Source organism: Ceratotherium simum, chromosome 23, assembly GCF_057802395.1.
Source record: "Ceratotherium simum simum isolate JZ-2026a chromosome 23, ASM5780239v1, whole genome shotgun sequence".
Classification (NCBI taxonomy): domain Eukaryota; kingdom Metazoa; phylum Chordata; class Mammalia; order Perissodactyla; family Rhinocerotidae; genus Ceratotherium; species Ceratotherium simum.
The window spans coordinates 18250363-18307904 of record NC_141922.1 but is presented as its reverse complement, the minus strand read 5'-3'; the positions used below and the strand labels follow the sequence as shown (position 1 = coordinate 18307904).

Here is a 57542-nt window from a genome sequence, read left to right as displayed (position 1 = left end):
AATGCAGTCCTGCCAACCCATTTTAGACTTCTGACCTACAGAACTGTAAAATAATAAATTTGTGTTGCTTTAAGCCACTAGGTTGGTGGGAATTTATTACAGCAGCAATAGGAAAACGTTACAGCCCTTAAGCCTAAAGGAGGTGTGACCAGCACCCATTGAGAAAGCTACATGGGGAGGGTCTACTGGCCTGCTGTGGCTTTTAGGACTAGGAGGCAGCTAGCCTGTGGCCTGGCAGGGAGGTGTCAGCAGGAATAAATCATCTGCCTCACCCTCCAGATCTCCCTGTCTTCCTTCCACTGGCCGGATCTAACCAGAAGCTGCAGGCAAGGGACCCACAGCTGCAGTTGACATGGATCAGCTTCCCGGGCCATGAAGGGGATGGAGAAAGGTGGAGAATGGCTCTGGAGCAGCAAGTGGAAAATATCCAGCCCAGCGTAGGTTGCCAAACTGAGTGGTTTGCTCTTTATCTGGAGCTTATAATAAAGTAGGAAGTTTGGACTGGTGCCCTTGTTTATCTGTGCCCTCTCTTTTGCGGGTTGTATAGCCTTCTAACTTCTTTGGTTTTGACTCATATTTTTATAGTGCAGATAAACAATGTTGATGCACTTGTTTCTAATGTCTAATTCTCCCCTCAGTGTGATACAGCAAGTTTTCAAAGTAAGTGATATGAATTAAAGTTAGTCCATCATTTACTATCATTCTTTTCTATTACATCTTTTATTTAAAAGACAGAAAGCAGGTGGCATCACAGTATCATGAATAAATTTACCTAAACTCTTTTTGACACTGTTCATATTTTCCCTTAAAGTAGAGGTTCCAAAACATCGATCCTTGGACACACTATATCAGCATTCCCAGGATGTTTTAAGATTTTGTGAATTTGGGGATTCTATCCTTGGAGATTTTCATTTAGTAAGCCTGGACTGAAAATCTGTTTTCTTTTTAGAATGTGCTTCCAGAGATTATCATGAACCTTAGGTCCAGACCACTTCTTAGGGCAAGCTGGTTATAGGCTTATTACTTACAGTATTCTGTGAAAGAAAATTTTTTTAGTCTTAAACCTACCTTCTTCAAAAGCTTACCCAGTTCTACTGCCACTCAGCTGCATTGTGATTGGAATTAAATTCACCAAACACAGTTTCGTGTGGACGGAAAAATCCATTTCATTAATGTTGGTTATACTTTATATATATAATGAACCACTATAATGTGGCAGCTACTGAACTAGGCACTGTGGATACAAAAATGAATGAATTATCATACAGATTTTCTATTGGAAAATCTGGATTTAATCTGGAAAAAAGGATTTAGTCTATTGGAAGGGACAGCTCTGCAAATACATAATTACAATATTGTGAGATCAGGGCTACGATGGGACCATGAACATGGTGCCTTAGGAACTGGGAGGTGATGCTCAGAGAAGTGTTTACAGAAGAGGGGACATTTGAGCTGGGCTTTGTAGGGAGAGTAGGAGTTTACCAGGCAGATGAGACAGGGAAGGGCATTCCAGATGGTGAGAAAAACGCATACAACTGAGGCATGAAGTCAGTGGCTAGTTCAGGGAACTGCATGTGGTTTGGAGGAGCTGGAGCAAAGGATGCATATGGCTCTTGATGAGGCTTTGAGGAAGGCAGGGGCTTGATTATCACTGGCCCTGCTGCCATGGCTGTGAGCTTGAGTGTTAGACCAGACTTAATGGGAAGACCTTGAAATGATTTAAAAAAGTATTATAAAAATGACAATAGTAACTCTTGCTAAACTTTCAAACAACCCACGAATAATTTTACGGTTAAAGAGTGAAAGTTCCCTTCTGCACAGCAAAGGAAACCATCAATAAAATGAAAAGACAACCTAACAATTGGGAGAAGATATTTGCAAACCATACATCTGATAAGGGCTTAATCTCCAAAATATATAAAGAACTCATGCATCTCAACAACAAAAAAACTACCAACCCAATTAAAAAATGGGCAAAAGACCTGAACAGACATTTCTCCAAAGAAGATATACAGATGGCCAACAGACACATGAAAAGATGTTCAAAATCATTAACTATCAGGGAAATGCAAATCAAAACTACAATGAGATATCACCTCACGCCCGTCAGAATGGCTATAATTAACAAGACAGGAAATAACATGTGTTGGAGAGGATGTGGAGAGAAGGGAACTCTCATACAGTGCTGGTGGAAGTGCAAACTGGTGCAGCCACTATGGAAAACAGTATGGAGATTCCTCAAAAAATCAAGGATAGAACTACCATATGATCCAGCTATTCCACTGTTGGGTATTTATCCAAAGAACTTGAAAACACCAATGTGTAAAGATACATGCACCCCTGTGTTCATTGCAGCGTTATTCACAATAGCCAAGACTTGGAAGCAACTTAAGTGCCCATCAAGGGACGAATGGATAAAGAAGATGTGGTATATATACACAACGGAATACTACTCAGCCATAAGAAACGATGAAATCCAGCCATTTGTGACAACATGGATGGACATTGAGGGTATTATGCAAAGTGAAATAAGTCAGAGGGAGAAGGTCAAATACCCTATGATTTCCTTCATTAAGTAGTAGATAATAACAACAATAAACAAACACATAGAGACAGACATTGGATTGGTGGTTACCAGAGGGGAAGGGGGGAGGGAGGAGAGTGAAAGGGATAATTCGGCACATGTGTGTGGTGATGGGTTGTAATTAGTATTTGGGTGGTGAACATGATGTAATCTAGGTAGAAATAGAAGTATAATGATGTACACCTGAAATATATACAATGTTATAAACCAATGTTACTGCAATAAACAAACAAACAAACAAAAAAGTGAAAGTCCCCTTCACTGCTCTCTTCTGTGTCCATGCAAATTGCATCTGTCTCCCCAGCCACAGAGGTAACTATTGTTAATAGTCTGGGGCATCCTCATGGATATATTTCACAATTTATTATGTAAAGTTTCAAGCCTACTGCTACAGACTGAACTGTGTCCCCCCAAATTGCCATGTTGAAGCCCTCACCCCCAATGTGACTGTATGTGGAGATAGAATCTTTAGGAGGAACTTAAGATTAAATGAGGTCAGGTGTCCACCACGTGAGGCCACCGTGGGAAGGCAGCTGTCTGCAAGTCCCGAAGAGAGCTCTCACCGGAAGCCAGGCCTGCCAGACCTTGATGTTGGACTTTCCAGCCTCTAGAACTGTGAAAAAATAAATTTCTGTTGTTTAAGGCCACAGTCTATGGTATTTTGTTATGGCAGTCTGAGACCAAGACACTTACCAAAAATAGAAAAAATAGTAAAAAGAATCTTCATTTACCTATCACCCGATTCAGCAATTATCTATTGAATGATTATAAAGAAGATAGTGATATGATTAGACATGTGTTCTAGAAAGACCTCTTGGGCTGCAAAGTAGATGTGTTGGAGGGGTGCAGGCTGGAGATGGGGAAACTGGTTAAGCACATTTTGCAAACGTCTAGGCAGGCTATACTGAGGGCTCTAGTTGGGGGGAGGCAGTGGAGAAGGAGTGGAGGGGCCAATCAGGGAGAGATTTAAGAGTAGAGTTGATGGGCCACATGTATTTCAAGCATGAGTCTGTTTCACTGAATCCAAGATGTTATGTATTGTAAAATGTAGCCCGAATTCAAAGATGTTAAAAATGAAAAGAATGTTCATCTTAGAATTGATGAAATCCAGTAGAATTAATAGCTGGTGCTGCCAACCCCACATGGGAACCCTGGACATGAGCTCACAATTTATTAGTGTGAAAAGAGAAGCAAGATTTTGGTATCTGGAATCCTGGTGCACAGTATGGATTAATGAACACGTCTTTTTTATGCTTCTCAAATTGAATTCTTGCTGCTCTTGATTAAAGAACATGTTTGGGGGGATTTATGTGGTTGGGAACTTTATAGCAACCTCTCAGTTTAACAAAATACTACCCAGATGTGATGATGTCCTTTACGAGGTCATAGTCATGCTCAGGTCGGGGGCAGCCAAATTCTGTTTATTTAATAAAAGTGGATGTTTTGAATGGTGGTGCTAGGGGACCTGGCGTGCTGCTTCCTTTTCCAGGAGCTTTCTTGGGCTTCTAGACAGAGCTTGGATTCCACAGGCAGATGGAGCTATCATCCCTAGTTTCTCTCCCCAGCGACAGGCCAGCGAGCCTGTAATTACAGGGCACCAGCGTTGCTTGTTTGGAGCTAGGATGGTTATATAAACACAGAGAGCAAGCGTAGCTTGCCCAGACTGCTCTTCCGAGGACCTGAAATTCCCCTTTGGAGGGCGTGGCATCCAAATCAAACCAAGCACCTGGCTGAAGGGCAGGATGTGGCTCTCTGCAGAAGAGCTGGATGCAGGGTTGACGGATCAACATGCCAGGACGGGCCCCAGTCACACCAGCCAGCCAGCTCATCTCTGCATGCCCAGGACCCCACGATGAAGTTTTGCCATTTTCTAGTTTGAAATTGGATTGAAAAATTCATGCGAATGTTTTTAAAAAGTTCAGAGCCAGACTTTTCTGTTGCAGGTTATTTTAGGACTACATTTTATCGGTTGCTGTTTTGGAAAAAGTACTTTCGCCCTTGCATTCCCGGAAGTGCCCAGCAAAACTAGCCACTGTTAACCCCTACGTTACACAGTGAGTGCGGGTGCTGGGTTTAGACAGCTGAAAGTTGAACTCCAGTGCTACTGTGTGTCCCTCGGCAAGCTGCTTGTCCTTCCTGTGCCCAGTTCCCTCCTCTGTCAAATGGGAATAATAACTAGTACCTATTTTATAGAATTGTTGAGATAATCAAGCATTTAGCATGCTTAGAACAGTGCCTATCTTTACGATATAAAAATAACCATAATAACTACAATATTGAACACTATCAAGTGTTCAGTTTACTCTGTGCCAGGCACTGTTCTACATAAAATAGCTCAACTGACCATCCTATGAGGTAGGTGCTATTATTTCCATTTTATAGATGAGAACATTGAAGCACAGAAAAATCTATTCAATGTAAGTATTATTGTGTTTCTGCTGAAACTCATGTATACCTGGTTGTGGAATATGAAAATTTTGATTTATATGCCTGGCTGTCCCCCATAAATATGTGGGCTCCTCAAAAATGATGACTCTAGCTGTCTTTCTTGACCAGACACACAATAGGCAAACAATGTTGAATAAATTGGAACTAGCTTACTGAGAAGTCTCAGTTTCCAGAAACATGGAAAGATTTTTTATTTTCCAGGATTGGCTCCCAACCATATTACATGGCTCTTACTGAGGTTTCTTGGGTATGACTCCTTTGATGAGCTTCAGGGCAAATGCTGCAGGTTTTTAGCACCTCTTGTTTATTAGCGGTCTCATTCCAGTATCTGAGCCTCGGCCTGGTTTATTTTATAACGTCTCTCTCAGATCCGATCTGTAGCTCTCCTCTTCTCCCTGCCAGTTCAGGGGGAGGCCGTGGCTGCAGTGGTGGCTGGTTTCCTTGTGGCTGTCCCTTCTCCTGGAGCTTCGGTGGTGGTAGGGGGGTAGGACGGTAGGGATGGGGAGTAGGCGGAGGTTCCTCCTTACTTTGCAGTCTGAGATGAGGTTTCCATCCTCTCCCCGTGGGTTTTTGCTGCTTTTCTAGATAATTGATTTGCAGCCAGTTCTCTCTGGGGCAGGTGTCCGGAGCTTGTTCTCCCGTGGGATGTGTGAGCAAGTCCTTTGGAGGCCTCTCTGGGAGTCTCTCCCCCACACTTCCCTGCATGGAGATCTGGCTCCAGCACAACCTCTTCCCCTGACCCCATTTCAGTCCCCACCCTCTTCAGTGGCTGCTGGGGCCACTGACCTGGGGGACACCCTCTTAATGAGATGCGAGAAAGATAGCTCAAGCCTAGCCACCTTCTTAGTGTCCATTCTACCCAAGGAAAACTTGCACACTCTTGCATGCCACTGGGGACAGTGTAAGCTGTCTCGCTGCCCCTCCATCTCCCAGGCCAGCGTCCTCTCCAAGTCTCTCTTCTCCTGCCCAGGCAACATTTGCAAGCCTGCTGCCCAATTAGCCATCCGTAGGGGAATGAAATGCCAGTCTTCCATGTCGCTGGAACTCCTGGACTTTATGAATGATTCTCCTGGAGTCCCTACTGTGACTTAGGGGAGGGGATAGGCTGCTTCCATGAACATGCCTCTCTCTTCACTCTTCCTCTTATGTTGATTCACAGGATGGAGGGAGTAGGGTTGATTCTGGCCTCTTGATAGCCCTGCAGGGAGGTGGCTGGCTCCAACTGTTGAACTTACAATGTCAGGATACTCAGTGCCACTTGTCCTCTGCATTGGGTTTTATCCAAAGTTCTGGGACTTCATTGCAACATTGTTTACATTAGCCAAGACAAGGGAGCAACTTAAGTGTCCATCAATGGATGAATGGATAAAGAAAATGTGGTGTATATACACACACACAGACACACACACACACAATGGAATAGTATTCAGCTACGAAAAAAAAGGAAATTCTGCCATTGGCGACAACATAGATGGACCTTAAGGGCATCATGCTAAGTAAAATAAGTCAGACAAAGAAAGACAAATACTGTATGATCTCACTTATATGTGAAATCTAAAAAAGCTGAACCCATAGAAAGAGACTAGAATGTTGGTTGCCAGGGGCTGGGGGTGGGGGAAATGGGGAGACGGTCAAAGGGTACAGACTTCCAGTTACAAGATTAATAAATTCTGGAGATCTAACGTACAGCATGGTGACTGTAGATAAAAATGCATTATATACTTGAAAGTTGCTAAAAGAATAGATCTTAGATATTCTCATTACATACACAAAAAAATGGTAATTATATGAGATGATGAAGGTGTTAACTAACCTTATTATGGTAATCATTTTGCAATTTACACATGTATCAAATCATCAAGTTGTACATCTTAAATTTACAGACTGTTATAAGTCAATTATATTTCAATTAAAAAAACCCCCAAAACAAAACTAGGGGTATTTCCAAACTTAAAAAAAAATCTTCAGGGGATAATAGAGGAGACACAACATTTTATTTCATAAGCAATTCTATGAAACAGACCACAAAGTTTGATGTGTATCTTTATCTTTTCCCTTCACACCTGAAGCTATGACTTTGTGAATTGCATATCTTCAGAAATTAAAGAGTGACTGGAAATTTTTTCCAAATTATGTACACAGGCAACTTCTCTTTGGGCTGAGGCATGTGGCCCATGTCAGAAGTACTTGAAAGAGATAGACGTCCCCAGAACGAGGAAGTGAGGTGACCCATCATAGCTAAACTAGTTAAAATTAACACATAATGGAAAAAAAAAAAAACCAAACCAAAAAACAAAGTTTTGGGACAAGGAAAAGCCTACTCAACATCCTGTTTCAATTAGCCAACTCAGAGTATGATCTTCTAATAGGTTTTTTTGGCAGATCATTAAGATTCTAGATTTCAGTTGTCTTATCTGTGTAATGGGGGGGATATGCTTGTAGGAAGGAGATAGAAGCTGGACCAGATCACCTCCTGAGGTCTCTGTCAGGTTTCACGTCTTTAATAAGTCTGTGAAGTTCACAGTTGCCTGAATTCAAGGTTTCTCCCCTCTCTCCTTTGCTTTGTTTCAAGTTAAAATTGCATTCATGTCAAAGCACTTCGAGGTTGTGAAATGCCCGACCTAGAAAGAGAGGCAAATCCTAACTGGGAGAGGAGAAGAGAGTGTTGTGTTCATGCGCAGGAGGGACATGGAAACAAAGCAGTGCTCTGTGTATATAATCTATTCCCATCTCCCAGTGGCGGGGCTATCAGCACAAGCCAAGAATTCTTTCAAAGTTATTTGTTGGCAAGTCTTCATTTAATAGAAAGACGATTTGGATGGCAAGGCTAACGAAGGTTTATCCTAGAGTCCCCCCCGGTATCTATTGCAGGAAAAAGAAATTTCACAAAGACTCTTCTCGAGGTATTGTCCCAGGTGCTGCATAGGCAAGACAGCTCTAGGGTCATAAAAAGACCACTGGGTTTAGGGCCAGACCGGTTTGAGCTTCAACCCTACCTCTGTGGTTTAGTAACTATATGACCAGAGTGTGATGGTAAACGTTTAAAAATCAGCTCACAATAATAATAATAATAAAAAAGCTCTGATTTGCACCTCTTGCTGATTTCTGTGGTGTAAATATTCCCACTATGGCCGATTTTAAGTTACCAACATGCCATTGAACGTGGAGTTGGAAAGAGATAAACCCATCCGGCTCAGCTCTCGCAAGCAGCTTCAGCATACCACACTGTGTGATCTTGGACAAATCACTTCATTTCTCTGAGCCTCCTCAGTTTCCACACTTGTAAAGTGGGGATAATACTAGTATCTACCTTACAGGGTTGTGATGACAATTAAAAAGAATAATGTATTTGAAAGCACTTGGCGGGCTGGCCCCATGGTTTAGCGGTTAAGTGCGGGCGCTCCGCTGCTGGCGGCCCGGGTTCGGGTCCCGGGCGCGCACCGACGCACCGCTTCTCTGGCCGTGCTGAGGCTGCGTCCCACATACAGCAACTGGAAGGATGTGCAACTATGACATACAACTATCTACTGGGGCTTTGGGGAGAAAAAAAGGAGGAGGGTTGGCAATAGATGTTAGCTCAGAGCTGGTCTTCCTCAGCAAAAAGAGGGGGATTAGCATGGATGTTAGCTCAGGGCTGATCTTCCTCACAAAAAAAAGAAAGCACTTGGCAAAGAGTAGGATTCAATTTATTATTGATGTTGCATCTGGGTTTTCTTAATTCTTATTGCCTAGGAGTTTATAAAATTTAAAGGATTTTCTCCCAAGAAAAATTCTAACTGATGAGGGGTGTATATGTGCTTGTTATGGAGGTGAGTGTGGGGAGAGTATTGAAGAAGAAAATCAGGAAAGAAAATACAAATACAAAATAACATAGTTTCATCTGAACTAATATATGACTTCCCTAAAATCACAAAAGAACATTTGAACTAAAAGGGGCCGAGAGAGTAGCTAATACAACATACTTTCAGGTCACAGATGAGGAAACAGTCAGAGAGCAGAAGTGGCTTCCCTCACATTCAGCCCAGTGGTGACGGAGCCCTGAGTAGAAGCCAGGTCTGCTGACTGGCTATCCAGGGCTTTTCAGCAGGTGTTTGCTGGCTTAAGCCAGAACTTGCCCTCAAAGAATGATGGGAGAAAAGAGAATATAAGGGTCCCATTGATATGGGTCAGGAAAAGGATTTGGCTCAATCATCAGAACAGCTTTTAAACCAGTGGTCTCCAAAGTGAGGTGCTAGAAGGAAAAAACGATAACTTCCATTGATTTCTTTATTAAAGAGAAAGAAATAAAGCAATTATTGATGAGGTTTCTGCCGGGAATTAATCTCTTTGTGTAGTTCCAATGAATGGACTACTTGAACAGGTGACGGCGGGGTTAAGGGAACACAAAGCATGCTGAGGCCCCAGAGGTGAGCAACAATGAGAATTACTTCTCCCAGGCTTGGAGAGGAGCCCAGGGATAGCTGGAGCCATGAGGAGGATTTATGTGGAGGAGGGACACAGCCTCTGCCAGAGACGAGGGGCCAGCCAGGAGAGAGCGGGCAAGGGAGACCCTGAACTCCCCTCTCCCTCTGCTCTGGTCTCTGCCAGCACCTCCCATTGGACAAACCCAACCAGATGCCAACTGGCAAGATAGTCTGGGGGATGCAGCCCGTTGCAGTCAGCCCCCTGGGGCGTAGAGCTGGGCAGAGAAGTGGAGAATGGATCTTTGGGGACAAACAGAGAACAATCAGCACAAACGCTTTACAAATATTTAATATCCAGATTGACAATGGTCCTCTCCATCCACGCATCAAACATTAGGTATCACATCAGTACCCAAGGCACGTTGGCCCCAATGTGCAGGGAGTGGCACCCTAACTCGATCATTTGTTTTCAGTGTATTGTGACATTTTGCAACTTCCGTGTGTGTGTGTAGCTAAATGGGTTTATGGATTATAGTATCTCATTTTAAATAAATGAAATCTCACAAAATGGACAAATTTTATTTGCAAGAACCTTTAAGAAGGTTCTTAATATGGATTTATATCCATTATTACTAATGATGACTCTTCTTCTAAGTGTTTATTATACGTTGAAATATTAATTGATGGTAGTGCCTGCCTATAGTTGTAGATAAATCAATACACATGTATTAGGTTTATGCTTAAAAAATGTTTACTGATGGGATAGTTGGAGACTACTGGTTTAAATAATAAGCAAAGGCTAGAATAGTGGGGGTCCTTGATTTACTCATTATGTTTCTCTATAGAAAGTGGAGGCTACATGGTTTTTCTGCCTGGAGCACATAATGCAAAAATAGAGATGGAAAGTGAACTTAGTGAATAATAATAACAAATGTTTATATGAAGCTTACTGTGTGTTAAGTACTGCTCTAACCACACAAAATGTATCTGATCACATAAAATGCATCAACTCAATTACTCCTCAGTGGTTCTATGATGCAGGTAATGCCATCATCCCCATCTTACAGATAAGGAGACCGAGGCACGTCAAGGCTTAGCACACTGTCCCACACAGCTAGGAAGAGGCAGGCCGGGGTTCGAACCCAGGCAGTTTGGTTTCAGATTCTTTGCTCTTGATCACTATGCTGTGTGGCCTCTCTGAAGGAAATAGGGGCTTCTTGGAATAATTTTGAAATTAAGAAAAAACTAGTAAAATATAATTAAATAGTAAAATATCATTAAAACAATTGAATACAAGTTTTAAAAGTACAAAGGGGGAGCCACTCAAACACTTTTTTGTGGGTTAAGAGTGACTATTGCGTTGCACTCTTTGGCATCTGCCAAATGTGATTTCTCGGGATGTGGTGGTTGGTAGTTGGCTGACTGCCTCTTGCAGCTGCTAGATTCTGCTCTCTCTCTCTGGTTTTTCTCCCTTGCCCCGCTTCCCTCTGACGCCTTCCTCTAGACTTTCCTTGCCCTTGCTCTCTTTCTAGGAGCTCGTATTAGTCAGAGTTCTCCAGAGAAATAGAACCAACAGGACATCTCTCTCTCTCTCTAGTTATATATAGTATCTCTCTCTCTCTTTTTTTTAATACCATTTTTTAAAAATTTTATTTATTTATTTTTTCCCCCAAAGCCCCAGTAGATAGTTGTATGTCATAGCTGCACATCCTTCTAGTTTCTGTATGTGGGACGCGGCCTCAGCATGGCTGGAGAAGCGGTGCATCGGTGCGCGCCCAGGATCCGAACCCGGGCTGCCAGCAGTGGAGCGCGTGCACCTAACTGCTAAGCCACAGGGCCGGCCCTCTCTCTCTCTTTATAGATGTAGATATATAGGTATATTTTATTCCTTAAAATCTATCTATCTATCCATCCATCCATCCATCCATCCATCCATCCATCCATCCATCCATCTAGATTTATTTTAAGGAATTGGCTCACACAATTGTGGGCCTGGCAAGTCTGAAATCTGCAGGGCAGGCTGGCAGGATAGAGACCCAGGGAAGAGTTAATGTTGGATCTCAAGTCCAAAGGTAGTCTGGAGGCAGAATTCCTTCTTTTTTGGTGGACATCAGTCTTTTTCTCTTAAGGCCTTCAACTGATTGGATGAGCTCCACCCACATTATGGAGGGTAATTTGCTTTACTCAAGGTTTTCCAGTTTACACGTTAATCACATCTAAAAAATACCTTTGCAGCAACAACTAAATTGGTGCTTGACCAAATACCTGGTACCATGGCCTAGCCAAGTTGACACATAAAATTAACCATCACAGAGCTCCTTGAAGGGACCTGGGGTTCATTTGGACTTCTAGTTAGTTTTCTAGAACACTGGTGAGGCTCAGGCACTGGGACTCCAGGGGACACAGAGCTTCATTTCTCTCCAAAAGGGACATCTGCCCAAACTTCAGAGTGGTTTTTTTGTTTTTTTTAAGAAACCTATTGACAACACCAAATGGGCTTGGGTTATAAGTCTTGGTCTCTGGCTTAAGCCACAGTCCCTGGCTCTCAGATATCAAAGAAGGAGCCCCTGTGCACACCGATTCAGGAAGAACACATTGTGGGCTTGTGTCTTATCCCACATTGTTCTCCTTGTCAGAAGCATGAACTCAGTTCTTCCTCTCTGAATCCCTCTGGTACTTTGTGCCTCACTCAGGGCACCTGGAACTTTGGATCTTGTGCTATAGGTGATGTCCATTCTCTTGTCTCTCCCAGCCGCCCACTGGGTCAGTAAGTTCCTTGAGGGCGAGGGCTGAGCTCACACTTCTGAATAGCTGCTCCAGTGCCCACCAGGACACTGCTGCTACATAGACATTGCTTATTGGAGAGAATTAGAAACGCTGATTCTCTGTGATGTTTCTTGGGCAGAAATGTGATTGGTGGCAGCCTCAATTAAGCCCATGTAAAATGGGAAGGAGAAAACTTTATACCTACCACTGACAGGCAGAGCTCTCCTGTCTAGCTTTTGCAGGTCCACATTCCTGGGTGGTCAAAACAACTCTTGCTCATATCCTCTGCCCATTACCAGAGGGGAAGGAGGCGGAGGGAGGGAGAAAGGGGCACATGTGTATGTTGATGGATGGAAACTAGACTTTTGGTGGTGAACATGATGCAGTCTATACAGAAGCTGAAATATAATGATGTACACCTGAAATTTACACAATGTTATAAACTAATGTGACCTCAATGAAAAAAAGTTTGCTACTGATTTAGGCCATAAAGACAGTTGTGCCTTTCATTTGTAGACAGACCCTCACTCAGCTTGCAGTGGGGGACGTGCAGCAGAAGAGTCAATGAGAATTTTAAGGGGCAGAACTCATAGGGAAAAGCTTTGTAAGGATGGGTTGCTGGGCATGCTAGAGAATCTGTCAGATTCATTGTATTCGTTTTCTGTTACTGCTGTTACAAATGACCACAAATTTAGTGGCTTAAAACAACACAAATTCATCAGAAAGTCAGAAGTCAGACACAGGTCTCACCGGGTTAAGGTCAAGGTATCGACAGCGCTGCGTTCCTTTCTGCAGGCTCTAGGGGAGAATCGTTTCCTTGCCTTTTCCAGATTATAGACGTTGTTCTCATTCCTAAACTCATGGCCCCCTTTCTCTATCTTCAAAGCCAGCAATGGCGAGATGAGTCCTTTTCACATTGCATCACTCTAGCCTCCCTCTTCTACTTTTAAGGACCCTTGTGATCACACTGGGCCCACCCAGAGAGTCCAGGATAATCTCCCCATCTGGAAGCGCTTAACTTAATCACACCTGTGATTTCCCCTTTGCCGTGTACAGTAACATATTCGTAGGTTCCAGGGGTTAGGATGTGGACATCTTTGGGGAGCCATTATTCTGCCTACCATAGGGGACTTATGATTTCCATTTAAAATAAGTAATTAGTGTAAAATATGATCTTAAGTGGAAAGGTATAATAATTTCACTAATTTTAACAACGCTAGAGTGTTTTGGAGAATGAGATTTACACTTAATTTTCTAAATTTGTAAGTTATTAATTTACTTTGGAATGTTTTGCTTATTAAGGTTGAAGCTTATCTGAGAAGGTATTTGAAGTGCTTAAAAAAAGCAAATGCATTAGATTTATAATTGCAGCTTTAAAATGTTTAAAGGAATTTTTATTAAGTTTTTAAAAGGGACTTTTTAAAAGGGACTTTAGTCTGTTTAATTTGAGTTTATCCAACAGTAATAAAAGGCCATCTTATTTTGTATGAAAATTTACTAGACTTGTAAAGATTTAGTTGAACTTAAAACTTGAATGAAAACTAGGTCTCTTCATTTGTTACTTTATCAACTACCATTGATTTTTAACCAAGAAGCTATAAATAGTTGTGTCTATGCACCTAAACTCACACTGATTCTTATTCTAGTCAAGGGTAAGTATTTGGTCATAAGTGAGACTTTCAAAAGCATTTTATGAATGTATGTGTGGGTTTGTTAATTCATTCAGCCCAGCACTGTGCTAGGGACTATGACAGCCACAAATAGAACTACAATGTAACGAAGTCCATATGCAAAAAAGTGTTACGGGAGATGAGATGAGATGTACTCAGTTGGAGGAGGCAATAGATGCTTACTTACCAGACAGAGGGGTGGGGGAAGAACATTCTAGGTGGATGGAACAGCCTAAGCAAAGAATGCATGGGATATTTAGGGAATGGTGAGACTTTGTGATCCCGGTGCAAGTTAAAAAAAAATCTCTAATTACTCTCAAGTGCCTTTTATGTCATTTTCTGATGGAGAGTTAGTGGCAGGATTGGCATGTGTTCCACTGTGAAAGTATCGAGTAAGTCAGTCATCCAGAAGTAAGTCATCTGAGCAGATCACACCCAACTAGGAACACAGTGCAATTTCTAACCGATTCTCAGACCCTTGTTGCTCAGGGAATGGTGTTAACATTTGCTGAGCTCATATTATGTGCCAGTCTCCACGCACTTTACACGTATTAGTTCACTTAACCTTCACAACGATAAAAAATACGTTTCTCGTTATCATTTCAGAATCAAGGAAACTGAGACACAGAGGGGTTAAGTGCCAAAGGTCACACTGCAGGTAAGCGGCAGGACCATGATCTGAACTTCGCACAAGCTGTTTCCTCTTTCTGGAATGCTCATGCTCTCATCTTCTGAGGTTGGCTCCTTCTCACTTTTCAGGTCTCAGCTTCACCATCACTTCCTTGAAGAGGCACCCTGCTCAGCCTATCGAGAGCAAGTCCCCCTTGTTATTCTGAATCTCAGCCCTTTGTTTATTCCCTTCATAGCATTTATAAAAATTAAATTTTTTTCCTACTTTTTGTCTTTTCCACTACAGTCATCCCTTGGTATCCGCTGGAGGGATTGGTTCCAGGAGTTTGGTATCTGTGGGTACCAAAATCCGCGGATGCTCAGGTCCCTTAGTCGGTTCTCTGTATCCACAGATGCAAAACCCATGGATATGGGAGGCCGACTGTACAAGCTAAATTACATTAAGGCAGGAACCATATCTGTGTTGTTCACCATCCTATTCCCAGTGCTTGCACAGAGTCTAGCATATAGTAGCTGTTCAATAAATGTCTGTTGATGAATAATTGATATTGACTTCAAAGTTCATTATTCCCTAATCATTCTACTATACAAACAATAAATGGAAATATCCCTCTTAAGCATAATGCTATATTACTGACTCAAATTGGTACTCAGCAGCAAGCTTATTTCTCTATGTATTCCTAGAAATTTCACAATAAGTTTGAGAGAAGGAATATAAGCCTCATTAGGCAAAAGATAAACATACTCTGTATGATAAAAAGCCAACTTGAATTGACACACATCAAAAATGCACCAATGTGTGTTGTTGGAAAACATTTATTGCAATTCAGTGTCAAAAAAATTTTTACAAAAATATGCCACTGTCTGGTACAAACAACTATAAAAAAATCAGTTCATCATGCAAGAAAAGTGTGCAAATAATTTATACAGAAGGACTCAGCTCACACAATATTAAATAAACATCTTTGCATGGAATTGGTTTAATCCTATCCTTTTAGTTACAACGTTCAACCCCCTATAGTATGTTTCATTAAAAAAGTACATTAAAGCTTCTAAGCTTAGGGCATGGACTTGAACATACACCCCCTTTAGCCCGGGTGATTGGCATTCGGTAGAATAAAGATGGCGCCAAGAGTTCTCAAGTGTAGAGCACTGCTTGGAGCCTTCTGTTAAACAGACTGTGCATCATTAATTAAACAAACATTTCTATACTCAAAGACAGAACAAGTCATATTCAGACTCCAGAAGTAATGATGTAGCAGAAGGAGTTTCAAGAAGTTCAGAGTTTTGGAGCAGGCATCCAATTTTGGCCAAATAGAGCAGGGCCTAAGTTTTGAGAGATTTTTTTCAGGAAGCTTTGTTTGCTGGGTGAGTTGAAGGACACTGTGAAAAATGTCCAGCAGACAAAGTCATAAATATCGTGGCCCCTTGCTCCTTGCTGCCTCAAGGAAACATCCCCCTTTGCTTAGTGAACATGAGGTTTAGCAGAGGGTGAACTTCCAATGAAACAGAAGCTCACGGGGTCTCACGGCAGGTACCAGAGGATGGGGAGATAGAGGGGATGGATTAAATGTATCTTAGTCTAAGGGGAGAGGAAATACCTGCTTGGATTACCATCAGAACCTCAGTTTCTAGAAAGCAAGCTGGCTGCTCAGCTGTTATCTGTCTTAAGGGCCACCTTTGTAATTAAAATGTTAAGTCCTCAGGGAAAAATGAATTTGTCAAAACATGCTGCTTACTTTATGGTGAACAGTTTGTACTCACTAGAATGCTGTATTCAACAGAGTCAGAAGTCTATAAAAACATTAAGTGGCTCCTTGACTTTTCCAGGAAGAATCAGGGACTTAAAACGTTTGGAAAAGCTATCGGCCAGATGCCTAGCACTGGACCGTCATGCTTGCCTTCCACAGCAAAGGTCTTGAGAAGAATCGTGTCGGGGGTCATGTGCCTCCAGCCTCGTCAAAAGGTGCCAGGGCAGGGGACACGAAGTCAAGGCATCAGGAGGCCACATTTACACTCAGGTCCACCACTGAGTACCAGGTGGGCTGAGGCATGTCTCCTGAATATTCTACACCTGCTTCCTTGTCTTCAAAGGCAGAAGGAGTGCCAGACTCCACCATCTCTAACATCCCTTTCAGCTCTAAAATCTGGGGTAGGAGTTTCTTTCCCTTGGAAAACCACGAAGGGTTTACTGTCTTTAACAAAACATAGAAGAAAGCATCTACAGAAAATGTCGAGTTTAAAGGAATTGTGATCTTGTTTGTTGAACACATCAGGGACCCAAGACATATCAAAGAGCCATTGTCTCTGCATTTGCCTAGAGGTTCAGAGTGTTTCTGAGGTCTGTTTAAACACTAATAGGATTTTAGGCCAGCATCCAGTCAGAAGGGATGGTTCACAGACTCAGATAGTTGGAAACAGATTAAAAAAAGAGAAAACAACAGATGTCAACATAGAAAATGATGATATAGTTTAGTTAAAAAAAATTCACACATAAAATTACAGTTAAAAAAAATTCACACATAAAATAGAGTGATTGCATAGCAAGACATTATTGCCCTACAGCCTGGCAGAAAAATATAAACTCAGGTGCATATTTTATGATAAACATGGTATTGAAAGCTAAGAATGATACACTGTTGAACATGTCTTGAAATGATTGACCTTCTTATAAATCACACCACTTGCTTAGACAAATAAAATTCCAAGCTCTTACTCTTCTCCCACATAAAAACAACAGAAACAAGAAGCCTCTGTTAATTACAAGCTCCTCATGAAAAACAATTTTTGAATCCACAAAGATGAGAAATGGGGCAATAATGCAGTACATACCCATTACCTGACTTCACCATCGCTAAGTAAAGCCCGCTCTTGCATTGAGTTTCGCAGCGTTAAATCCAGCGCATCTAAAATATCTCCTCCACTTCAATATAAAATTGATCATCACCAAACAAATGTCATCTCACAACTGACACCCTGGGGATGTTTCCACTTTGTGGTTTCTGCCACCTGCCCTCCCATACGACTGATCCATTTGCTCAAAGCAACAGCATTGATTAATAACGCAATCTAGTTTAAAATGTCATTGAACTTTTTTCTGGATCTTGCTATAACGTTAGCACTCCTAAACTTCACACATTCTCCTTTCCCCAAATGCTGTGCCTTTCTCACAGGAGACTCTAGGCTCATGGCCCATAAACCTTTGAGTTGGCCCAAATTGTAACATCCCTGTGGATTTGCTCACCCTGCCCTGGACAAAACTCTTTCCTTCTCTGCAAGTCCAAATTACTTCACATTTGATATCAATTTCAAATTCTACGGTGCAGGGCATGTACAGCAAAGAGAGTAGAACATTCCGTCTCTTCTAGCAATTTCCATGTCATGTCTCTTCTGGCTTTTAGACCAGCCATTCTGAGACAAAGATTCTTTGTTTTTGTGTTTTAGATCAGGTTGTCCAAGGAGGGTTTGCCAATAAAATTCTATAGATAATTAGCGCCCAGGAAACAAGAATTTTCTTTTTTTAACTCACTTTCCTCATATGTGAGGCTCTAGCCATGTTTCACAGCTACCACGTGGCGCCAACACAGATGCGCTGCACCCACTCTGCTCTTCTCCATTGCCCACACACAGACCACAGCATCGGAGACATGCTATTTCTATTCCTTTCCCTCTCCCTCTCCACCTGCCATTTCCCTCGTTCTCCTTTTCCAATGAAAGAGACCCACAAATGTTGGTTTCTTCTTTTTTTTTCTTAAAAATCTTCCTCGACTCGGTCACACACCACCTCCAATAATGCCAAAGGAGATGGGGAGAACCCAGAGACACCATCTAGGTAAACATTTCAGAAAACCGTAACCCTGTCCCTTGTGGTAGGGGTCATCTTACAAGATGCGCCTTGCTGCCTGGGGCAAGATGTGCAAGATGAGCATTGTTGACAGTCCAAAGCAGGCAACATTTCTAGGACTGCAAACCTGAAGATGCAGAGGAGCTTCCACCTCCTTGATCAGCACGAAAAGGGTCATGAGTTAGTGGGAAGATGTGGAAGGCCACGAAAGCTTAACATAAAAATATCCGAGTCAAGGGTCCCAGAGCTCTCACAGCAACAACAAACCCAACTCCACCCCATATCCTCAGGGAAGCTAAGACATTTGAGAGAACCTGTCTGAATTATGGAAGAACTAGCTTTTCATTCCACAGTCTAGGCCCTGCATTCTCCATGCGACCTTGACTTGGGGGGAGGGAAATGTAAAAAAAACTCTTAGGTACAACAGTGGTTGGTGGCCCTCCAAAGCTCAAACGTACCCAACAAGATCTTATTCTTTAATATTTAACTTTTTTCATTAGGGAGAATTTAAATTCAATTTAATTTTTTCTTCTTAGGGAGGTGAGAATGAAAATAAACACTGAGGAACCCTGGAGTAGGCACAAACATTGCAAAGCAAGGTGTGTTGACTAGCAGTTGACTTCTCTTCCGAATGCTGGTACTTGGGTTGTGCACTGAGGGAAGGGTGTGAAGGGGTCCTGCTGGGCTAGCTGGTCCCTTGGCTCATTTCTATCCATGCTTAACCATCTTTCCTCTCTTTAGGTCACCCCAAGTTCAACCCTTAAGGATACACTGTTCCCCATGGTGAATATGAACCAAGTTCCTATTTCTGCTTCACTTATTTGCCAAGTGCATGCAGGGTGGCAACTTTATTTGCAAAAAGAAAAAAAACAGCAAAGCAAATACAACTGCAAACTGCAAAAATATGTACACTGTTGTTGAAAAGCAAAGTTCTATAAAAAGTAAAAAACAAAAACATCCCCTCCCCCTTCCCAGGAATATCTGATAATGAACTCATTAAGTCCTGAGATTTCCTTTCTCCCACACAGCTACCTGCTGGTATCTGCCTAGCAAGATGCCTGGGGGATGGCGCAAGTTTAGGATGAACTCACAGTACCTCTGTTCCCTATTTGGCTAGAACTCCAGGCTTTATTTTATCATCCTTGCAAGAAGCCCTAGCTCAGGTTGACTAAATTTTGATGTCAGACTTAAAGAAAAGAAAGCTCCTCAGCTCATCACTCACCAAGAGGGAAAGCAGCTGGTAAAACGTTTAACTGACATGGAAAACCTGTCTCACAAGACTTTATCAGCACTCTGGCTCCGACCAGTCCACAGAGATATGCTTATCCATGAAGATACCCAGGGAAGCCCAGACAAGCCAAGAAGTTCAACAGGAATAAGAAAGTCTTCACAGCTACTGGGTGACTAATTCTATCTTTTCTGCGGCAGGACTTCCTCTGGGACTGTTTTTAATTGGCCTTACATTGCCCTGAATGAGCTACGACATGAAAGGAAAAAAGGGCATACATGCTTTGGGGTTGTTCTAGAACAGAGGCAACTCCAAAGAGTGCCCCATTTGCCTAAAAAGGAAGTCTGAAACATGATGAGGATTGCCTCCAATATCCCTTCCCATTTTAAATCACTTTTTCTATGATGAAGAAACAAGAACAGACACTGCCTACGGAACAATGCACTTTGTCAAAGAGAGCATTGCATGCTTTCCGAGGTAGACTATTGTGTGATGTGTGGTATCTTTGTCAGATAAGGCCTTATGCCCATGTGGGTTTAAGATGGGTGATGCTTCCTTAGCTTTTTCAAAACAAACCCAAAATCAAACCAAAAGCCCAGGGATTTCTCATACATAGTTTTTTCTTTTTTTTTTCTTTCTTTTTTTAAACAATTTTTCACATTGTAAACAAAGAAGGTTCTACCTTGTATTCGAGTTTTGCCTTTTTCTTCCACATCTCTAGGGTACTATAAAGGAGTGTGAGTGAACACTAAGAGAATTCTGTTTTCATTGACGAAGTAGAATTCCTGCCCTTATAGTCTTGCTGGCAAATCGTTAGGAAAAAAAGTTTATTTACAGTATCTCTGCTTTTCCATACCAATTCTAATGAGAAGTCCATATTCTTAAATTCCCAGCCAGCGACTGCAGCTTTCCCCTCCAATGTCCTCTCAATGACTTGTCTCAGAAGTTTCGAGCCAATGTTTAAAATGTACACTATTTACAAATGAAGTGTCCAAACTCTGTATTCCCAACCATCCAATCAGCAGGGGAACGCTTCTGAAGTGCTGTCATGTGCTGGGATTCAGAACTTGAACAAGTTGATAAAGTCCTGGGGTGAAAGTGAAACGGAGCAGCTCTCTGGGTTATTGGCTGTGCACGGGTGGTCAGTGCCCTGGAAAGGAACATCGTGGTGAGGTTTGAGTTCTCAGAAGATTCTTGTTGGCTTGTAGTGCTCTAAGGCATTGCCCAACTTCAAAACAACATTCCTCTGTCAAGAATGTCACAAGTTCTGGAAAAACTAAAGAGCTGTGTGTGTGTGTGCGCGCACCTGTGCACCGAGAGATGGGAGAATTTGGGGGTGGGTGGCTTGCAGAAAAAATATACATAAGGAGGTAAAGGAAATTAAGGTCTTGGATAGTTGTTCTCCCTGGGGGCTCCTTTACTTTCAGCTTGGGGCTGCAATAGTAAAAAGGATTTAGTGCTGCAATGCCCGTGCTATTGGCTCTTAGGGGCTGGGCTGGGGGTCTGTGGCAGCCACCTCCCAGACACATACCTTCCAGGAAAGAATGTGACAGTGTCTGCAAAGCTGAAGGGTGTCTCCATACTGCTCCTTCCGTGGGTAACATCGCACGAGTTTAAAATACATCTTCTTCCAATCCAGTTGTCCTTTGTCTGACAAAATTAATCGCTTGCGGATCTAAATATCAAACAAATAAAAGTAATTGCAGGGCAGTTCATCAAGAAGATGGTTTGTGGTTTTCTGGAAAGTTCTGCTCTGGCCCCTTTGCCGCTCTTTTCATCTATACCCTGCAAAAGCCAGGGAAAAAATAGCCAAGATATAAAGAAGTAACTTCTGAGCTCTACCCAGTTAAGTAGCAGCTTTTAACGAGTCTTTAAAAGAAACAGGTGGCTGGTGACATCTCACCAGTGACCTCTACGAAATTGCATTTGGATAGTCCTTGAAGGTTTAGGTGATCTCGATAAACAACTTCAATCTTTCCTTTGCTATAGACTTGAGTGATTATTTCCAGGGAGAGGCAGTAACCGCCTGGCACAGTGGCTCTATTTTATATCTAAATATTAGTGGCTTCATGAACAGAACTTGTTGAACTCACACTTCTATATAAAGAAGTTGGAAAAAAACATCTGAGGCAGCGTGAGGAGGGGAAACAGGCCTAGAGCTGGTGTCAGGAGGCCCAAATTCAAATTCAAGGCTAGTGTCCTCACCTAGAGGAAACCACTTCACTAGTTTGTATATGTCACTCAGCCATTTGTGGTCTTGGTTTCTTTACCTGTTTAAATGGGCATAATGATACCTACGCTTCCCTGGGTCATTAGAATAAAATGAAATAATATCTGTAAAAGTACTTCAGCTGTAATCATAGAAGTATGTTACTTTGTTACAGAAAAGGACGAGTGCCACTTCATGAAATTTTTTTGAGCAAGTTGTAAAATGTGAATAGGTTAAAAATGTAATGTTTTTCCCCCATCAAAACCACCTAAAAAAAAAAACTTCACATGCATTATTTAGAAACTCCTTGGACTGTTGTTTTCCAGTCAAACCAGGGAGCCCTGGAGGGTGGGCACCCACACCTCCAGCTCGAGAAGGATGCCAAGGAAGCTTGAGGGTGGGGGGCAGAGAGAGGAGAGAAGGAAGGACCGTCTGCTGGGCCCCACCGACCTGCCGCTCGGAGAAGTGGTACTGGCACAGCTTCTTCCATAGCAGCCGGTCCTCGCTGAGCGCGTGCAGGTTGAGGGCCGCCTGGCCCAGGCTGACCAGGTCACGCCCGTCACTCAGCCTCTGCATGATGTTCAGTTGTAAGCACAAAGGCAGGTCAGTGAAGGTGAGGCCTTTGAAGGCAGGCTGCAGGGAAAAGGATGACATTAAGTTGCGGGACAGAGAGCAGCGATTCACCAGATGACACTGTCCAAGGATGCAGCTGTCCCCTCACCCTCCACCCTCCAGCTGGTTTATTGACCAGAGATCTAAAGCCGCAATGCTCCCTGTCCTAAATGCAGAAACGGGACCCATGGCTTGACCCACAAAGAACAGCCTGGAGCGGCTTGAGCTGAATGATGCCAGCAGGATTTTCCTAAACCGCACAAAGCTTTACGCTTTTACTCTTAAAGATTCTCCAAATAGCACAGGCTGGATTCTTGTGCTTCACTCAGTTCACTCAATTACAAGATTTGCTACCTTCCTGAAGGCCTCTCTGCCCAGGACAGAGCAACCCGCCTACCACCCCAGCCTTGTATCTCACTGCCCACCTCGTGACCACTGATCCTGCCAAGCAGGTGCTTTCAAGGGCGCCCAAACACCCTGCCCACAAGGCCCTCATGCTCCCCAGTCCTCTCTGTCCATTATTCTGTCTCAGATCCAGTTCAAACCCACTTCCTCTGAAAGACCTTTTCTGCTTTTGTGACTATATCAGGCCCTACTCACTGCACCTTCTTAGAATTCCTATGATCTCTTTAGAAGCTTTTTGCAACAATCCCCTTTTTGTTATGTAACACAACTCTTTTCCAAAAAAAGCTTGAATGGAACATTCCGGCTAGAAGGTATGCTCCCTCTGTGGAGGCAGGAATTTCTATCTGTTTTCATTGCTGGGTCCTCAGTGTCTGGAAGAGAGCCTAGCATATAGTAGGCACTCAATAAATATTTGTGGAATGATGAAACCCAAATAACTAAATAGGTAAAAAAAAACAACAACAACAAAAGGGGCCGGCCCAGGGGTGTAGCAGTTAAGTGCGCGCGCTCCGCTGCAGCAGCCCGGGGTTTGCCGGTTCGGATCCCGGGCGTGCACCAACACACCGCTTGTCAAGCCATGCCATGGCGGCGTCCCATATAAAGTAGAGGAAGATGGGCACAGATGTTAGCCCAGGGCCAATCTTCCTCAGCAAAAAGAGGAGGATTGGCATCGGATGTTAGCTCAGGGCTGATCTTCCTCACAAAAACAAAAAAAAAAAACGACAAAAAACCCTGCACTGGTGTGTGTGTGTGTGTGTGTGCACATGTGGATGTGTATGCATGCCTTGGGAATGGCTGGTCCAGAATCTTTTGGCTTAAGCACCACCATCCATTGAGGCATCTCTATTCAAACCTAGGGCTCCATGGAACACCCTGAAATGTTCATCTGTGGCTAACACATTGACAATTCACTGTGAGCTTCTCGTACCGTGTCCCTGAATTTATATTTAAGCCCGTTATTGTTTAAATTTTGATGAGCTCATGTTACCCCACCCAGACCTAGATCCTTGAAGGCAGGGTCTAACTTGGTATCCCTTGAAGACTAGTCCAGCACAAAAAGCCTCTTCTGAGTGACTGTTATGGCCTGGCTCTGGAACTGCTGCAGTGGGCTCATTAGGCTGGCCAGAGACCCAGAAACATAAGCAAATAACTACACAACAAGACGTTAAAGGAGACGTTAAGGAGGTCAACACACAGTGCTATGGGGACGACCTGTCCACAGCAGGTCCTCAATGCTATCTGTTGATATGTCTTGAACAGCCGCTGGAGGCTGCCACCTGGTAAGAAGTCAGCACAAATCACCTGAGACTGGGGTTCTTCGTCTTTCCCATGCTAGCCTGGGTGAGCTCTTGATTTTGAACTACAGACATTTTTAGCTCACTGTTCTGTCACCTCTAGGGGTCACAAGAAAAAAAAAATACAGGATAAAGAAATCCTTCCTTAGCTCAGGGGAAAATACCCTGGGAAGGGGTATTGAGTTCCCTCCTCAAATTTTTAGGCAACTAAACTCTGCAGGAGGGACATCAAAGCAAAGACACACAGGATTCCTGGGGGATGAGCAGCCTCAGCAATTCCTTCTTGTGCCCCCGCAAACGAGGACAGGTAGCAGAGGGGAGGCGGGCCGTGGCAGGGTGCCTTGGGAAGTTGGACCGTGGAGAAGAACGAGAGGTGGCATGGGAGAAACACAGGACGGACAAGCAGCAGATCTGGATCCCAGGTGCCCTTGGGAAGTCTGGGTCTCATTTTCCCTTTGTCCAAAATGACTTGGTTTAGAAGACTCTGAAGATCCCTTCCAGTTCCAACAATCTCAGACTTGGAGTAGCTTCAGCCTCCTAACTCATCAGAAGTGTCTATGACTTGACAACTTATATTGCTCAGGCTGCTGGGCTGAACTTTCAATTGTTTGCAAAATTCAGGACTTTGCCGGACTGCAGAAGGCCCTGGACCTATTTGTCATTTATCATCTGCTGCTGATCATATGAGCCAATAAAACTGCCATGAGATTTTCTTTTTGTTTCCAGCACTTCAAAGCATCTACTTTTTTGGTTAAAACTCCCAGGCCAATTATTACATGAACTCCTATTAAAGTCTGCTTGGCAGCGTTCACTCTGAAATTTTCAAACCTGAACTTTTCCAAAATCCTTGCCCAGACCCCATGCTGAGCCCTTTCTCCTGATAAATGGTTAACTGCTTGCGTGCCTTCTCCTTTTTGAATATAAACATATAAAAGAAAAATAAGTCACTCTTGCACCTCCAATCAACCATTTGACTAAAATCCTTTTATAGCCAGTCCCCTGCCTCACAACATGTTTCAAAACACTGCCTTACTCACAGCACACTAATTCTATTTGATTTTTTCCCCACAAGCCGGTTCTCTCAGTTTTTTTTCTTTTTTATATTAATTATTTTTGCCAATAAAAATTGGCTCCATAGAATTAGATATTAAATTTTGAAGGAAAACAAGATTATGTGCTGGGAAGATACTGATAGAACTTTGGCAAATGGAAAGCAATTACTGTAAATGTCACCTTAACATTTTCGTGTAATAACATACTTCTCTTTGGTCCAAACTGTTAAAAAGTAGTTTTAAAATACAGACTGAAGTCATTAAGTCCCTTCTCTCTGTCTCTCTTGATCTATCTCTCCTCTGGAGAGTTGGGCATTTGTGTGAACGGCAATTCAGGGCTCCGCAGGGTCCCAGCTCTGTGGGGTCCCAGCAGTGCTCTCAGAATACGGGAGCTCAGAGTCAAGGAGGGTGGGGAAGGAGGGCAGGAAGGAGAAGAGTGCAAAGAGTAAAAATACAGCCTCTGCAGACAGACCTGGGTTCAATCCTCGTGCTACGCATCTTACTGGTGGTGAGGCCCTGGCCAGGTTATTCTTAACTATGTAATCTAATTGTTCTCCTTTATAAAATGAGGAAAAGCATATCTTATAGTTTTGCTGGGTGGAGTGCACGAGATAATGCACAGAAGTACTTCGCACAGTGCCCAATAAATATTAGCTATTATAATGACTCCTACCTACAATTATTCATTAGATGAGTTAATTAATACATGTAAAGTACTTAGAACAGCGTCTTCCACAGAAGGAGCCCTTAATAATAATAACAGCTAATGCGTTTACAAAACTTACTACAAGTCAGGCACTGTTCCAAGTGCTTTCTATATATTAACTTATTAAATCTCACCCCAGGGCTGCGAGATAGGCATTACTGCCCCTACTTTTCAAATGAGGAAAGCGAGGCACAGAGAGGTTGAATGACTTGCCCCAAATCCTGCAGTTGGTAAATTTTCATCATCATCCATAACAGTGCAATGTTTTCCAATTGTATTCCTCTGAACATCGAACAAGTACTTGAGGTAGGCGGTGGGAGGAGATTCCCCTTCAATCATTCATTCATTCAACTAAAATTTACTGACTGTCTCTGTTCCACGTCAGTTACTGGGAATAGAGCAGGGAACAAGACGGTAATGTCCTTTCTTTGTGGAGAGTATAAGGCAGTGGATGGGGACAGAAAAGAGAATGCACATATGAGATAATGTCAGATCTTGATAACTGCCCTGAAGCAGGTGATATGATAGTGGCTTCAATAGATCGGATGGTTAGGGGAGGAGTAAGCTTAAAAGCCCGAGGCAGGACCACGCTTAGAGCGTGCAGAGAATACTTGGCCTGGCGGAGTGCCGCGAGCTGGGGGGGAGGGTGAGATGAATGCCAGTGTTTGATCTGTCCTGTATGGGATTTCATTAGATTTAAAAGGTTTGCACAAAGCTGGATCACTGAATAAATAGTTGGAAGAAAGCTGGAATGAAAAAAGATTTGGAAACCACTGATGTTAAGAAAGCTTCGCCATTTTAGGAATAAGGAATCCAGGGTTCTGGCTTTAGCTCTGGCCCTAATTGCTGTGTAACTCGGGGAAAGTCCCTGGGCTTCTCTGGTCCCCACTCCACCCTCACTCCATGAAGGGTAATAGCAACTACATTGGCTACCTCCCAAGAGTGTTTGTAGGTCAACTAAGGGGGGCTTTGGGGAGGTAAGCCCATGGAAGTGCAAGGAACGTGGGCGGATGTGGTCAAGGGGGGTTCCTGTGAGGCGGAGAGAGGGAACAGAGGCAACCTCTGGGCAAGGGTGACCATCCAAATGGGTGTTCCAAAGCTGCCGGAGGGAAGATGCCCTTGGGACAAATGGGACTTGCTCAGTTATATCACTGGCTGGGTAATGCTCTCCTGGACGTAGAAAAACCAGTAAGTATGAAGTCCAGGCTACAGGGAACACCAGAAATCAGGCAGGAGGTGTAAGTGGGTTTTCTGTGAAAGATAAGCTGGGAATTTGGGTCTCAAATTCACGTTATAAAACTATGCCTACACTTGCGAGATAGGAGTGGGGGTAAATTATTAGAATAAATTAGGTAAATGTTCACAATACACTTTTAAAATAATCATATAATTGAGATAGCTTTTGAAAGATTATCTGGGCTTGTGCTCTGCTCCACGTGTGTGTGTGTGTGTGTGTGTGTGTGTGTTGTAGTGTAAGTGAATCTAAGGAAGGCACATAACTCTGAGGCTTCTAATTATTCCCTTTGTTTCAGAGTTGAAAACTCTAAGGCACAGAGAAGTTATTACGGGTGAAGTCAAGGACACTGTAGTTTGAAGACTTCATATAGTAAAATAATATTTAAAAGAGGTCAAACAAGTTTTTTCATGTTACTTTCTGGAGAGATGGGGCAGACCCAAACTTTATCAGTTTGGGTCCTAGAACCACTTAAAACAGCCGTGGACAGGGATGTGATAAGTAATCCAAGTGCGACGTGAGCTGCCTGAGTGTGTCTATCCATTAGGGAGCCTTAAGAGATTACACCAGCGTCTTTCTGACATTTTTTGTGTGCCTTGTCCTCCTGCTCACTATTAAGAGGACAAGAGCTGAGGGCCAAGGTATGTTTTAAAAGCCAAAAGAAGCTACTGATCGTAGTTTAGCTGGTAATATAGGGCTTTTTTTTTTTTTGCTCATGTCTTTTCCTACATGTATGTTCACAGTCTTTAATCAAAGGCTTCCTAAAAACTATTAATAACAAGAATTTTAAAAGGTTGGTACCAGTTCTCCAAGCCACTGCCATCACAGCTCTACTGTATTCAAGGCAGCATCCTAAAGCTGTAAACAACACATTCTTTAAGAGGAAATAGGCAAAGAGAAGAGATCTCAAAATCTCAGTAAAGATTTCAGTGGTATAGCCAACATCTCCCGAAAAGCCAAGTTTCTAGTTTTTCCCACCATGTTTCAATTGGCTGTCATCTTTCAGATACTTTGATCCTTTGTCCAATTCTTCCCACCTTTGCTTTATCAAGAAGTTCCCCAGCCCACTCTCAGCACCCAGCATAAAGCATCAGACCAGAACAGTCCAGACTCTTCCATCACCAGAGTGGATTTAAAGTCCTGGCGAGACTGCCCAGCACTCAGCGGGGAAGTGACTGAAGCCTTTCCTGCTAGGAGGAAGCCGGGGCATTCCTGCTTACCCTGGTAATCTGGATGTTGTTCAGCTGCTGCTGCCAGTGGAGAATCGTCTCCATCCGATACACCCACATGTTAATGTTCCCGACCAGCACAGACTTGCCGACTCTTTGGACCAGTGTACATAAGGACGTGTAGAGGGTCTGGAGCAGTTCCCTTATTAGTCTAATGTTTTGCTGGTCTTCAAGGACTTGAGCGGGGAAGGAAAACGTAATAACAGTTATGATCCTAGATCACTCTATATTTCATATGTAGGTCTTTCTTCTTTTCTGTTCTGCTCGTGTTTATCCCCTTGAGGGATAAGGTTTCAAACTTCTGCACTCGAAGTTACTGGGTAGAGTTTCTATTATCTAGGTCCCTTTTTGTTCTCTTCTCCCTAGTTTTCTACAAAGATTCTTTCTCCTTTGATTGTTCCACCAGCACCAATGGCTCATTTGATCTGAAAGCAGCTTCTTTTGCCCAGCAGTGACATCCCTTTTAGGTGGTCAGTGGTAGGAGCACGGGTCCAGGGGTGAGGAGCTTGGGTTCTAACTGTCTGGCTGACTCTTTGTGTGATTATGGACAAATCACTCGTTCTCATGGGCCTCAGTTTGCCCGTATGTACAATGAGCCAGTTGAGCCAGAGACCTAACGCTCCCTCTAGCTCAAACAGTCAGTGAATTTATTCGGCCTTGTACACAGCTCAATTTCCTAGGAATTTGGAATCCAGAGGCTTGTTAGCCAAGGTCGGGACACGTATCTACACTGAGAAGCCTGAAGGGCTTATGGCAGAGCAAATGTCCCAATGAAAGGACAGGAGGGTGATGGTCTCACCCTTTGTCGTGAGCGTGAGTGGTACTTTTTGCTGAACTGGAATCTGGTACCTGTATAACGAGAGTTATCCATTTCCATCCACTCACATTCCCTTAAATTGAATGACATGTCCACTCTACTGGAAAATCCATCTGCCCAGCCCCATGCCCATAAAAAGGGGTGAGAGAGTGAGAGAGAGCTCACCTTTCAGTACCACTTTTTCCAAAATGTTCATGAAGTTCTTTTGGGCGATGCCACTCAGGGATGTGAGCTGTGACTTTGCTATCAGTTCCAACAGCTGTGGATAAAAATAGAAGTTGCCAGGCTTAGCATACAGAGATATTTTTCTCCTCTAATCTTCACTTTTGAGTCACATGACACGTAGATACAGACTGACGGGGGAGATAAATGGCAGGCAGGGCCACAATGCAATAAAAAGCAGATGCTCAAAGTGAAAGACAAATGTGGGTAATTCAAACCCCAGGAATCAGGCTGAATATACTTGCTGTTTTTCTTTTAAATATAAAGAGTTTGGCTTCAGCCAGGGCTAATTCATTCTACTTGTCCTACTTCAGCAAGTGAAGCTGACGTACTCTGAAGGGCACAAAACCTCCTGTGACCTGTGAATGTTGGACTTCTGCATAATCACTCCCAGGGGGAGTTCTCCTACCCCTACTTGAACTTCTTCCCCACTGGCACCAAACGCTCTCAAGGCACCTAAAAGCTCATGGTCAACAATGATGTGCACTTTCCCAGGAATTCTTATTCAGGTATCTCCTGCTTATGCAGTGTTCAATAAAAATGTCTGTTAATTAGAATCTTTCATTGCACTTAACTTTCTGTAGAAACAGGTCCCTCACAGGAAGAGAACATCTACATCCTCAGGGATGTGGAGTATAGATACATATTTCCACTTAGAGGCTAGGATCCTTGCAGCTCTTAGCCTTACGTTCAAATCTTGATTTGATTGCTTATTAGCTCTGTGACTATGGGCAAGTTACTGAATTTCTTGGTGCCCCAGTTTCTTCATCTGTACTAATAATACTCAGAGGCCCCAAGACTGTTGAGAGCTTCAATGAGGGAACGCACATAAAGGCCTTAGCACAGTGCCCGGCACAAATTAGGTAGAAACTAAAGGTTGGTTGGTTTGTTGAAGGAGTATGTCCTATTCCCACCTCCCCCATTATGGCCAAACAAGAAGAAATAAAGATAACAACTTAAGTTGGTGCATCCTTAGCCCAGTCTTTCTTCCCTTCAGAAGAAAAATTCTTTACAGATGTGGCAAGATTAAAAAAAAAAATCAAAGATTTTAGTGTTGAAAAATGAAATTTGGACTGGAACGGGGTCTTAGAGATCATGTAGTTCAACCCACTTAACAGGTGAGCAAAGTGAGGCTCAAGAGACTAAACTTTACCAATTACCCCACAAGCAGTGAGAGGGCTCAGCAGATCCTTCTCAACACACTTCAGGCTTTCACAGAGTTATCAAACAAAAAGGTTGATATAAAGTGAAAATAATTAATTTCAGCAGAACTCACCAGGCCCCCAAGTAAAACTAACTAGCCTTAGATCTAGTAATGTAAACTAGACTTGAGAATCAAGGCCGCTCTCTCATGTTAAAGCTTAAATCTCTGTTCCTAGGAAACTTTCCAAGGAAGTTTCCATCTCCTGGCCAGGCCCCAGCCCAACTTCACTTCAGGTCAATAAACACTGAGGGTGACACTGTGCTGGGTGCTGGAATCAAGGCTGAAGGAACTAGCAAAGTGACATTCTAAAAACTGGGCTGCAGAGAACTGAAACCTTTGAATCAAAGCCACAGGCAATTCAAAGAACCTCTGCTTCCAAGGCATTTGTTGAAAAATTTTGTCCCCATGGAGCCCCTGAGGAGCCTGTCAAACCACGTACAGACTTTCAATTTCCTGAACATAATTTTACTTTAGGTTAAAACAAAACAAAACAAAACCCTTCTCCTGCCTGGCTTATGTATCTCTCTCACATGCATGGAGTGATGCTGTCATCTGACTGGGAGAAGGTGGCGAGAAAAGGCTGAGGCTGGCTTGTTAAGATTAGTACTGGTGACCCAAGGTTGCAAGTCAGCAGCTGACCAAGTGCCCATTAAGAGAGGCAAGAAGTCAAAACATCAGTTGAGGCCATGTCCATGGGCAGTGACCACACTGGATGCCCTCTGGCTGTCGGTTCAGCTCTGTCACCAACCAGCATATGACAGTCAAGGGAGGAGTGAAAAATGGCACAAAGGGACTGGCCCAACCTTTCATTTATCTCTCTGACCAACAACAAGACTCAGAAGGCCCAGCCAATGGTCTATTAATACCCTGAGCCTCACATGACCAGCCCAAACCAGGATGAAAGAAAACAAAAGCCTTGAGTCGCTCTCAGAAGGGCAGTCTGTGTACTGTGACTCATCATGGGGTGGGAGGTGGGTCAAGGGGGTGGGAGGAGGGCGGGCAGAGCTCTGTCTGAAATCCGTCCAAAGCCCAGATTCCATGTGACTACCAGCTCATAAGTTTTAATCTTGTCTACTAAAAATGCACCAATCACAAGTGCAAGAAAACTCTCAAAGCTATGACTATGCATTTGAGGGAAAACAAAAAGTCCTTTGGTCTGACTGAGATGATCTTTGACTAAGGAGAAGAAATATAGCAGCAAAAATTTGTCAATTGACAGCAGAATGACATGTCAACTATCCTGTGTTTAATCCTATCTCAAGAGAAAGTCCCTCTTTTCACTGTCAGGCAGCTGTGGGGTCAGGGGAAAGAACCCTGGAAGTGGAGGAGACCTGGATTCTCTAGCTGGGTGACCATTACAACTGTCATTCATTTAGCAAGTATTTTCTGAGTGTCCACTCTGTCCTGGCATGGTGGTAGGTGATGCGAATATGACGATAAAGACACATGATCCCTAGACTCATGGAGTTTACTCTCTAGTCTATGGGGTAAGTCATTTAACCTCTCGGAACCCTAGTTTCTTCATTTCCAAAATGGAAATATAAAGACTACCCACTTGACAGGGACCTTATAAGAATTAAATGAGATAAATATGTAAAACCCTACCGTAAATACCAAATACAGGTATTATTATTATAGGGTATTATTTCTTCCCCTTCCAAACCCCAATCTTTTCATGAAGTTTAAAGTTGATATCAAGGATTAACCTTTCTGTAAAACGTTTTCTGTCAAGGACCAGATAGTAAATAGTTTAGCTTTCGTGGGCCATATGGTCCCTGTCGCAACTACTCAACTCAGCAGTTGTATTATAAGAGCAGCTGTAGACAATATGTAAACGGATGGGTGTGGTTGTGTTCCAATAAAACTTTATTTACAAAAACAGGTGGGGGGGCCAGATTTGGCCTTTGGGACATAGTTTGCCAACTTCTGATATATATATCACAGAGTTCAAGAGTGAGGGCTTCAGAACCAAACCGCCTGCCTCAGTTTCCCCATCTGTAAAATATGCATAATAATAGTACCTACTTCAGAGTTGCTGTGAAGATTAAACGTGTTCATAAAGAACTCATAACAGTGCCTGATACCAGAATATACTCAATAAATTATCATCATTAGTTTTTATCATAATACAGAGAATACTACTAGGTAAAATTACTGCCAGGGAGGGCATAGTGAATTTGCAGCGTAATGGGTAAAATAGATAGGGTAAAATTAGCTGGTTTAAAGACCTTTAGAATCCCTGTATTTCAATTTTATGTATTGTCAACCAAATGCTTAAATGCTTTCAAATTTTTATATTCCTGTCATTTTTATTATGTTTATAATATATTTAATAGCTCCAGATCGGTTGATAAAAGTTAATGTTGATACATTTTATGAATTACATATAGTTGCACCTACATGAAATATTTTGTTAACAATAATGGGTGTTTACTACATGACAGTGACTCTGCTAAGCACTTTATGTGTATGATCTTGTTTAACCTTCAATGGCAACCCAATGAGGTGGGTTCTCCATTTGACAAAAGAGGAGACTGTGGCTCAGAGAAGTTAAGTGACTCCCATAAAGATATACCAGCAGTAGTAAGCGATGGAGCCAGGACTCGAGCCCAGATGTCTATGAGAGAACACGTATTTTGATAGCTTAAGGACTTCAGTTCACCAAGGCCAAGGAAATTTGCATCTAGGGCCAAACTTTACTCTAAATAGTAGCAGTATCATGTATTGTTACATTCTGGGAAATAGAGTCTGGAAATTTTATACCAATATTACATTGTGACATGTAATCAGCTTTTAACATTAAGGGAGAAATAATACCCAGAAAGTGTTAATAACACCTCTAGAATGAGGCAATTGCTTTGGGTAAACATTTAGGCTGACTTTTCACATCAGCCTAATTCTACAGGCCCAGACCCAGTAGGCAGTCTTGTGTGGAACTAGTGGTAAAGAGAACAGAATTTATTAATTTTATTTATGTGTTAAGAGCTGTGTGCCTAGGGGAGTAGGACAGTATCTAGCAATTTATTTAGCGAGATGACTTAGCCAACTGGATTCTCTGCCCCTAGCCACAAGAGAAAAAGAAGAAAATGTCTTGTTTGGAAATGGCTGTTTGTTTTGTGCTGGGCAAATTTTAGCCCAGGTGCCAGTAATTTGTGGCTTAAGGAGAGGCAGGAGGGTGAAGGGGGAGGAGGAGGAGGGTTCTCGGCTCCTCCTGAATTCCATGGTATCATTACCGCGTGGGCAGGCTGGGTATCCGGCATGATCTGCAGTGACTCGTTGTGCAGTAACAGGAATGGTTCTGGGCTACTGGAGAAAGGGATGGTGGTCACCATCTGCCGAAACCACATCCTGCCCTTCAGCTTTGGCTCATGCTGGTTTTGGACACAATGAGTACGAGAAAAATCTAGTTGCAAGCAATATCGTATAGCCAGTCTCAGAGTGAATATCAACCACAGTTTGAAGCGGTGTGTGGAAGATGAACGGGCAGAAGGGAGATATCCCCCCCCCCTCACTTTACCCAGAGAAAAAGCAGGATTCTTATCTTCTCTTCCCTACAGTTCATCATAGCATTCATAACTTTTAAAAATACATCTGCTCACGTCACTTCTCTGCTTGAAACCCTCAAATGGTTTCTCTTTGCACTTAGGAAAACATCCAAACTCCTTACCACCACTGGTCCTTGCTTTTCCAGCCTCATTTTGCACAGCGCTTCCCCAACTCATTCTGCTCTAGCCACATGGCTTGCCTTTGGTTCCCTGAACAGGTTCAGCTCATCCCATCTCCTGCCCTTTGCCCTTGCCACATCTTCACATGCTGGCTCCATCCCATCCTTCAGGTCTCAGCTCAAACGTCACCTGCTCAGAGCTCAGAGAGACCTTCCCCGACTATCCTATATGAAAACCTCCCAGTCACCATCTTTATCTTACTATGGTTTCATTGTTCATCATTGTTCCATTTATACCAATCTGAAATGATCTTGTTTACTTACTTGCTGATTGTCTAATTGGGATACGAACCTCAGGATAGCAGGTGTTGTTTTGTTTACCACTCTACCCCAGCCCGGCACAGGGTAGGTGCTCAACAAATATTTGTTGTTTTTTTAATACATTTGTCTTTTAGAATCAAGGAGTGTCATAGCTGAAGGGACCTGGGAAATAGTATACCCAAATTCCTCCTGCTATAGATGAGGAGGCTCATGATGGTCAAATGACACAATCAAGGTCAATGTCGACGGTCTGGACAGTCAGGCTGGTATTCATACGGGGTCTGGTCCCAGACTGATGCCCCAGGACTAAATTACTTATAATGCACACATATCACAAACACTTCCCAGGAGGGCAGCATCTGGGATCTAGAGGGACACTACACAATTGGGGCTTCAGAATCATCAACAAAACAGCAGCTGCCCAGCCTGTTAGTTTGAGACAAAACCACACCGAGGTTAACCATGAGGCTGTTGCTCAACCATACTGTATCTTGCACAGAATGTTAAGAACATAACTTATCCCTAAACTCCTCCACCTCCTATGACAGTGGGCTCTGCAGTTTCAATTATATATCAGATTGGAAAACATGCCACAGAATTATGAAAGGTAGGAAAGAAGCCTCGAGAAGCTTCAAGAAACCCCTGCCATTTCTCAAGAGCTCAATACCCACGCTGGGTGCCCATAGGAAGATTATGTCTTTTGCAATAAACTCTTGGTTACATCAGCCAGTGCCTCTGCCTGTACGGAGTGCCACGTACTTCCAAGACTCGTATTTATTCAATGGATAACACAGATTAAAAACCTGGAAAGTTTTGTCCTGACTTTGAGCTTGAACACTGACAGGTTGGAAGAGGGAAAGTTTCAGCTACATTAATAATCTTCAGGCACGTCAAGATTGGGTAAATATTATTTGCAAGTGAAACATCTCTCTAACTGAAGGCGTTAAAATCCTAAGAAGGAGGGCCAAGTTTATACAAATTAATTGTATTCTCAGCCGAGAGAAACTTGCCTCTCTGTCTTCCATCCATCCCAGATTTTTCTGAACTTGCAATGGCGTCTTACTCCCTGTTGCATCAGTTTGTTTGACTCAAGGATCCTGCTTACATTGGGTTCCAGTACTCCTCATCTCTACCCTACGATTCTATGAGGTTAGATGTCACGTTGCCCTTGGCCCTTGCTTCCATTCTTTTCCCATCACTCCCCTTCGCTTTCATTCTTCCCCATCTCCAGGTTTCTGCTCACGCCCTTTGTCCCTGCAAAGCCTTCCATCTGCCTCTCCACCTCACCAAATCCTCACCTCTTTCAAGAAAGGAGAATCACAGGTTCTACCCTCTTTCAAGAAGCTGTCTCCGGCACTCCTTCCTCCATTCTCCCGGACACGACCAAACTCAATTTGCTGCTTCAGTAGTGGTACCTTGTCCCCCAGAATAGCTCAGAAGCTCCTGACAAGCAGGGACCAGGTCTTACACGATTCTCAAGTGGCTATGGCAATGCTAGGTATATGGTATGGACTGAATACAGAAGTACTGGTTTGGGGATTTGACAGCATTCACCTGAAGCAATTAGTGATGTACGGAGACCTAGCAGAGGATGCTGTCAACTTCATGCCATTGGAGAGATCCTCCTTTGGTGGAATCGAAGGGTCTTCAGATCCTAGCTCACAAATACTTAAAATAAACCTCTGTCCCATCCTCAACCAGAGCAACTCAGGGCTTACCAGGTACCAGGCACTGTTCAAAAGCATTTCATCTGTTTAAATTCAGTTTAATTCTCACAGCAACAGGATGGGGTAGATACCATTATTAGTACCTTTTATAGGTATATGATTTACAAATGAATTTATGAATATACATAAATCAAGAGTCTATGCTGAAATTATTTATTTACTGTTAGGAGTTCACGGTCAAAAACACCCCTGGTTCTGGTCTCTCAGCCATCCCCGTTTCCTCAGGTGCCCCCACTTCTGTGGGAAGCCTCCTCTTTCTGCAAGTGCCCCGTTACTTCTGTGCTTATGTGGGCAACCCCCACTTCTGTGGGCACCCTGCTTGGCAGGATCTGCTTGCCCGAATGCTTGTCATGACTGAGAAGGCAGGTATTCCAACAGATGCAGACTTTCTCCTATAAAATCCCTAGCAGCCTGATCAGCATCCTCAGAAGGACCCACGCTGTGCCCTCGCTGTTAATGCCCCCCAGTGGATTCTCACAATTCCCAACCATTTCTGAGAGTCATTTTCAAACGGGCTCACGGCTGTTTTTTTTTTTTTTTTTTTTTTTGCTGAGGAAGATTAGCCCTGAGCTAACATCCATTGCCAATCCTCCTCTTTTTGCTGAGGAAGAGTGGCCCTGGGCTAACATCTGTGCCCATCTTCCTCTACTTTATGTGTGGGATGCTGCCACAGCAGGTAGCATAGGTCCGCGCCTGGGATCTGAACCTGCGAACCCCAGGCCACCGAAGTTGAGCGCGTGCAGTTAACCGCTGTGCCACTGGGCCGGCCCCCCACAGCTTTGCTTTTTTGACTCTGTTGCTGTTGAGGTGGCTGGCCTCCTTCCCTCCAACCCAGCTTCTCAGTCCCAATGGAAAAAGATACCGCCAGTTTTTAGACCCAGGTGGCAGAGGCTGCCGTCCAGCAGAGGAAGGCCACAGAGTGTGTGCAGCGCCAAATGAATCCAAGGTCACTGCGGCAGAGGGACCCAGTGAGGAGGCGAGGCCGCTCATACACACCACGACCCACCAGAGGCTTGGCAAGAGCACGCCCTTAATTTAAGGCATTGGGTTTGAATTTGAGTCATGGTGCCACATTTCAGCCTTTCTTTTGCCAAACCGCCAGTCAACTTAAACGAAAACACGTTTTTGGAAAAGACTTTTAGGGTGGTAGGAATGCATAACTTGCTGGAAACGTTCAAATGGACTTAGGGTGGTGATGCAGGGAAAAAAAAAAGAATGTGCATTGGTTTAGGTTGTGACGTTCTTCTCTGCTGCAGGGGGACAGAGAGAGGGGGGTGGCAAGCTTTCATTTGTCCTTCCTGAACTGCTAGCACATACGGGTCAGTTCATTCCAGTCAGGAAACTGCTACTCAAAGTTCTCCAGGACCTTCCTGGTCTGAAGATGGCACCTACAGTTACCACATATTTGGCCACATTCTCATCCCATAGAGAAAGCTGGGAGGACCAGACCAAATGTCATCCCGGCATGAAAGAATTAGAGCCCTCTGCTGTGCATATGCCTCAGTGTGTCTTGTTCAAAACCTCAGGATGCAAAATATAACATTTGGGATCCCAAGTAGTTTCTGAGATGGTTCGCAAACGTGAAAACACACTGGGATGACCTGGTGGATAACTTTAAGTAGAAATGCCTGGGTGCCACCTTCAGCTAATTAAATCAGACACTCTAGAGGTGGGCTTCTGTAGAAGAACAAGCTTTGCAGGTGATTCTAATGTGCAGCCAGGGTTGAGAACCACTGGGCCACCGAAGGCTCAATTCAGAGAGCTGCGAGTTGGCGTGTGGTTTCTGAAACCCTCTCCCGGTTCACTGGAGACCCACTTTCTCCACTGGCCTCTCTGTGCCCTGGGTGAGTTAGTCCGCACTCACCTCCTTGCGGTTACCAAGTTCCAACCCCACCACCGGCCCAGCCCCTGGAATCCTTGCCAGCTCCCCAGGGGAATTTCCAAAATGTGTTGGTCTTGAGGCATGGTGTAAACCAATTTTTTTAATGGCCTTTCCTAACTGGGTAAGTTGCTGCTTCTAAAGATTTTAAATCGTCTTTGAAACCGCAGTTAAAATTGTATTTAAGCCATTGGGGGTGTGTAGAGAAGTGGGTAGAGACAATGAGTGTAGCCTGAAGCCAATTAAAATAAGGTACGAATGCTATATGAAAACCTCTCCAGTTTATATTTAAAATTTTTGTTCCAAAAATTCCACAAAATTTTCATACATATTGAGAAAAATTTTGAGATGACAGTATTGGCCATCTCTTTTATTTTCTCTGCATGTCTCTTTTTCTGAAGATGACAGCCAGCATGAAAACGAGACATTTTTTAAAAATGTACTTTGGCTTTAAAGAGATTAAAAAAAATTTTTTTTAAAGGCCTTCGAAGTTGGTTGAGTTTCTTACTGGAGCTAAGGAATCACTGTAGTGTTAAGAAACGATTAGGTCGCAGTAGTAAGATGGGGCTAACATATTGGCAAGCCACACTGCAAAGTTGGTTTAAGGATAAGAAGACTATATGAGACGTGTATTGAGTTCCTTAGAAGAAAACCCTCAAAACACAGTGCCTATCATTAAAATGTTTTAAGCTCTTTATAAAAATAACATATTATTTCTCAAATTACAGAGGACTCTAACAGTGAAGGGGAAAAAAAGATTGTTCTTTCCAAAATAGAAATATTTTTCCACTATTTCTGAACCTAACAACTTTGAAAGCATCCAGTAGTTTCTCTAACTCAAAGATTACTTAGAAGTGCTCACGATCTTTTTCACAATTAGATACTATCAGACAAGTTCGCTGTGCTGAGTCTGAATCAGGTGCAAGATTCCTCCGTTAATTATTTTTTTTAAAGTAGAAAAACATTTTTTATCAACTACATTGAAAAGGCATTTTAGAAAGAATCAACCATAATTTTGGTACATGGGTGATAATGAATATTAGCAGCTGACTTTGAATAATAGCTTCTGGTCTGCAGAGTATTTCCTTGTTTCCAATATGTTACGAGTTTCGCGGCTACTCTATGAAGTCGAGGTTGTTCTAAGTTCTTCTCACAGAGGGGAAACTGAGTAGTGGAGCTGGGATCTGACCTCAGCCCATTTTCCTTTCAATCCTCTGCTTATATAGAACTTAGTGTAGCAGTTACGAGCGTGGACTCTTAAAACTGCCCAGCTTTCAAATCTTGATTTCGTTGCTTACATAGCTTTGTGACCTTGGACAAGTCATTTTCCCTTGCTGTACCTCCATTTGTTTAAACAGAGATAATAAAAGTACCTACACTTCAGAGGATTGTTGAAAGGATAAAAGGTGATAATGCACATAATTGCATGAAATAGATTTTCGCTATTATGATCTTTGTTCCTGTGCTTTAATTTATTTATTGTGAAAGGAAAAACAGGTAAGGAAGTAGAACCATCTAAAAACTGACCGTTTTGCTGATCACTTTGGAATCAAGACATTAGATCTGAGTGTCTTCCTTTCACATCTAGAAGATGGAAACTATTCATATTCTTAGCAACAGAGTTTCCAGACCTTCCTGGGCCTGTCTCCAACCAGCCTGGATTGGGTTGCAGGTCGCAGTGACCTCCCTGAAGTGGCAGAGTCACACTGAGTGACATGAGCATTTCATCAAGGTCTCTTATTTTCCTCCCTTTTGCATTGGAATAAGGGTTCAGCTGAAGAGTGGACAGATCTGCTCATGTGGTCACGAGCTCAGCTCAGAGCTTCTAACCTACAAGGAGGCCTGGGTTTTTTTTCAGGTCACTTGGGATGGCAGCCCTGCATCTGCCCAGATGACAGGTGAACAATCCAGCCCTCAAGGGGGCCTGAATGTCATCGCTCTGGCTGAGCCTTTGCAATCATCTGACTCAATGACACGGCACCGACAAGCACAACAACCCAGGAAGAAGAAAATAAAAACCCAACCAACCCACACCCACGGGAGGTAAATTCCCTCCTACTTCTGAGCTTAAAACCCGAACAGCTGCTACCTCCCAGGTTGAATCACTGACAAAAAGCACAAGGGAGCTTAGGGGGAAGAGGGACAACAATAAACCAATTAAAAAGAATCACTGACTTGCAGGTCATGGTTTGACTTATTTGCTTTACCACCTTCATCATTAATGTTTTGCTAAAGCTCATTAAAAAAAATTTTTTTTCCAACCTAGGGTTTAAAACGCAAGACAACTGACCCAAAGAGGTATTTTGAAGATTTAGGTGAACACAGGACTGAATATTGTTATCACATGGGGGTGGGAGAAAGAAGCACTCAGGAGCTTTGAACTCATCCAGTTTTGTGGTCTAAACCAGGAATGCCTTGGGGTCACCTAGAGTCAACCAAAGCAGGACAACGAGGGACAGTGAGAACAATCAGAGCTGCAGAAGGCTTTAAAACAAGCCTTTTTTTTACTAATTTAAAACTTGAAAACAAGTCTGCTTTAAAAATGGCTTACTGTTGGATTTTCTTTTGCTCATGTTGCTGCGAGAGCCTGCGCTGCCTGCAATGTGTTCCCATTGACCCACGAGGGCTAGGAGTGGCTCCCTTGAAGTATCCTGGCAGTCCCTGTCTGTTGGAGCCAATCTCAAGGACACCCTAATGGGATCCACATACGAACCTGAAGTACCTCAGGGGAGGGGGGACTGAGGAGTCCATTTTCTGCTTTCCTCAAAATTCCCAGAATCCCAAAAAGTTATCTTTTGAGGGAAACTACTTCAAGACAACCCCAGACGACAAATCAACGTGAGAGTCTGGACAATCTACAGAGACTCACCCGTACGACGTAGTTAAATCTTCTGGAATCCAGAATGGCAGTTGAGAAGTCTAGCCTGTTGAAAGCTTCCCCCAACGTACAATATCCATGGCGCTGAACATGAAAATAGGGGGTGCAGAGGTCATTCTCCAGAACAATCCGCCTGGACTCTACTGACAAGCTCGATGCCTGTCTTAGGTAACCTATAGGTATTTGCATCTTTCCTGTGTCATGAAAAGCTCTTTCTGGGAACCCCCTGTGAGCCACAAAGATGGGTAGTGCAGCCGGCAGCAGCCTTAGCCAGTGACTCACACGTTAAACACCCTCTTTGTGACTTGTACCATTTGGGCCCTTGTTCTCCGCACGCACTAGAATGGGAAAATCATAAGTAGTTGCTTATCAGGGAAAGGTTGGGAGCTGGATATACGATGTGTGAGATGATGGTGACTGGCACTGTAACATACTCCTAGGAGGAGAATTAGAGCCACTGTGTCAACTCTGTCTGCCACCGTGCTTCACATCTCCAGTGCTTTTCTTATTGTGATAATCAGAAGCATTTTTAAGGCTTCATGAGGAAGAAAAGAAGTTTTGATCTTTTATCTATGACACACCAGAAACTGGGAGCAGAGGGCCCTGACTCCTAGCCCAGCTCTGCTCTGAGTATCAGGTGGTCTTGGGTGTATCACTCACCCTCTCAGGGCCTCAAATGACAGAGGGAACTAGATGTTTGCCAAGGTCCCCGACAGTGATAGAAATTCTGTCATACTACCTTGCATCCTAGTTATCTGAGCACATGCCTGTGCAGAGAGAAAATGTACATGAAAGGGTGTTATAACGTGCCTTACAGATGCAGTTATTACAATGTCTTGTCCCCTTCTACATCGAGCTCGGTGCCTCACACTGAATGGGCATGAAAACTTCTGCTATATTGAGCAATCAGCTCTTCAAGGGCTAAAACTTAACTGAAGTCTGAAGAGATGTTAGAACACAAGGGAGGGGCTGTTCTGAGGGAAAGGCCACAGCCTTATAATAATACATTTGAGATGCGTATATTAATCTTTATGAAGCACTTTTACATACATTATCTCACTGAATGATTGGGGAGCCCACCTAGTGACTTTTGCTCCTCTCTCTCTCTCTCTCTGTTGCTCCAAATTCTGATGGTGGCTAGGCAGTGGGCTGCTACCCACCACCACACCCAAGAAGATGGTCATGATGTGAAGTAACATTGTTGCCCGATTTCCCCTCTCTCCTATCCCGGGAGGCATACAGCTAAGCTTACTCTTTCGTAAACAGAAGGATGCTCACCTCTTTAGTGCTTCCTTTGTGAACATAGATCCATTTTTCTTGGTGGAAATCTACAGGGACAAAAAAACACAGCTTTAAAATTTCTAACACGCCCAACATTTTAAACTTGTTTCTTTTTCATCTATTCCAAAGTGTAAAAAGTTTTGAGAAAAAAAATACAGAGACTCTATCGACAATCTAAGAGGATGTAAATGACTAATTTCTGCAGTGTATAAATACTGGAGAGATAATTTACTTTGTCTGAAGCACTCCAAATCTTTGATAGTGAGATTTAGAACACCAAAGCTTTAAAATGAAAAAAAATCTAATACTGAAGTACAAGTTTGTTTTAAATGCCAAGCCTACAACTTATACAAGGCCATAAAAAGTAGAAATGAAACAGATAACATGAGAAAACCATGTAGTAAAATGGATTAAACTAAAAATCTGTAATCCCTGCTTATTCATAGAACTTTATACTCTTACGTACAGCATCTAGAAATGTTAATAGTATTTATACAAGGAAAGAGGGAGAAACAAATCTATTTTCAAAGCTTCAAAACACAGTTCAAAATAAAAGCACACACAGGAACTGATTCAGCTGACCATATCACTGTATAACAACTAAATTAACGATGTCAAATCTAAGTGACAAGCAGGGGAAAAAAAACAACCCAACTAGCAACTGACTTATAAACAAGTCTATAAAGAACACATTAATCCCGCTCGTAAAATGCACAGCCAGGTTTCTGGGTGCAAAGATCCCAGTAACCTCTGTCAATGACACAGTAAACATTAAAGCAGATATCTAACATTTGAGGTGTGATTTTTTTTTTTCAAAGAACCAATCATAATGATCTTCAAACCGCTTTTGTCTTAAGTTTAAAACAAACAGCTTACATTGAGTTTTGGTTTTGCTATTCAGCATGTCCTTCTTTCTCTTCTTGGCTGCAACATCATAATTCAGGCTGTTGAAAAGATTCTCCTTATTGTATACTTCCTTGTTACAGTAACTAGGAGCAACAGAAGACAAGAGGGATGAGCTGTAACAGCTATACTTTAATGTGAGCTGTTTCTATAAATAACTTCCTGGGTTATAAAACACAAACATACATGCTCCTCAAACAACACAATAAAATAATCACTCAAAAGGAGTCTCTACAGGCACAGACTTTCCTCTTGTAGGATGAAGCATTGTCACATCTGGGTGGAAGGCAGGGATGGGGGCTTCTACTTCTTTTGAATTCCCCAACAGTGCCTGCATTGTGTCGCACACACAGCCCTGCACTCTTTAAGCACAATGCAGGGTACTACAATATTACTCTAAGCAAAAATGATGAATGCAGGGGGAGGGAGAGGGACCAGTAATCGTAGTGGCATCATTGTAATAGACAAGGCCTTCATTTTGCAAAAGCATCCAGCCCAAGCCACTTTTAAATCAACAGCTTTATGGAGATATAATTCACACACCATACGATTCACCGATTTAAAGTGTACTCAAGCTTATTTTAACCAGCACGCTCCTATCATATCTTTAAAACATTTACAAAAATCTGACTTACAAACTCCATTTCTAGGAGATGGTTAGTGTATGGTGTTAGTTGTTTAGATTTCACATAATTCTTGGACTAACACCAGGCATCATGGTGCGAGGTGAAGACCTTGGGTCCTAAATGAAACAAGCTGAATTCAAAATTAATAAATTTACAAGGGCTGAAAAGACAGAACTGCCCAATCCATAGGTGACTAAAGCACGTACAGGTTCAATTTGGGTCAGGGCTTATTTCCCTCAGTAGGCTGAGCTATCATTTAGGGGGCCGACGGAGTTCTACTCTATTATACAATGTAACTTCAGAGTAAATCTCTGAAGAGTTTCTACAGAAGGTATGCAGGTGAAATACTGAGGTACGATGAGAAGCGAGGTTCCCTGCCCTCCCAACCCCCATGGGGCATGTATGCACAAGGCAGGATTTATAATGCCACCTAGTAAAACATAAACTAGGGGGCTTTTCTTATACCACCAATATATTAGAGTCTTTTCATTTTCTGAGTTCCTCTGCTGAATTTAAAATGTGATTTGATTTATATCTTTTTTGGACATACATCTGTTGGGTAAAATGAGCTACACCTGCACGTCTCCATTCCATGGACATTAGGTAAATGGTAAAAGAGAAAAGAAGGTTTGAAATAATTTCCAGCATCCCATTGCAACAATAGTCTCTCAAGTAGCACTTCAATAAGTACAAGTATCTTGCTAAAATGCTTACACGTGACATCACCAGTCTACTCAGTGTTTCTGGACCTACAAGAATAAGCTTGATGGATAATCAATCATTTGTTAATCTTGCCTTGTAAGGCCCTGCTTAATATCATTTATCGAGTTTCCTAATATCTTTAGCCTTCTCCTTTTCACTCAGGGAAACAGGATATTTTTAGGTTTCAGAGAGATTACTGCAGAAATGCCCTCTCTTGGAGGTCCTCTCTTAAGCAAGCCAAAGGTGAACGTTTGGGGCCAGCTTTGCGTCATGCATGAGTGTGTGTGTGCTTACACGACTGTAGGGGTATAACACCACCATCCAGTCAGTCATCTGCTCCCAAGTCAGCAGGGAATGAGGGGCCGAGCAAAAGGAGAACAGAACTCTGAGTCCTTAAAGCTAATTTAAGAAATTTCAAAGTTGAGGAGAAGGAAAAGGATGGAAGGTCACTTGACTGGTCCACAATGTACCAAGCCGAGAACAGCTTTAGAAAGCAAAGTTAGGACATTTTGTGTGTAAAAATACCACACGGAGGCTTATTTTTAAAGAAAACACACACACGCACCATGAATAAAAACCTAAGCCTCAATTCCACGTATAAAGAACCATAAAATGAAGCTGTCTTATTCTCAATCACACATTTAAGGTTTAGCAGAAAATTGTCAGAGGCTGGGCCATAGATTGTGACCATTTCTCAGAAATTTTAAATATTTATATTTCACCTTATTCTTTTCTAATTGAAAACATGCCTCAAAGGAATTTGAGCACTTGCTTTCTTCACAGAAAGGACAACAAAGTGCTTTAAGCCCAAGTGACTCATTTCCAAAGCTAGTTTAAGAAGAATTTGACATAATTGATGATGCTCTCCCACTGTAGAATGTAGACAAGCTTTAACCAAAGAGAAACCCTGCACTTCTCGCTTGGTTATTAGGTTGTGGACTCCAGAGGTGGGGCCTGGAAGGAAGGGCTATGGGGTTTATTTGTGTTGCCTGCTTATATGCTTTTTCTTAGCAATAATATATTCAGTTACAGGCTATTTTAAGAGTTCAATTATGCCCATTTCAAGGAGATGCAAAGCCAATGGAAAATTTCAACTGAAATTTTTAACAACAGAAGCCGCCACCATTTAGGAATCGTGACATCTAATTTTTTTTTTTTTAAATAAGTAAAACCATTTAAAGAGGCTACTTTCTTCAGTAAATTCAATAGCCAGTTAGTTACTATATTGTAGTCAGTTCTTACTAATCTTGATTTTTATAGGCATAGGCCTAGAATAAGAAAAAAGACCTCTCCCAGCCCTATGATACATTCTATCAGCACACACATACCAAGATATTTAAAGACAACATTAGAAAAGGTGGAAAGATTTCAAAATAAGGTCATTTGGGTAGCAGAGATAAAGGGAGGGAAGGGAAAAACAGTAAAGCCCTATTTCTCATTGCATTTGCAATAACAGGCCATTTAAGAAAGCTGTGGCCTGCCCCAAAGGGCTTAGTTGTACATTAAGGCCAATGAGATTTCTATACTAATTTGCTCCAGTACCCATATTGTCAGACTCACATGGCTAGGACCCGAATTGTTCTGGTAAAACAAACCGCCTAGTGTACAAAGCTCTTAGAACAGTGCCTGGCAGACAGTAAGCACTCGTAAAAATCTTAACTATTATTTTTATTTTCTTATGCACTACTCATCCAGGGCACCAAAGTAAACTTCCTGGTTCAGCCTTAGCTATACTGGAAAGCAAGACTGGGGATTTCAACTGCAGGACTGCAGGCTTGGAGAAGAACGGCTAATTACTCATCCTGGGGGTGAGGTGGGGCAGGGAGGGGGGTTGTTAGTGAGGAGGGCTGTGTGAGGTGCCTCAACCACACTTCCTTGAAGCATTCTTGGATCACCCCAATTCATGCCAAGCTGTTTCCCTGCATTTTTAATCTGCTCCCCCAAATTTAACACTTGCCATTCCTCTTCTATCTTATGTAGTTTCGACTTTTTAACAAGGGGCCCTGCTTTAAGCTTATCTGAAATCCTCTCATGATCTCAGTTTGGGACACTTAGCTGTGATGGGCTTTGTAACATTCTGCTGCTGGAGGAGGACAGGGGCCCGGGCCATAGAGAGAACAGCCAGCAGGGTCCAGAGAAGGGGTGCTATGTAGACAAGCTGTGGTCAACACTCAACACTACACCCCCAAGTTAGAACACACATGTCCCCTTCATCCCCCACTCTTGTTCAGCCAGCTCACAGAACGGTACATGGAGCTAGAGATGTGTACCACGCCTCTCAGTTGTGTCTTACATCCCACCCCTTTTGAAAGGCCTGCCTTTTGTTTTCTCCTAACAGGAGAGGTAATCAACTTCACCTGTGTAGGCAGGCACTCAGCCCAAACCTGACATCATAGAGAAACATCACCAGACTGAAAACAGTAGGGATATTTGAGACTACAAACCCAGGTCTCAGCAGGCCAACTGCTTTTAAAAAGTTGGCAGACTTCTCATGTGAAGTAGGGAAGGGATTGTTTACAAACGCTGGAGGAAAAAAAAAACAACACTCTGCAAACAAACAGCCAGCTGCTTTGCCAGGAGCTCCCAAAGGATTCCCAAACTCTGACTCAAAGAGCCACAGGTGGTCCCTATGTTGATCACCACTTGTGATAATGAGGGTAGCGCCACAGCTCTAGTTCAGAAGGTATGAAATTCGAGGAAAGAAAGAAGGCTCAAGAAGGGGACAAAGGGGCGGGAAGCTACCCGATCCCAGCCTCGTTAAACTTTTGTGGTAAGTTAAACCATCTTTGGTTCTCCTACACTGGAGCAGGTACACTGTGAATATTTACACAAACCAGAGACTGTATTTTGAATCCTCTCCTGCCGAACCCAATGGTCTGCTTGCCGCTGAGGAGCATCCTACAATTATACCTGGGTGAGCCACTGGGTCACAGCTCAGCAGATCATTTGCTGCACCTCCCTAGAAAGGAGCTGAACTGTTAGAAATAAAATACCAACATATTAGATCATAATTTCTTAGGAACGAGGAAGAACCTTCCAGTCTAGGGAGAATAATTCAGGCATAATTGGTAACTTGAGTCCCTAAAAGATAAGAGTCTAGTGACAGCAGTTGGTCTTTTTACTTTTCTGTAAGTAAATTATCTGATTTTCCATAAATCAGATGTCTTTATAGTGCTTCCCCAAAGCACTACGAAGTCCAAAACTCCCCAGGGACTGCCTCCAAGTAACTTGAACAGAAAGGTCAATAAGCTCTTGTCTCTCCTGACATACCCCCAAGATTAAATACTTTTGCCTTCGCCCCCCCCCCATTGGGAGATAAAAGGAGTTTGATGCTTTACAAATCACAAACAGATGGGGGGCTCTGGAAGTTGAGCTGTCAAAATAATCACATTTTCTTGCTAGTTTTCTTAAAATTGAGTGCCAAGGGCTCAGCCAAACAACCACTGGTAGATTTCAGTGAGCGGGAACCTGGTCCAGTTACAGAATTCTCCTTTAAAGTCAATTTAAGGGCTCAGGGCCCAGTGGTTTTAACCAAAGGCCAGAGGCAAAAGCACCCAGGGTGACCAGGCTGCACCCACTTCCATTGCTCTCCCCATCTGGGCCAAAGGGCAGGGATCTGGAAGTCAACTGGCGAGATCCAGGACTGACAGATTCCAGACCATCTAACGTATTAGTTGGCGCTTCTGCGTTCGCAGAGCACCAGGCTCAGCGCGCCTGGCATTTTCCATCAGACTGACCGAGCTCACGTGGGACCTCGAGTCCAGAGGCTCACCCAGCCAGGTGGGCTTTCTGCAGTTGATAGGCATCACTTGAAATAGGGGTGCACTCAGTATACAAAGACAACTGACCGAAAGGGCCACTGAGGAAACAGGTGCAAATGCTTCATCCTCCCCCGAAGCAGAAGGCTTGTGGGTTTCATCCCCCGCCTCCTTTCCCTCCTCCGCGGCTCTCCCCCAGTCTTCACCATCGCTCCGCAAGCGCTGGTGCCCCTGGGACCATCTGGCCGCGCCTTCCTGGTTACTCATCCTCCCTGCCCACACTGTGGTCGCCTGTGCGTGGGAAGCGTCTGGAGGTGCTCTGGACGGGACCCGTGTCCAATCGCGTCACCCGACTAGTGCCCACGGCGCTTGGGCGCTCCGAGCGCCGCCACCCCAGCGGCGAAAGGCGCGCAGCCCACTCTCCCGCGCCCCCACATATGCAAACCGCGCGACTCCAGTGTCCTTAAGGCAGGGGCCCCCTGAAACTGTGTGCTTAAGTTTGAGCGTTTGGGGACAAGATTCGCGTTTGTCGTCAGATTCTCTGAGGGACCCGGGGTTCTGTAAGGAGTCGTGCCCACTTGGAGACGATGACGTTGAACAATAAGAGAAACTAAATTCCCCGGATCCCGTGCTCTGGCGACCTCTGCAGAAACCCGGGCAGCTCACTCCCATCCCCCCCAGGCAGGGGCTCCCTCCTCACCCTGTTTCAGCCCTGCCTGGCCCCATTCATCCGCCCCGCGCCCCGAAACCAGCCCGGGTCTGTTTTGCGTAGCTGGAAGTTGGTGGCGGATCCCCTCACCTGCTGAGGTCGCTCACGAAGCTGCCACTCTTCTCATCCAGGAAGCGCTTCCAGCCATCGGCCGTCTTCACCCAGCTCTGCCCGGGCGACCGCCAGTCCTGCCCGAGGAATGGCATGGCACCGCGAGCGGACGCGACCGGCTGATGGACTGGACCGGCCCGGAGGCCTCGGGGACGCGCCGCCCTGGGCGGATGCTCCGGATGCTGGGGTCGGCGAGGGGGGCGGCTGCAGGGAGCTGGCGCGGAGGGCTGCGGGTTGGGGGGGGCGGTGCGGCACGGGGTACCTGCGCTCGCAGAGGGCGCTGAGGAGGGTCGCCGGGCGCGCGGGGCTCGCTGGAGCGCTGCGCCGCGGTCCGGGCGGCAGTATTTATCCCGGGCCGCTGGCCGCGGCTCTTTGTTGCCGGAAGAGCCTCCTGCTCTCAGCCCGCCCCCCCGGCCCGGAGGCCACGTGGCTTTGTTTATGGGCTCGGCCTGTTTTCCGCGGCGCCCGCGGCTCCCGCTCCTCTCGCTGTTGCACAACCGCGCGCCGGTGGAAACTTGAAGCCGCGCTGCGAGGCCGGGGCGCCCACTGCCCCTTCGCCCGGTCCCTCTGCGCTCCCTCCCCGCCCCCAGGGCGCAGCTGCCGCCGCCGGGAGAACCAGGCCCGGCGCTCGGGAAGCCGCGCCCCGTCCTCCTGCGACTCCCGGGCTGGCGAGGTGCAGGGAGGAGGAGGCCCGAGCGGCGTCTGGGTCACTGCGGGGCGGGGGTGGGGAGGAGGGACAGGCCCCCTCCCTCCCTCGAGCCCCGCAGTCAGAGCAGCCCTCCGGGAGTGGGAGCGCGGCCCCCAGGGTAGGGGGCGCAGCCTCGTGACCTCTCTCACTGCCTACACCCGGCTCTTGGGCGGAGCGAGGAACCACCGCGAGGCGGGGATGGGGAGGAGGGACAGACTCCCACCCCTTTGCCCCCAAATTGTTAACGTGTCCGCTGTCAGGCCTGTCTGCCTGGGTGGCAAAGGAAAGAGGAGGAGGAGGCCGGGCGGCATCTGGTCCCCGCGCAGAACGTGAGGGCTGGGGGAGGAGAAAGGGGGTGGAGAGCAAGGACAGTCTCCCACCCCGCTCTGAGCACCCTAAGCGAGCAGCGCGGTGGTCCTCGGTCCTGGCCCGGCACAGCGCCGCCAGGAGCCGGTTAGGGGTGTCCTAGCCCCTCTCACTGTCTCACCGTCCGCACCTCGCTCTGGGGCGCCGGGCTCTGGGCTTTGGTTTTGAGGAACCTCTGTACCCTCCTCCCCTTCCCGCTGTTCAGCATCCTCTGAGCTATTAAGTCCGCTCCGGGAAATATCAGGCCAGGAGTTTAGTTTTAGTTTTGCTGGGTTTTAAGGGAGAGGGGCCCAGAATGCCCCTCCGCCCGACTGATGGGGACTAAAGGAGGTGAGGTAGATGCCCACAGTGCGCAGGCGTGCCCCAGCGCCCGAGCTTGAGGCCATCACAGACTTGAGCTTGTTAACCTAATCCTCATCACCGCGGGCAGGCGGCCGGGGGCGAGCTATATATGGCTTTCCGGATGAGGGCGTTGAGGGCCCCAAAGAAGGGTTAAGCCAGTGACTTACCCAGGGTCACAAGGCTAGTTTCTTCACAACCTTTAGTACATTCTGAAATTACCCTGTTTCCTTTTACTTTTTTTTTTTTTTTGTAACAATCTGTCCCTCTCTGCAAAATGTGAACTCCATGAGAGCTGGTCCGTCCTGTTCCTGGGGCATCCCAGCCCCTTGCCCCTTGCCAGGCCCAGAGTAGCCCTTCAATAACAACTGGTTGTATGAAGAGGTGAACGGATGTGGGAGGCTGCTGGCATCAGGGTAGCTTCTTGCCCTTCGTGACTTCTAGTTATGATGCTTCACAGTCTAATCCATTTGGCAGTTAGATTCCACAGAGCAGTCGCAGCAGAGTAAAAATTCCATGCTCAAGAATTAGCTTCAAACTTGATTCCTCCATATTTCTTCCTCTGCAGCCATCAATATCTTCTGTTCCACCGACTCTGTGCAATCTTTGAGTCTCAGAGTAGGCAAGTTGTGTGTGCCCTGGGAGGTACACGTTGGAGGGGGAAGGAGATGTTTTTAGTAAATTCTGTTTTCAAGTAGCCAGAGTTTCCTGATTCGGGTTTCCCACCATTCATAATTTATTAGTGTAGTAATAGTAAAAATCGCTTGTAAAAACACTGCGGAAGGTCCTAAACAAATGATAAACAATATGATCACGCTGACAGATGAGACAATGTTGGGTCTGGCCTTTGTGGGAGAGAATTGGTATCTGCAAGGGAGCATAATTAAGGGATGTGATTATTAAAGATGCATGCTAGTTATGTGTCAGCAAGTTACATCTCTCTAGAAACCACAGAAGGCAGAAGATTTGAATTCTAATTCTGCTAGAGCAACATACTGCCTGTTTGACCTGGATGAATGACTTAAATTCTGGAGGCTCAATTTTCTATGCTGTCAAGAAAGAATAGAGCCTCTAATGCCTACCTTTCAGGATTGTTTAGAAAGCACGGTGAGTGAGATTGTTGGTACCAGTTCTTTCCTCCTCTTCAGTGTTGTTATGCACCCCCGTGGCCCATGGCCTCTTCATGATGTGTACTTCCCTGATCTTGACATTGGACTTGGCCGTGTGACTTGCCTTGGCCAGTGGGATGCTAGGGGATGTGATGTGAGCAGACTATATGATGTGTGTTCTTGTTGGGCTTATCCCCTTGTGTTTCTACCAAGGCCCTGGCAAGAGCATACTTTGGGTTGCCACTGCTCCTCAAGCCTTAGTCCCAGGATGAGACACATGGAGCAGACACCCCAGTTGCCCTACAGATATGTTAGCAAGAAATAAATGTTCATTCCTGAATGCCATCCAGATTATTGTGGTCTTTTATTACATAGCATTATTGTGTCAATAGCTGACTATTACAAAAAGGATTGAGTGGCTGAAAGTTTATAAAGTTTTTTTAACTTCTAAAATTCAAGCACAAGGAGGAAACCACTTTTTTTTTTTTTTTTGTCCTTTTTGGCTAAGAACTAATCTCAGGAAGCCTCAGTGTTTATCTTTAGTCCTTTAGCTCTATCCTCCTTCTCAAAAGAAAACCAAAAAAAAAAAAAAAACAACTTGTGGCTATCATATCTTAACCCAGGCTTCTTCTGAAGTGTGAGTGACTGCTTTAGATTTTTCACACAATTAAAAATCTAATTTGACACTTCTTCAAACACATGATTTCTACTAGGAAGCCTTGTAATGTTGAGCCCCTTAAGGTAAAGAATGTGCTAGGCCATGTCTAGAACAGTCACTTTCACATCAGATGTTGGCTTGACTTTGCGAAGTCTCTGTGATTGGAAGTCTTATCATGGCTGAGCATTCGAGAATCACAAAGGCAAAGTATCAGTGTCACAGCTTCAGACTGAAGATGTGGAGGCAGAGGGATACTTCTAGAATTTCACAAGGCACAGACTGGGGAGGACCAGCGTGGCCTGATGGTTTGAGCAGTGTACACGATGTGAGTCCGTGGCTTTGAGTTCTATTGCATGAACACTGAGCTGCTGCCTCTCCTGAACAGCTTTGTGCAACAGATTGCTCAGATTGCATGCTGGGTATTTGATCTTTTTAATGTGTGCTTCTCCCCTATGGGGCTGTGAGCTCCTTGTTAGTTGGGCTGTGTCTCAGTGGGTTAGTCACTACAGTGCCTATCGTGGTGCTTGGTATATGACAGGCAATGAATAAATAACTCAGTAAATGTCGTTGAACTACCCTGGGATGCTGTTATTCCCATGTCTTCATCTACTGACATCTTGTTACTTCTAAGGACGTAGCAGGGTAGGGAGGAGGGGAGGTTGGCAGCCCCCAGTCCTACCCTGTGTAGCTAAATTCTCCAAGGGTGGTACCTTACCAGTTGGTGAGGCAAATAGCGAAAGTAGTCAAAAGGTGGCATCTTAGAAAAATGTGTCTTAATGTGCTCGTTGTCCTTATGGCGGATGCTAGCCATGCTGAAGATACTGTGCCAAGCACTTTGTAAACATAATCCTGTTTAATACTCCTCACAAAAGTCTGTGAGCTAGTATTATTATTCCTTATTTTACAGATGAGGAAACTGAGGCTCAGAAAAGTTAAATAGCCTAAGATCACCCAGCTAGTAAGTGGTGGAACCCAAGGTGGTACCCAGGTCTATCTTCAACTCCCATTGGAGCCAGATTGACTGGGTTCAAGTCATAGTTCCCCACTTAAATAGCTGTGGACCTCAGCAAGTTACTTAATCTCTCTGTGCCTCTTCATTTGTGAAATAGGAATAATGACAGTACCTACCTCAAAGAGTGTTGTGAGGATTTATTGAGATAATATGTATAGAGTACCTATAATGGTGCCAACGCCAATGGTAGTTATTATTATTATCATTATGCAAAGTTTGCACCACCATCTTTTACTTGCTTAAGTCCATATCTATCTTTCCCACCAAATCTTAAGTTTTGAGGGTGTGGAGCATAGCTCACTCAGCTAATTTCCAGATATGGAAAAACATGTCTATTGGAGCAAATTGTACAATGAAATGATAGCTTGCATATTATCAATTACTATTTATTGACCTTGAACTATGGAAATGGGCCTTACTCTGTACAGAAGACTACATTTTCAAAGGTAAATCCAGCATAATTTTAGCCTGCCCAGTGCCTCATAAGGATGTTTAGAGAAATTGTTTTTAGAAAGAACTGATAAATTTGATAAATATGAAGGGCTGTGTTGCTTCTAACCCAAAATGACATTCGTTTATAGCTTTGGCCGAGGGACTGACAACTTCTCACTGAAATGCAATGGTATTTTGTTTTTTCATAGTTTCTCTTTCGGAAAGGGTATTTTTTAAAAAATACTTATCAGCAGTAGTTGTAAGTTAAAAATAACTTGAGCTTATTGGGTGGGGCAGGGGCTGGAATTAACCAAATCTGTTGGCTCACCCTGTCCAAGTTAGAGTGAATTTTATGAAGAGAGAAAAGAAGTCAGGATATTAAATTCAACCTGTCAGTGTTGTCACAAGGAATGTATGTTTAATGCCACAACAATTTGCATATGACCTTACACCCTGTCTGTCTAGGGTGAGGCATCCTTAAAACAGTGTGAAATACGTCTGTTAGGTGTGTTTGAGCAGGAACTGCTGGCTGTGTGTTATTTTTGGGTCTCTGGCTGCCATGAGTCCTGCCAACTAAATTAAAGTTGGTCAGACACATGTCATTGAAAATAGTCTCATTACTTAATGAGAATCATTTGGTATTCCTCAAATGTGGGCCTGGTTCTGTTTTTGAGAGAAGGTCAAGGGCATTTTGCTATAATCTTCCTTCTTTCATAGGCCAATTGTTCAATTTTAATGAAAATTCTTTTTTTTCTTTTAAGTATAAAAAAGATTTGGAGACGAGACTGCTAACTTTTGTATAATATAGGGAAATGAATGAAACCACAATTTATACCAATAGCCCAGCCTTCTGGTATCTTTAAAAAAACACAGATTTTAAAATGAGGATGTTAAATTTGTTATGGTAAATTTGTATGTTAAGTTTATTATGGAGGTAAAGCTTTAAGTACAATTTTAGTGCCTGAAATTGGTTAAAACCAGCCTATCTATAATCTTTCGAATGGTATCTTAAGTGGTTAAATAGCAAATTTAATTTTGAGACTTCTCATATGTAAAAATAGCTTGGACTGAAAGTCATCTAGACATTGTGTCTTTCTCACTAGTGTTCAAATAACTTTGCAAGGTAAGTATTTTTATCCCCATTTTACAGATGAAGAGACTGAGGCTTCAGTATGTGAACCACTTATTCAAAAGTCTGTTTAAAAATGAGAATAAACTTTTAGGGGCTACTTAATCCAGTTCCCTCCTTTTACCCACGAGAAGGCTAAGGGCCCATGCAGAGAGACTGACTCAAACACAGAGCTGGGTAGTAGCAGTCTTGGGAATTGGGCACCATGAGGCCAAACCAATGGGGTTAGAATATCCTATTAATCTTGCTGCACTGATTGATGTCCCTGAGAAATGTAAATTTCGAAGTAAAAGTCAAATCCTGTGATTTACACATTCCAGTGATCAGATTTTGTCAGGATTTCTCAACAATGAGTTTGGTCCGAAAGGTACAAGAAAAACAATTTGAGCCCCTAAAGAGGCTACTCTTCAAAGTCAACCAGGACCCTAGAGAAACAGCAGATCTGAAAAATCAGCTGCCTTGTAAGTCCTTACCTGACCATCAGGTTGAATGCGGATCTGCTGCTTGTTATATTTTGACAAATTGTTGTGATGGCTGCATGTTTTGACTCGTCGACCCTAGCGATTGGAGAAGTGGTTTGTGAGTCATGTTAAGTGCAGTTCCTCATATGAGTCAGTTACTGATTTGTCAAATCCTGGAGAAGTCACTTAACCTGTTCCGCGTGCAGTTTTCATGTTTATATACACACGTGTTATAGAGATGGTTGTGTGATTCTATGACATCATTGGTTGAATGGTAATCATTAGCAACAATTACAAATTTACATCAGGAAATAGGAAAACATAATTCTCTTCTGTCGTTTTTCTTAGGTGGTTTGTATATCTCTGCCCGTCTTACCCATCATTTTTCCACAGAAAGCAAAAGTCTATAGATGTATTCTGCTCACTACTGTATGCCTGGTGCTTGGCACATATGAAATCTCAGTGTATGTGGAGTTGAATTTCTAAGTTGTAGCCTAGAAATTGTTGTCCATGAACTGAAAACCATTTTACTGTTTGTCTCAGATGATTCAATAAAAATAAAAATAAAAGAACCCATAATTTCTTTTAAACAACAGTACATTCATGTCGGGAAGAAGAAGGTAATTTGGAAAGAAGTACAGAATGTTCGTCTGCTTTCCCATTCTGACTACAGCCTGAGAAATTTAGTCCCTTAAGGGACATACTATTTTCAACCAGGGTTTACTGTTGATAGTGACTTAAGAAATAATTTAGTCTTTTAAACATCTGCTTTGCTAAAAATGGTATTCTATAAAAGCCTTTGCTCAATATCTTCAAATTGTGTATTTACTGAAGAGATGGTGCATAAATTAGATTTTTCCCTCCTCAATCAACTAAGCAAAAGGAGTGGTTATCTTTAGTTCTGTTTTCGATCATTTTATAGGCTGTAAAATTTATTATAGAATATCATTCGTTCATTGTCTCAACAGGGATACATCATGCCCTCGCTATGCTCCTGGTATTCTTATAAAGCAGCATAGGGAACACGAAGAGGGACGTTTACCCTTAGGGTGTGTATAGGCCATAGGGAGAGAGAGACACATAAATACGGATTCTTAAAACTATGTGGCATATGCAGTGACAGACATTTGCACACGGTTTGTCGGGACACCCATGAGGATAGAGCACCTCACCCAACCTGGAATAGTCAGGAGAGGCTTCCTGGAGTTGCTCTTGGGCTGACTCTTAAAGGATGAAGAGGAACTGATGAAACAAATGGAGATAAAGATGGGAGTGGGGTGGGCATCCAGGTGGAGGAGACAGCAGGAACAGTGACGAGAGGCGGGGGAACAGTGTGGGGTGCTGTGAAGGACAGAATGTGAGGCAGAGAGTGAGGAGAGCTGGGGCTGGAGAGGGGCAGTGGAAGATGGCAGAGGGTTCTGTGAGGATTGGTGGAAAGCTTGGGCTTTATCTGAAGTGGTGGGAGGCGCGGAAGGGCTGTGGGCAGGGGAATGATGTGGGTAGATTGTGCTGTAGGTAGATATCTCTTGCGGGGTGGAGGGATGGATGGAAGTACACTACATGGACAGGAGACAGGAGACAAGTGAGGAGCATGTCGCTGTTTCCAGGCAGCAGCTGATGAGCACCAGAGCCAGCGCCAGAAGAGCAGTAGCTGGGGTGGCGAGGAGGGGAAGGACTTGAGACGTGTGGGAGGCAAACGCTGCAGGCCTTGGTGATTGACGGGATACAACGGATGAAGGTAGGGAATTGCCAAGGAGGGCTTTCAAGATTCTGGTTTAGTTGAAAGAAGAAATGAATGTTTGGATGAGAGGCTGAGGACTAGAGTCTCATTGTTCTGAATGAGACCTCGCTTTCACTGGTTTTAGGGCCAAGAACAGAACAAACTCTGTGTTTCCTCTGCCCTGGGGGAGGTTGCCTGGAAGGACTTCTTCCTAATTGCCCAGGCCTGCCCAGAGAGGAACTCCATTTGGAACACGAGATCTTCTCTTTTTGCCCTCACCTATTTGATCCACCTTGAATAAGATGGTTTTTCTCTGCCAGGGGTTACAGCACACAGTCCTGTACTATGAAATGAATTGTTCCATTTTCACAAGCCTTAAAAAATGTTATAAATATATGTAGTGCTATTTCTCATTACAAATAAGTTATTACGAACTTTATTTTAAATAAATAAGCAAAGAATGAAATTGCCTAAAACCAACAAGTGAATGGGTATGCTGAACATTTGTTAT

At 43.7% G+C, this 57542-nt stretch overlaps 1 protein-coding gene across 1 annotated transcript; it reads right to left on the bottom strand.

Annotated features, from left to right (window-relative positions):
• Positions 1 to 16948: 16948 nt before the first annotated feature.
• On the bottom strand, positions 16949 to 49784 carry FBXO32 (F-box protein 32). The gene is made up of 9 exons (XM_004431092.3): positions 49097 to 49784; positions 43185 to 43297; positions 42306 to 42355; positions 41019 to 41111; positions 29298 to 29391; positions 28307 to 28491; positions 22233 to 22415; positions 21105 to 21248; positions 16949 to 20723 (listed from the first exon to the last, which is right to left on the bottom strand). The coding sequence occupies exons 1-9, from the start codon at positions 49210 to 49212 to the stop codon at positions 20634 to 20636; spliced, it is 1068 nt and encodes a 355-aa protein (XP_004431149.1). The 5' UTR covers positions 49213 to 49784; the 3' UTR covers positions 16949 to 20633.
• Between the last annotated feature and the right edge of the window lie 7758 nt (positions 49785 to 57542).

Coding starts and splice junctions, on each gene's coding strand:
- FBXO32 (XM_004431092.3), bottom strand. CDS start 49,212: ATGCCATTCCTCGGGCAGGACTGGCGGTCGCCCGGGCAGAGCTGGGTG. Junction 41,112..42,305: donor ACAAAGGAAGCACTAAAGAG/GTGAGCATCCTT, acceptor TTTCATGTTCAG/CGCCATGGATATTGTACGTT. Junction 22,416..28,306: donor ACAACATCCAGATTACCAGG/GTAAGCAGGAAT, acceptor TTTTCCCTGCAG/CCTGCCTTCAAAGGCCTCAC.